Source organism: Ischnura elegans, chromosome 2 (assembly GCF_921293095.1).
Source record: "Ischnura elegans chromosome 2, ioIscEleg1.1, whole genome shotgun sequence".
Lineage (NCBI taxonomy): Eukaryota > Metazoa > Arthropoda > Insecta > Odonata > Coenagrionidae > Ischnura > Ischnura elegans.
Window position 1 is genome coordinate 121,662,845 of NC_060247.1, and position 72,089 is coordinate 121,734,933.

Genomic DNA, 72,089 nt, shown 5'->3' on the forward strand with positions numbered 1-72,089 from the left:
TAAGTAAACTGTTAGTTCATTGATTGTTAGGCGGTACGAAGTTCGCCGGGTCAGCTAGTACAATATAAGATTAGGTACCTATATATAATCAAAATCTCCGGATAGCCTGAAAATGAAACCCATTGTTTTGTGGCATATACAATAGTTGATTGAATATGGCACTGAAATGTCAGGGAGGAGTTAAATGCTACATCCAAGTCGCTAACCTAAAATATGGTGTTAACAATTTTTTAACGCGAATAAATTAATAATAATAATAATAATAGCCCTAGATATTGCAGCAATTAAGTAATAATTATACATAATAAGACTAGAATTAAGACTAGACAAGATTTAAGACTCCATTTATTAAAATCTATGACATTACATTTTATTTTGTTTAATACAAATAGGTTATCCCTACAGCAATCTTCAAATTTGTAGAGCCTATTTTGCAATCTTTTACAATCCTCAAGTGGTCAAGTGAAATAATAATTTTTGAATCATCAGCATATGGGTAGTGAGAATTTAAATGGACGTAAAAAAAATCTGATGTCATTAATATATCTTAGGAACAGAAGTGGTTCCAAATGAGACCCTTGTGGTGAACCAGAATTGCCGGTGAAGGCAGAGGACAGACCTTCTTTCACTTTAACATACATGTTCCTATCGCGTAGGTAACTTTCACTCCAGGTCAGACCTCCACTCCTCCACTTTGACCTTTAATATCTTGAAAACTACCGCTAGTATTGAAATTTCCCCCGGTAGATATTCTTTCCTAGAGGTTTGCTACATTTTGACTGAGTTTTCAAAAAATGTGAAAATTCCCCATGCGCACCATGTGGTCTGACCCGATAATGTGTGAGAGAAATAAATGTCGGACGATGATCATGAGTATGATTTTTTTTCAAAAGTTTTGTTAATATCATTCTGGAATTGCAGAATAATAATTATATGAACGCTCCAAATTGATACTCATTAAAGATCTTCGGGTATTGGGTGATGTATATTCAATTTAAGTCCAAACTAGAACGTCTGATACCAAAAGATCCACCACTATGCGCTTCCTATGAATAAACTGTGAACCTTCTTACAGCACGATTCGGCCAAGGGTAGAGCAAGATGAATATCCTACGACGCAACTTTGAACTTTCTAATAGCACGATCTGGCAAAGGGCAGTGCAAGATGAATACCCAATGAACATCCTTTGCACTACTACAGGTGAATGTACTTTGAACTCGGATAGTTCACCATTAGTTGATACTTTGGACGTTCATAAAGGACATACTTTGCACTAAAGATGCTGCGCTAGGGAATATTCTTTACATATCTTTTGAACAAACTTTTCCCCACTGGGCGTCAATTCTAACTCTACTAACTGTTTTAATTCCCTCCTACGACCGTAAGAGCACAACGGAGTTGTTTAACCACCCTAAGCTACAAGGGCGTACCCACGATCAAAACTAGAAGGGTGCAAGCCGTGATCGTTAAAGTTGTAACAGAGAAATGGTTAAGGAAACCAAAATTATAACAGCGCTTTAATAATTTTTAAAATTTTTTGCCTAGTAAAATATTTTTATTACATGTTTTTACTAACATCACTTTTCTTGGATATAAAAAATATACATTTTTGTTTTGAACTAAATTTACATTTGCTGCTAGGGGGCAGCTGCACCCAGCTGCCCTTAGTGGGTACGCCAATGCTAAGGTAACGCCTAAGACTCCGTCGAAATTTTAAAGTTAGCGCCCGTTCTCGCCTTCGCATCAACTGCATCAAGAGCTTCTGATGCGAGCCGATGCTAATCGAGAATCCAGACAGGCGACACGCCAACTATCGGCCGAATTCGGAAGTATATCTCAGTGAATACCTAGCACTTACCGAAGGAAATCACGTTGACAAATCATTGGAATTGTTAGGTATTTTCTGACTTTTTTTGTTACACTTGTGGTAATAAGCTATCACAACGTCGTAATTAATATATTTTATGCATTTACATACATCTAAAATGCCTTTCAGTTGCCATTCATTGCAACAATTCATCATTTACTGTACGGTGGTTTGTTGTTTTAAGGCGCTTAAGGTCACCAAGGTATTAGACTTTTCTTTTCTAACCTGCCAAGGAAAGTGTTTTTTATCGGAGTCACGCATTTATGGTCATTAGCAAGTCTTTAAGTAAATGCCGTAAGTCAGTAAGCGATGTTTCAGCTATAATGTTTGGATTCCTAATTCTTTAAAGCTATTTGTCGTTGCCCATAGACATGGGCGGATCCAGGATTTCTTTCTGGGAGGGGCACAAGCACGGCCGTATCCAGGATTTTGTTCAGGGGGGGGGGGGGCACAAGGATACCTCGTTATAGAAAACGAACGAAATGAGAATGGGACCGTATTACAAATCTAGCATATTTTTAAGGGATAAAAAATATTCCTTTATATTTTTTACTTTAATTTCCGCAGTGGCTGGACGATTCATCCTATTACACCTTTTTTTATTATCACAACAATATCATCGATGAGTCGGCCATATTGGCTAATGACGTCATTCAGCGCCGCCATCGGTGATTTGAGTCTCGAAATGCTTCCCGAACCTCGAAATATGCATGCTCGATGCGGGGCCGCATCAATGCTCTGCGATGCTCGATAAGGAACAGTCTGATGTGCATCGATGGACATGATACGTGATTCGGAACGCAGCACTGTTGAGGGGCAATACTGAACCGTTTTTGTTTCTTTTCGTGCATTAACATTTTAACCAAATGATATAATGGATTAATATTAATATCTTTATGAAAACTGATTGATGAGTCACAATCTCTAATACAATGCCAACCACTGATAACAGATAGGCAATTTAACTGAAGAGAATCTATAGCCGAGACGCTTTTCTCAAATTTTTCTAAATACCGTACGGAGTTTTTCAATTTTTATTTACAGTTTTATTCATTTTGAATGGTTAATCTTTTCCAATATTTTTTCAATTTTCATTTTCATTTTTTTATTCACAGTTTACGAATGGGAAACCCTCAAGAAAAAAATAATAAAAAAACATTAAATAAACTAATTAAAGAGAACGAATTCCAGAAATGTTTTTCTAAAATAAAATCTTAGACCTCCTGATTACAGAGTTTCAAGATGCCTTTCGGAGTTTTTCAATTTTTGTATTTGCAATTTTTATAAAAGGAAACCCTCAAGAAAAACTGAATTTATTAATATCAGACAAAAACTATCATCATCAAAATAAGGGGTTATTGGCAGGGCCGCCAAAAGTAATAGCGAGTATCAATATATTTTTTACCAAATGTGGCATTGGATTGATATTATCATCTTGACGAAGGTTGATTGATGAGTTATAAACTTTATAACAATGGGAACCATGAAAAGTAGATATACCGTTTGCTAAAAAAAAGGATGAGTACGTGAAACTGTTCTAGGAAAATATAATCTTCGATCGCCAGATTACTGAGTTTTAAGATACCGGTCGGCATTTTGCGATTTCTGTGAATGCTTATCTCTGTATATTTTCGTATAAATATATATGTTTTCTCTCACACCCCATTCCTTTCTCGCAATTCTTGGACTCATATTGATACTTCAGCTTCGGATATGAATACCTTTTTAGTAGCTGTTGTCTTGATCATCTGTGCCCATGTACAGGTACGAACCACATTTCCAACTTCTTATAATAGCGTTCATTTAATTGTCAAAATTATATTTATAGAAACGGATGATCTTTTTTTTGCATTTTAGTCCTAGATAAACCCTTTCTTGACACTCCGACATAAAGAAAATATTGTGATGGTCCGAGGCCATCACGTGTTTACCTAAGCTCACATTCTAGAGAACCGATTGTTGGAAGTTTCGTGATTTTGGCAAGAAGAGTTTATTTTTTGTTCTTTGTCTACATTAAAAAATATATTTTCTTATGTAATACCACGGAATGTATTTTTATGTGTGTTACTTGTTTTGCCAATTGTTATGACAGTGCCTAGTGACACCCCAGTGAAGTGTGTTGTCTGTATTTAAACTCCCGGAGAAAAAAGAACATCGAAAAAAGCAGACGACAGAAAAAAGTGGGGAACCATGGGAGACCCTCGTAGGGATCACGAATATTACAGTGGAGGATCCTCAAGTTGGCCTCATAATGTGTTGTCAACCACCGCGCATTTAAATGGGTTTACAGGAGTCACCACTCGCGTCGCCGAACGACAAATTGATCCTAGTTTCACCGAGAAATAAGGCATAATTAGGGGTGTCAACCAAAATTTATATTCTTAATGATGTGATCTATCAAATTCATAACTCTTCAATGCTATTACTCGCAATTTCAAACATTATACTGCAAAATATTGGAAAAAATTGGAACGCATTGCACTCATCACCGCGCTGCGGATATTTTTGAAAACGGATTAAAATGCGACCGAAATGGCAACAGAAATCAATCTTCTGTGGGATGAAATTGGGCCTCCTCTATGCAGTTCCCATGGTAGGAATATAAGGAAGTGAGATGAGAGAGACAAGGGAGACCTGATTGCATGGCATATTGCCGAGTGGTTCTACACTCGCAGTGGGAGACCGTCTTCATAGTGAGACCGAGGACATCCAGCCGAAGCACGGGAAAGCGACTTGTACTAGAGCGAGCCAAACCCAGTAGAATAGTGGTGTTCCGGGCCATATAAAGACCAGATATCATCGCCTCTCCGGCCCTTCATCCGACACCCAGGATTCCTGGAGGATTCGTTCTCGCTCAACAGAACTCCGTTAGAATTTCCGTTTTCTTATAGTTCCCACATTTTAAAAGCCATTGACTCCCTACGATTTTTTTTGTTTTTGTGTATTCTAAAAATCCGAGACCATTCTTCAGTGTCTTGCTACCCCGGTCATTAAATCCTCAAGAAAGAAGGACCGAATTTAGTGGCCTATTAGTGCAACTATCTATCTCAAAAGTGTATCATTCACGGGCAGTACTTGAAGGCGACGTTCTGCGCTTTGTCCCAATTTGTTATTTTGTTTAAATTATTTTGTTGGAGATGACGGCGTTGTGAGGGTTCTTTTTTGTTGTATTATAGGTGACGAGGCTTTTTATGGGTTAATTTAGTCTGTTGAAGGTGACTCCGTGTGCAGAAAAGGGTTTTTTCTTTCTTCTTTATCATTTTTATTAAATTGTGTTGTGAACAAGACGTATTTCTTTTTATCTTGCCGAAATCGCCAAACTTCCTTAGTACGATTGCCTCTCTCAGAACAGTGACGTGGTCGACACCCGGGGAACTATACCTGTGCCCTTATTCATTATCGCAACATAAGTCTGGTTGCGGTGGGACATAACTCCATCATCGACCGTACGGTTTTTAACCGTCCGTCACGGCCGAGCAGCAACGCATTTATCTAGCGGGACTCCGACTCGTGATCCCTGGTCAAATCTCATGGGAAAGCCAAGGCCTGAACCCAAAGGGAAGGGAGGGAATTGGGACCACTGCGATATAATTTCATAATTATATTTGCTTGCAACGGTAATTCATGCATCCTTTATCTCCAATTGTGATGTACCGAGTAAGCTTGCAGTCTTTGAAAACAAATAGTCACTTTCAATAATTTTCAGGGAGACATATGAAAATAGATAGATATTCCATTTATTTACCTTTTCTATGGTAGATGGAGAAAAATTCGCGCATAGCAAAAGACTCGATAAAAACTGAAAAAATCCAACATAATTTTTTTATATTTATATCAATAGCATTCTTTTCCATTTATTTAGTCAAGACCGTTTTTGATGCATTATTTATCATGATCAAATACTGGAATGATAAAATTTATCGTGAATAGCGTTAAATAAATGCAGTGCAAAAAATCGTCTTCGTCTAATTTTAACAATCGTGTAATATTCATCAGATCGAGCCTCAAACCATACATCATTTACAAAGAATGATCCAAAAAGCTCCATTCAACTTTTATTATTATTAAAGTATTCTACCGATTAAGGTAGGTGTCCATGGAGTGCTTAAGAAGGAATCCTGGAGCCTCCCCTTACAATATACACATCCCTCTTCAGTGCACAATAAGACCTACTCTCTTTCAATCTATCTAAAAATCCTATTCTTTTCCTTCCCCTCCCTCGTTTCCCTAAAATTCTACCCTCTAACACCATTTTCAACATCCCCTCACCGCTAAGTACTCGCTCTCCATCCATACCTTCTGTCTCCTCCGTATCTCATCTAAAAGCTGCCTCTCCTCACCCACCATGTCCAGTACTTCGTCGTTCCTTTTCCTCTCCGTCCATTTCACCCTCTCCATCCTTCTCAATACCCACATCTCGAATGCCTCCAATCTTCTCTCGTCTTCTTTCCTCAGTGTCCACGTTTCCGCACCGTAGAGAGCTACACTCCAAATCAAACTCTTCACTAACCTTTTCTTTAAACTCTTACATAACGATCCTCTCAGAAGCTCCTTCCTGTTCATGAACACCTCCTTTGCTAGTGCAATTCGCTTCCTGAAGTCCTTGCTACTGTGTCCGTTTCCTCTAATGTGCTGCCCAAATAGTTAAACTGTTCTACCTGTTCAAGTTTTTCCCACCTACTTTTATCTTGAGTCTCACATAGAACAGGGTAAGGACTAATAAAATATCTCTCAAAAAGCCGTAAAACTCGCTATTTTGAACCATTTATCTTGAAATTCTGCAATTTATTAATCTCGCAGGTACCACTAATCCTGATGGGTATTCCATACCCCCACACACCCCGGTGTTAGCTGCACCTAAATCCCCCCCCAGCCTTAATTCCTAGCTGCGCCCCTGCTATCGACCAATCGTTCTCCGCCTCTTGTCTCCATAGATTACTTAGTCGTAAGTTATCATCTTGAAATGTTCATAGTACATACGCTACAGATTTGATTACACTAAACTGAAAATTTTAAATTTAAGAAATCAGGAAGAGAACTGCGCTAGCAAAGGAGTCGTTCACTAACACGAAGGGATTAATGAGAGGATTGCCTTGTAAAGGCCTGTCAACTTTTATAAGTGACTAAAAATCATTTTATATTGTATTAACAGGCATTTGACGTTGGAAGACTTCGCCCTATGGGCAGCCAATCGCAGGCAGTTTCCGCGAAGAAAAACATCCGGTTGAGGGCACTGGAGGATGGTAAGATCTACTTCATGATTTTATAATTCATCCCCCATAATACCTCGAACATAGGTGCTTCTATGGTAAATTCGGCATTTCTACAACGGAGCTAAAGTCGCTGAAATGAACTGCTCTTAATCGCCATTCGCGGAAATTCGCTGCCTCGGACCTTCCGTGTTATTTTTTAAGGTAAATATTCAAGACGCATTATTATGAAAAACTAGGCAACCCCTGCGAAAACTTCGTACTTTCACGCTATCAGAAAATAAGTGAAGAAATGGTGTAATTTAGTTTTAAATAGAGAATGGTGTACCACAAAGTACTTTCTTTATACTTGTTTCCTTGCTAAAATACACAAAACATATTAATACAATACAGACTAGAGAGTTTGGTACCAGGAGAAACAATCATCACGTCATTGGATTCTAAAATAGATATTTTCAGCACCATAGTTTTTTTTATTTATACGTGATACAAGTCATGTTTTAAGTTCCTCACACACGATGTCTCTTTTAGAGAAAGTTTAACACTCTTCATTACTCTTAGATTTTACTTTTAACATATTTGCCTGATTACGTTACGTTTTCTGGGTTTATTTATCGATTTAACGGATTATTAAACCTTTTTTGAAGTTCAGAATAAAAACAGGTGTGGTGTTCATATACCTCGAGCGAGTAATCGATATGGAATTATCGAAACTTTTAAGCCAAATTAATGGGTAAATAGTGAAATTTGAGACTGAGATTGTATTTTTTTCGGCCGAAGCCAGTGATTCAATGTTTAAATTGATACCTCATTTATCACTGTAGGTACAGTATTAGCGGAGCATATACGAGATTACAGAAAAAGATCTCTCTGTATTTACGTATATGATTATAAGAGCTATTCATGATTTTGTAAAAGAAATCACGCGGGTAATATTGATACGGGTTGGCTACTTTTAGCCGAGTATGATAATTCGCTCCGAGAATAAACGTGACTAAACAAGGTAACCATTCATTTGCTATTATTATAGATTTTCCTTGACTGCAACTTTTTTATTCAGTTTATTTATTTTGCATTAGATTTAACAGTTGTAAGTTTTAATTCGTGGCCAAAATCACCGTAGCTTACAGTATTATAAACATATATACGCACTGATTATAATTTATCCTTTGCTGTCAGCATTCTAATACGTGGATTATCATATTTCAGGGTACGAATCAGCCCAGCCAAAGATTTCTAATGGTTACTCAGCTAAACTAGGAGACATTCCATTCCAGGTCTCAATGGACTCTGATACATCTGAATTCTGTGGAGGCGTAATCATTCATTCTTCATATGTGCTAACAGCTGCTCAATGTGCAGTAGGGTGAGTCGAATTTCGTGGAAATTTCAAGAAAGATAAAGGTAGATTGCCGTAGTAGTATCAACGAATTCATAGAGGTAATCATAACCTAAAGAATAAGTGAGGAGGCTGAGTTGTTAAAGCTCCTTATGAAGCTTACAGTATTGTGTGAGAGACTTATGACGGATTTATAAGTTTGACCATATCCGATTGTTCGCCGATAAGTGAGGCAATCATTAACACAGAAGAAACTGAGGCTCTCATCCAATAAAAAAAGGCTGTATGGCCAAATGGTCATATTTTTTTATTCGACATGGATGACACATTAAATTTCGGAGTTGTAAATCAAGATAAGATAAGAAACTTTTTAAAATACTATAAAAAACTAAAATCTATTTGTTTACTTTCGCACATGCTGTAAAAAAATAGGTATACAAAGGCGGTCGAAGGACTAAGCTGAAAGCCGATAGAGGCTCGAGTATCAATGACCAACACTCATAGATGAATAACACTGGGGAACAGACAATTTGTTGTCTTGCAACCGAGACTTATTTTATACTAACTTTGGCATCTGGATAAGAAAATAACCTCAGTTTTTATCTATCACGTCAACTTTTTAAGCTACAAGATACCTTTTGTATCGTATTTCATACAAAATTTGCATATGAATGAATTCAAAGAGAAATATTCCCTTTTATGCTGCATCCACACAATTATCAGAGATGAATGAATGATTTACCGATCCGTGTTAATAGACAGCAAAATATCAGCATATGCAACCCACTCAACACTGAAGCTGCCCATGATGCAAATTTGGGTCTACCAGTCTGCGCCTAATTATGGTATCTCCTGGTTAACTAGACAACTATGTGCCAGTCACTGGCCTCCTGCGTCGTCAGTCACTCGGAAACATTCGCATAAGGCTAATGTCAGCCAATTGGAGAGCATTCATGCCTCTTGTGCTAGCCGCTCAATATAGAAGAGTCGTCGCAATCACACAAGATTTAGTGAAAAAACTCGACGGGGTAGAAGAAATACAAACCACAGTTTGGAAATCAGCATGACTATATTCCCCTACCCAAAAATTGAATTAAACAGAAAACGCGTTAAAATTGTTCCCCTAAGTAATTCCAAGCTGGAGGCCATACGAGAGAACCTTAAAGAAACCTATTTCCGCCCATCGCAGTCTTATGGCTTTATCCTACCATTATGAGCACCTGAGTGTCTTGGGAAAAAAGCGCACTCATTTTTTATGTCAAATTGTCACAAATATATTGTTGAAACTTGCAATAACGTAATCCAATTCTTGTGTTCTTTCTGAAGCCAATCGAAACAAACCCACTGTGACGTCGAGATCGATCAAATAAAACGTAATTCCTTGAAATCTCAATTTGGCGTTGTCCCTCTTAATGAAACGTTTTCTCTCTTACACTTTCTTTGTCAACAACTCCTTTCTTTTTACTCGTGTCAAAAACACATAGCAACGTTCTTTTAAACAAAAAATAAGCGATTTAAAACATCAACCTAGCAGAGCACACATTAAAATATATAAATTAATACAATCAAAAACCCAAATGACGAACGAAAATAAATAAATAAAGTTAAATGAAATAAATAAATATGTAGTTACATATGTTTCTCCCAATTATAGAAAGAGACGGTATCGAAACGGAAATTCAATATAGAAGCTGTATGTGAATTGCATGCAGGGATCATAAAAGTAAACTGGAAATGGCATTGTATAGATTATTTTGACTTTCCTTCATCCAAAAATATTCTTTTTTTGAACATTCATCCTTTCTACCAACGTCACTCGTAGATATCAAACAACATTAAACATAACATTACCATCCACTGAAGGTAAATCACTGAAGGTCATTCCTAAGACACAAGTTGATGTATCTCCAATATATTTCGCTAGATAACTGAAGATGACCATAGGAGAAACTAACCTAAATATATTCGCAAAAAAATCAGAAAGTTTTCCGGGCGGAAATTGGTTAGTACCGATGTATATGTTATCCAATATGAGTAGTGTAATATGAGTTGTGCAAGATTGTCGAGAAAATTCGATTTTTTACTTCCTTCAAGGAAGAGATTTTTCTTGCCTTAAATTTAGAATTCATGGCAATGATTTAATTTTAAAATTTTATTTACTTTTAAAATTTTATTTCATATGTGAATTTTTCAGGGGGAAGCTGTTCACCATCTACGCGGGAGTGGTAAAGCTTCACGGGGATGAGAGCTCGCGAGTTGTTGTACAATCTCTAGAGGCCATTATCCACGATGGATACGATCCAAACACACTATCCAATGATATTGCCTTGCTGAAGCTGTCACAACCACTCCACTTTAATGGTATGTATAAGTAGTAACTTTATAAAGTAGATAACTACGAAAGCTGAGAAACTTATGTATGTAAACCAGGTTCCTGAGTTCCTATTGCAATTGTACTAAGGCTCATGGTAAAACAAGTTCAGGAACATGGCAGAATGTTCGTGTCCTTAGCAATCTCCTACTTTCTGGTTTTTATTTGCAGGCATCGTCAAAATAATAAAGGTATCCTCAGCTAAAAGACATACAATGTCATAATGTAAGCTATTTAAGCAGGTATCATATATCTTACAATGGAATCTTGAACACGATGAGCAATGGCCATAACACTGGAGCTGAAACCCGCTCTTAAGCACTACACACTCCATGAATGGTGACCATGAGCTCTTGGATCCAACAAACAAATGTAGTGAGAAAATTTGGAATACTTCTGTGCAAAGAACTGGCTATGTGACATGGACCTTCGGGCATACATCCTTTGAAGAAAAGACCCTGAGAGTCTTTCGGATCAGTTCCTTTTCAGCACTGTCATTTCATTATTTCCTTTTTCTTAATCTGCTTTTTTCTCCATTAAAGTTAATTTTAAGGGGTGGTTTTTAAGTTTCGGGTAAGCGAGATAGTAAAGAAATGTGTTAGACATCCTTTTCGGTCATAGATGCTGGTAAGGGAAGGGTTTGATCTCTAAGTTGCTGCATAGCTCCACTTCCATCTTAGGATAGATGATGGGTGAACTGCGCAAGGAATCTGCCGGTTATCAAGGATGGTCCAGTGAGGTGGGGCACGTAAGGTTGCCACTATGTATAAAAGTATATTCTCCGATATATTTACCAACTTTGAGGAATTAAAATACAAATTTGCTCTAAATTTAAGGCCTCTTTTATACGCTTTTGGTAGGTACGTTACAATCCTGTGGCAGATCCAGAGAGGGGTTAGAGAACATACATCCAAATGTTAATAGCCGGTTGATGAGAACATTTTACATATCAAAGGTTAAAACAAATTATTTTTCCAATACGCCAATACGAAGGATTTGTGTAGTATATAACAAAAGTTTCAACGATCTAGACTTGTATAAAAAGAAAGACTGCTTTGTAAAAGATATTAAGAATATGTTTCGCGACTGTGATAGTATTTAGTTAATATTTTTCAGCGTTTGTTATCATGATAGTTTCTATTTTTGTGGCTGTGACCAATCTATTTTCAATTTTTTTAAAATTTATATTCTTGGATTGTTCACCCTATAATTATGTATATGTTGGGTGAACATAAAATATGATTAATAAATAAATAGCCTCCCCCCTTGGGTATCCAATTTTCCAATTTACCCTGGATAGAATGGTAATTTTGTTCGGACCCCCACTACTGGTAAGCCCCCCCTACCTTTATCTCTATCCTGGATCCACCAACTGGTCTCCCAAATAATTGGCCGATTATATTACTTTTACCCGGGGTCTCCATTGACTTCGAGCCGACAATTTTAGGGAAACATCCTATTTGTCCACTACCAAGTTAATAATACCACGAAACAAAGATAATTTTTAGCCAATGCTTGACAACTTTTCAATTCAATGCCTTTTCATCTCTTTCCAGACTACATTTCACCGGCTCTGCTTCCAACAAATGACGATACGTATGTCAACGAACCAGCCTGGATTAGTGGATGGGGTTCTTCTTATGAGGGTAAGTCTATTCTGCGTTCTGCGTAACGTTAATTTCGTTTGATGAATGAATTTTTCAGGGACTTCATACTACCCAACAGTAAGAATGCATTATATATATAAAATATGAAAACCGTCCTAAAAAAAAGCTCAGTTGTTTGGGGAAGAAATCTAAAAAAATCATTAAATCTATTTTCCAAGGTAGGTAGGTATACAATAGCATAGAAAAGGAAATATTGCGCTACGATATTTTGGCAGCAGTGAAACTAATTTAATAATCGCCAGTTAGTTAACATAATCCCATTGAACTAGCGACCAATTTTATTTACATCCATTACAGGCAAGACACTCGAACATATCGAAGTTAGCAATACCATGACTTTCATGTACAGTCGTAACTTCCACCATGGCAGTCATCACGACTTCCGTGACGGTAGAACATGTGAAACAGAGCTCCCGCTCTTTTTTCATGAGTCCTCAAGTCTGGTGAATTGAAAAGACTAACTGACCCCTTGATTGTAGATTTTAAGATAGTTTTCCAACGCAGTTCTTCATAACAAAGTTTTATACAAAACACTAATGCGGGATAAACTAAACAGTGGTAAACTGGATACACGACTTTCTGAGTGATCATAAGCAAAAAAAAGTTCCAGAAGGAATTAACTGTGAGGGTGGTGTCTCACAAGAAAGAGTAATCGGCCCCCGTATGCTCATTATATACATCAATGACCTAAGCAGTAAAAACACTTTTATTTGTTGATGACGCTGTCGTCTTTTGCGAAATTAGTGACTGCTATGAACTTGAAATTCTATCATCGGAATTAAACGACGTTCACGGGATAAGCAAAGAGTAGGGACTGACGTAATTTTAACAAATGCACGGCGTTATATTTATTGCGTAGATCGTCCAATAATCCCCATTTATGTGCTGCGAATGGTGAATACAGAATGGCGGAGGGTGATGAATTTTGGAGTTACGATAACTTCGAACCTTGCGTGGGGAGGACGTATTCATAGCATAACCCTGAAAAAGCTAGGACTCGTCAAGGGTGTTGCGGGAAAATTTTCGGTTATAACGGTAAAAGAGAGACGTGCTATTTCACCCTCGCCCGTCCACTCCGTGAATACGCAGCGAGCATAAGTGATCCGATGGAGATAGACTTAATCCGCGAACTTAACTAAAATACAAAGGGAAGATACACGATTCTTCAAAAGCTGATACGGTGCATATAGAGCGTTACAAAATTGTTAAACGAATTAGTCTTAGAGCTGCTAGAGACTCGGAGGCTGCGCGATACAGATTGCCAGAGTAATCAAGAATGAATACCGTTCAGAGTGACACTGAGAACATTATATTAGAACTCCACTACATTCCCAGGAATGACAGAATCGAAAAATTAAGAAAGATATTTAGCCCAAAGGGAAATTATATAAAAATGTATGGGAATTAACTAGGTGATGAAACAACTCCAATGGCCGTTACGAGAGGACCTCGTCGCAGGTACAAACAAAATGCTGTGTTGGTTTGATCTCTGCATTCTCTTCGGGTTTTCACCGTGTGTCCGTTGGGTTTTGGCGACAACAGTTTCGCTGACATTGCAGTCAGCGTCTTCAGGTCACATTCATTTGATTGAACTTTTTAACCAATAAAGATCGTAGAATTTTGAAATTATTTTTCTTTTTTAATTTTATTGATGTGGTCGTAAAGTGAGATGTAGCATTGTGACCCTCCGGACGACGTGAAATCGATTTTTGGCCCTTGCATTGAAAAAGGTTGAAGACCCCCGATCTACATAATACCGTGCGAGCCACCTCTAGGGTGTTTGGCTGGGGGACGTAGGATGACTCGCAGGATATTATTTAGGTGCTCAGGGGATCCGCGTTCAAATTCCGGTAAAGGCAGAAATTTTTCAAAAACCGCGCGATCCCTGCTTGAGTGCAGAACAGTTTAAAAGTCTATTAATGAGGGAATTGAAGGCAGCAAATTTGTGACTTGGGTGAACAAATGAGTTGTTGTGCATATTATTAATTGTGCTGGTGGGTTTTCGGTAAATGACAAATGCGATTTTGTTTTCGGATCGTGTTAAGGAGATATCGAGGAAAGGAATTGAGTTATTATTTTCAGTTTCTACGGTGAATTAAATGTAAGGGAAAAGGCTATTTAGGTTGTCTAAGAAAGTATTCAGTGAGCAATTGTTTGTGTCTAATACGGCAAAAATGTCATCTACATAACGTAAATAAATGGAGGGGAAATAGGAAAATTTCTTCTTGAAGGTTATTCCGAAATGCGCCATGATGACGTTGGCTAGGAATGGTAAAAGTGAATTTCCCGTAGTGGTACCGAATTTTTTTTATATTTCCCTTTAAAGGTAAAATAATTTTGGTTCATGACTAAATTTGCGAGGCGCATATGTTTCTATGGGTCTAAGGTGTTCTGATCAAAAGATAGAGATTGAAGTCATGTTTTAATGGACACTTGAAAATAAATTCTTTACATCAAAAGAAACCATGATCTCGCCTTAAGAAAACCCGTATTCTTTAGTTTTGAGTCGACGTTGTTTTTGATGGAAAGCGGACTCTGGAAATTAAACTGTGCAAACTGGGCGACTAGCCATTTTGACTAAAAGTAGGTGGGGGAGTCGATCCCTGATACAATGGGTCTCATTGGGCGATTGCCCTAGTAGACTTAGGATAGGCAATATAATCTATGGAGAGTAGGGATTGAAACATTAACTGCGAAATAAATATTTTTATCAAAAAAAAACTGGGAAATCTTTGATAGTGGGAATTTCCTTTTTTCCCGAACAATAGAGGACTAAAAGCTAGAATTTATCTCGTCATTAAATGTAAACGACTGGTATCATGACACGACGCGCCACACGCATTATTAAGAATGCCTTCAGGGTAGTATGTAGATCAATAATTAAAGAGAATGTGACATCACTACCATCCAAGATGTCCTTCATTTTTCAGTCTAGCAAATTCATATTAATTGGCCTATGATTCCCTCCAGTGGTATCAAAGAGAAGAAATGGAGTTAATATATTCAGTTTTAATTTAATGTCACTAAACTATATATTTTAGGTGGATCACACACTGGTGTACTGCAATATGCTCCTGTGACTGTTATATCCAATGATGAGTGCAGACAAACCTACGGAAGCTCAGTGACTGACGGCACGATTTGCACACTCGGTAATTCGGGTGTGGGAGAATGCGAAGTAAGAACCTCAATTTTCCCTTTAAAATTTTCCGTTAGGATAAAAATTATAATTATAATTATGCTAGAGGCTAAATTATTTGGAAAATAAAACTTTTAAATAAACAAGGCACAAAAAGCTATCCTTCGAAAAATATTTGTTTTAACATGATTTTAAATTGTCAAACGAAAACACTATTTCGCATTAGATTTTACACATAAGTAAAGTCGGAAATTTTATTTTTTAATTATAATCTTTAAAGGGCATAAAATGAAACATAATAACATTTTTTGCCTTATTCTTTAGTGATGCACTTTTAAAATATTTTTAATTCTCAGACAGACATTTTTTTCCTTTCTACTTCAGGGTGATGGTGGTGGACCACTTTTTACAGATTTCCACAGAAGGGGTCCAAATCTCTTGATTGGAATATTCTCTTTTTTTAGCGGGCATGGGTGCACCGTTGGACCAGATGGTTTCACGAGAGTAAGTTACTACAGAGATTGGATTCTAAGCAATGTGAACTGAATAATCTGAAAAGTCGCAGGCACTATATGCTGAAACTGTATGATAAAGTGAAATAAACGAGATTTACAAATTCCACTGACTTATCGCACTTGGTTTTTTCAATCCTGTCGCGTGATTTCATATATATTGCCACGGGAGAAATTTCACCTGAACCGAGAATCAATCCACAGACCTTTGGCTCTCCCGGAAACTGCAAAGACCACTACGCAATACATAGGTTCCTTAACTACCCCAGTAATTTTACCGAGGTACACGATGCTGGATGTCAGGCCTTTGAGGTCCTCCAAGGATGGTAACGCAAAAGGTACCGAATGTAACGATGGAAACAAATATGGGCTTCCAAGAAGATATTATCCAAAATGAAAGATGCAAGGATCGATTCCCGGTGCAGGTGAATTTTCGTCCATGGCAATTAATGTGACCCTAATCAGTCTTTATTTATGAGTTCAAGAAAATAGATACTATTCATATCTAGACGTCAAATGTGTAAGCAAATACAACAGTCTTCTTGTATTGCTAACACCGAACGCGATGTTATGTCCTCTACAAAGCAGTGAACATTTTATGAGCACTATTCCATCACTCAGCGAAGTTAAGAGCGTTCATTTCAAATCTACGCTTGCCACTCAGCTTGTCAGGGTAAATTACTAAATCCTCGACTGGGAAATGAACACTTCGAGACGACCGAATCATACTTGAAACTCACTCAAATACCCTGATGACTCTATCGACCTTAAATAGCTACATTCAAGGTCTATGGTTAACTCTCCCACTTCAAAGCACTGTTGACATTTTTCCGGCGTTCCACAGCCACAATTTTAGCCAATGTTACAAATTCGTTAAGATTTTAACGAAGAAACACGGTTTGAAGACGTAAATATGGCGTAAATACGATGCAAGCAATCATTTTTTCTTTCATTACATAGTTGCAAATTTTAAAATCGCAGTCAGAGCGGTTAGTATTCGGAAAGAAGCCCCCAACTATGAAGAATATGGAGAGAAGCCAGCTAGGGTAGGCGAGTCAAGGATTAGCAATTTGGCCACTTTAACGGTCACTCAAAACGTTAATCTGGAGAAAAAAGAATGCAAGGTAAGTTACATACTCAAACAATATATCCATAATGACCGAGTCGTACGGCAAAGACTTCCTTCTCAACGCAGCAGCAAAACGTCATATACTAATCCTGATGGATACAACACCACGAATTGGCAACATCAAGTTCGACGTAGGTGTATGCAAAATCCTAGGTACCTTAATACCAAATATTTCGTAAATAATGCTTGAATATGGACGGTTATCGCGTGAAATGTGGAAGAAGTAGCTTCAAATGTGGTCAAATTAAGTCAAATGTTACTGCATGATAAAATTTTTATTTATTTATATTGATGTTTTGTCTTTCTCTAAATACTGTTCATACTGTTATGTTATTTATAATTATGGATCTAGTGTTCACTAAATGTTACTGCCATATCAGGAACGGGGGGACACAAAGGTCTACAAGAACAATTACTGCAGAAAATATTCTCTTTATTTTGATATTAAAGTTATTAATATTAAATTAAATGGTTGAGGCTCCGTAATACACAAAATAAAACGAACTTAATGATAACCGTATTAAAAATCTAGTCCATTGTTAAGGTAAGTATCGGGGGTGAGGGCCACGTGCCCCCCTCCCATATCCGCCTAAGCTGTCACCTAATTCAGTGTATTTTAATAACTTACTCGCCGTTTTGAAATCAAAAACGTGTTCTGGATGATTCTGGAACTGTGCTTGAATGGTTTTTCAAAAAATAAAATGATCAATCGCACCATGTCGGCCGTGCACCTCCGTGCGAAAGAGGAAGGAAATATGGATGCGAAAGAGGAAGGAAATATGGATGCGCAAATCTTTGAATTATTTCCTCCCTGGGTGCGGTCCAATGAATGCTACTTTCGCTACCAGACGCTACAGACGGAAGTGCTCCGGAGCACCGGTCCATAGGCGCTACGTTCGCTACGAGAATTTCTTTTCGGACCGGTCAGGAGCGAAGTCAAGATGGCGGAAATGAACAAGGATGGGCAAACTGGGATTATGAAATCGAAGATGTGGTTTTAATTGCTAATTGAGGTGATTATGGTCATTGAATATTAATAAATATGTTTGAATATCATTAAAATGAATTTTATTTTTCAATATCGAGGTTCCACAAAGTAAAGGAAGAAACTTTGGACCGTATTTCTCACACCAACCCTCGCCTACCCTTCTCAATGAAACTCATTACCCTAGTAAAGGAAAAAGTAGGTACTCTACCGTTTTCCCAGTTGAAACATATTAACTTATTATGGTTAACGACTATTAAAAAACATTAATCCATTTAATGTATATCCTATTTTTCTTCAGATTTTAATTTATGGCATGAGTTAATTCGTCGATATATGTTCTTACAATCCTTTCTTTATATTACATACCCCTTTTAATAATTTTTGTTGCCTTTTGTATGTAAAGGCTGCTTCCAAAGACATTAGAGTTCATTTTGGGGGAGATACGAGAATGTTTGCGGATAGCTAGTTCTTGCTATATATTTATTTAAATCGCTATTAATTTTACATCTATTTACCAAGTGCGTCTACTCCGTTACTTCGTAGTCACTTTTATAGGAGAAAGGCGTCCACATTCAGCGTCCATCATCTGCAACGTGAGTAAACTCTCCATTGCCTCAGTGCATTCCCTTCGAATTTCCGCCAAAAACTGACTCGCTCCTCCGCTGACCCAAGTTTTCAGGGGAGCGTCTGGAGCTGGTCCGGAGCGAGGCGGGAAACGGGTGTATGACGTTTGCCGTGACGTCACAGCCTAACCTGTAGCGCCCCGTAACGAATAAGGGTGCCTTCATAGCTCGGCGTTGCGTACTTGGGGGCGGAGCTAACTCATCGCAGCAAGTTGGAGCCCTTCACAGCTCTGCGTTGCGAAAACAAATGAAAGGCAAAAAGCGTCGGCTCCTAAAAATCAGCCTGTGAGCATATCATCTTATGATTTCGAACTAATCGCACAATACATACGTTGTTTTCTGCATGTTAACACAATTTCATTTCTTAAAATATTCTTCTTAACTATAAATAGCATTTGAAGTTAATATGGCGACCATAAAGTCGATAATAATGCATGTAGTGATGGCCCTTGCCTATGCATTATTATGACCTTTAAATTTTATTTCCTAACTCGGAATATTCGACAAATAGCTAATTACATACACTCAATGAACATGAGTAACGTGGATTCTTATCAGGAATATTTATTAATGATATCTATTGTTCAAACAGATTGTCCTAGTCATGTTATCTAAATAGCTCTAACTGAGTAGATCATGAGGGCACAATTATTGGATATAAAATGGAATTTTAACTACCTTAGCTACCAAAAAGCACCTCTCACGCTGTATTTAGCTTTTGATACCATTTACGGGTATTAGTTACGCTAATCTATGCTCCTCAGTGATTGTAATCTAATTTAGGGTTAACATTTGTCTTATGTTTAGGAAAGATACGAAATATCTAAGCTGAACACTTCAATTTAATAGTAAATAATGAAATAAATAGCATTTGCCACTCCCATTAGAGCTAATCTTGCATATTTGTATACCCAGAAACAAACACCAATTCGAAATCGTCGGCGTACTGCCGCCTTGACGCAGAGAAAATCCGACAGGTTCAGTTTTTCTGCGACGACGCAGCGAGCTGGAGACGTGACGTCATCAATTCTCAAAGACGGACTCTGATTGGCTCGCTAGCCGCGGCGTCAACGCAACGCCGAACTGTGAAGGCCCCCTAACGGACCGCTTGGTGGCGCTCCGAAGCATTGGTAGCGTTCAACGGACCGCACCCCCTGTGTGATCATAACGACACCATTTGCAGCGACGCGACGTTTACCAAGTAGTTCCTCTTCATTCCGCTGAGCCGCGTTCCGATCCCTATTTTTTGGCTCACAGCCCAAATCAAATCGGTCGAAGCGCCAAATCGGTCGTTTCAGTAATTTCAATCACTGTTCGCGCACCCCCTCCTCTTCCCCTCCCCCCCCCCCTCCGCCCTTGCGGTACAGTTCATAGTGCCGAACATTCCAGAACCACAACTGTAACTTGTTATAACATAAGATGGCATTGTCTTGTATGTGAGTACAATCATTTCAAATAAAACTATCTTAAACTTTGTGACTATCTGACTTGATTATTTTTTCTTAACGATAAAAGTTAAGGTAGCTCATGATATATTTAGCGTCCCCTCCCCCCTTTCAGATTTGTCTGTATCCGCTACTGGAGCACGTTAGTAAATTGACACAGGTCAATCAAGATCGATGAAAAAATGCGTGTAATGTATTTCAGGAAAAAAATAACTCCCCAGAACAGAGCTATTTAATTCAGGGTACCCCTATGAGAGCTCGTAGAAACCGTAAAATATGTTGGAGACAGACTCACTAATGATCTGTCGTGGAATGAACATATGCGGAAAATAACAGGCCAATCTAATCGTAAATTGGGATTTGTTAAAAGAATACTAGGAAAGTGCGACGGCGAAGCGAGAGAAATAGTCTTGTTAGCTTAACTGAGCTCTAAATCTGCATAATACTCTAAAGTATTAAATGCCTTAAAATATAAAATAAAATAATATCTTAATATCAAATATTGGCCGGGGGCGATCAACCACCAATTTAGAGCACGCAAGAGGATCCTCAAATGCACACCACACGGTCATAAATATATTACGCATATCATCAAAAATGCGTAAACATGCAAAGGCCCATCTTGGCAAGGGTTGGTATTACGATTGCAACTCTATTGCAAGTTAAGCACAATGGAAAAATATTTTTAAAAAAACATGCAATCTCCCATGCAGTCTCCCATTGGAGTGATGCCATTAAATTTATTAATCGCGTCCCCGTCACTAGCCTTAATGATTCGAGGAAAGAATGACATTTTAAATCTCTGTTTTGCAGTCAATTTCTTTTATGTTCTTCTCGACATACTTCTACCGTTAGTGCGACGGTAAAGGAAGGGTATTTTAATATAATCACCATCCAAATCATCTCCCAATTTACCAAGTAAATTTTGTCTAGTTAGCTCTTCAATCCTGAAAACAATCCCAATTTAAGAAAGATCTGAGGTTATCCCGGCGTATGATGATGAAGTTATTTCGTGTTTTCACCGGGTGAGGTTCTCCATCTCTGACGACGTTTCTATGGCCGTGTCGTCCATCATCATCAGGGCTTGATGGCGATGCCCTGATGACATCAAAGCCCTGATGACGATGGACGACACGGCTATCGAAACGTCGGCAGAGATGGAGAACCTCACCCGGTCGGAAACCCGAAACAACTTCAACATCAATCCCAATTTAACTCGCCCAATATATTGGAAACGCTACACTTGTTAACGTAACAACTCATCACGAATCTGGCCGACCAGCGCTGTACTCCGTTTATTTCAGCTATAAGTCTTATTGCATAATGAGTAAGATAAATATTGATAAACCCCAATAATTATTAAATACAATGAAAGTGATCAGGAAGCGCAACATACCTTCGGATCACCATCCGCGTCGCACAGCATTTAAACCGATGCAGACCGGAATAGGATGGAAGCGGTGGAACGCCAGATTCAAGCTAATCCTCTTCAGCAAGTCTAAGAACACCAACAAGACGCACAAAAACCACACACTCAAACCACAACACATCTGTCACGCATACACAACCACACACACGGTAAAAAATATGTCTTGCCCCGTCAATATCCGAATGAAGATTAGCCAGAGAGGCATATAGCGTAAAGCAAGACTTTCGCTTAGCGGAGGGAGAAATAATGCCTCCATTCCAGCGAATTCAAGCAGCTAAAACATTTCCAATGCCCACCACTCAACGGGTCACAACGAAGGCCAAGTGCGAAGCTTCCTCCATAGTTACTTGGATGATATCACGTCTCCCGGCCCACTTGACTCAAAAAGGAAGTTTTAGGACAAAAACCAAGGGTACTGCATAGAGGGGGCCCAATTCCATCCCACACAAGGCGGATTATTTGTTTCCTTTTCGGTCGAATTACTCCTACTTCGACAGTCCTGACGTTGTTTCCTTCCTCAACATTAGAGTACCTTACCGCCACACCCGATCTACCTCTTTACTCCACATTCCTACACCCAGGCTACCTGTAATTAAGCACTCACTTTTCCATAGACTTCGTTTTCTAATAAATTCTCTCCATGGTGATATTGATCCGTTTGCTCTGACACTTACAAATTTAACATCAACATATTTATCGCATAAATGACTAGATAGCCGGATAAATGTTTGTTGTTTTCTTTTTATTCTATTTAAATTTGTAATAAATAATTATTATATAATTATTTAATATTTGTTGTTATAAGTGCACTTTAAATTGGCAGTCTTGCTGTATGTGTACCTCTTTATTAAAATTAATAAAATAAAATCTCCCGATGGCTGGTCAGGCGTGCTAACCAGTTCCACCACCAAGCCATTTTCTCAGAGCGAACTTCGGGATGAGTTTTACCGAACAAGATGTTGACGTCACAAGTCCACACTGTGGCACATGTAGCGAGGGTCGTGCTTACTAAGCCACTGTCGGAGTGACAAACCCTTATTATGTCGCTGGTCTGCGACGACGAATTTCAAATCACTGCAGGAACAAGTGACTTTGTACGCAGTCACGAGCATGGGTGCAAAGTTTAATACACCAACGGATGAAGTTCGAAGTCAAATATTTTTTCATGGCGAACTTCAACCGCTGCGCTGGTGTATTTAACTTTGCTCCCGCGCGCGTGACTGCGTACAGAGTCACTTGTTACTGCAGTGATTTAAAAGAAAACATTATCCGTTGGCGTTGTTAATGTAGTTTTGAACGCATTCAGTGGCATGCCTTTCCTGTTATTACGTTACAAATCGCAACACATTGAAACAGTGGGCCTCCCACCAAAATGGGCCCCCGGCCACCCACATCCTACACCCAGCCCCGTTTCCCGGGAAATACGGAGGTTAAAATTCCGGTGAAAATAAGGTGACAACAAAAACACTGAAAAATTTTTTAAAAATTATTCCATGCATTTCAGTCAGCAATTGAAAGGATATCTCTATTTGCAAATGGTAAATAGTTAAGTTAGCGCGAAAATAAGCGTGAGATTTGTTCGAATATTTAATTAATCCATTTCCTCTTACCGCAGCCATATGGCAACAGCCTACCGTTCTGACCACACGAGGCTTTTGATGATACTCTGCGCATTATTTCGCATTCAATTTTTTGCAAATGTGCTGCTTAATGTTTTGTTAACCTAATCCGTCCATTACTTTAATTTTGGAAGCTGGTAGAAATAATCTCACATGCTGAAAGAGTTGGGTGCATATCGGAATTTCAATATGGACGCCTACTTTCGGTAAATAAGTTGCAAGTGTGACAGAGGTAACATTGGAAAGACAAAAAAAGATGATTTTAACTTTCCTGTACCCAAAACTATGCTTTCCCGGAAGTTTTCATCCATTTTTATGCTGGTAGAGAGTGGATACTATACGATTTGAAACCGATACCACCAAGTGTAGCCACGTGGCCACCGGTCATTCTGAGAAAACATCTACATCTACGTAATACCCTGCGAGCCACCTCTAGGGTGTTTGGCAGGGGGTGATCAATCACCAACATGCAGCATGCATTTGGACTCCCACATGCACACCACACCGTCCAAAAAACGTCCCGTATAATAATAAACTATACTACTATAACCTATTAGAAATGATAATTGAATTAAGAAACATGCATTAAGTTTTACATAGGTTAGTAGGCTAAACTATAAGTCATCTCATCAATTCATGAGTTTTCTCGCTGCCGTTATAATCTCTTATTGATCGTGGAAAAAAAGAAATTCTTAATCTGTCTGTTCTATAGTCTATTTCTCTTATTTTATTTACATGATCTGATCTTCCGTAGTATGTTGGTGTCCGTAAGATATGGTTAACTTCGTCAGAAAAGACACTGCTCTTGAATTTATCTAAAGGGTTTAGTCTATTTTTTAATCTACGGTCCGACAGAGATTCCCGAGTTCATCTAAGAGGTCAGTTACACTAACAAGACTATCGTAACGACCTTTCACGTACCTGGCAGCTCTTCTTGGCAGGCGATTTAACTCTGTTATTAAGCCTTTTTCATGAGGGTCCCAAACACTGGCAGCGTATTGTAAATGTGGTCTAAAACTGTTTAATGAATGCCTCACCTATACATTTTTTCTGGATAACTTAAGATGACCATATGAGAGAAACTTCTACACATCTTCAATATCAAAAGCAGACCCTTTTCTGGGCGAAAATGAGTTGAAGTGAAAACACAAATATTACACAAGAGGATCCTCAAGTCGGTTTCTAAATGTGTTGTCAGCCACCGCGCATTTAAATAGGTTTACAAAAGTCGCCACTCGCGTCGCTGACGGACAAAGTGATCGAGTTTCCCGGGGAAATAAGGTATAATTATGGTTCTTCACCGAAATCCACGTACATAATGATGTGATCTACCAAATGCAGGACTTTTCAATGCTATTCCTCACAATGACAAACATTATAATGGAAAATATTGGAAAAAAGTGGATCGCATTGCGCTCATCGTCGCATCGTGGACATTTTTGAAAGCCGCTTAAAAGGCGACCGAAGCGGAAACAGATATCAGCCTTCAATGGGGTGGAATCGGACCTCCTCTATGCAGTCCCCTTGGGTGAAATTTGCCGTGAAACTTGATAACGTGCAGTATCGTATTCACTTTTTTCGTTCGCTTTGCTACCGTGTTTCCAAAAGTTCGAAAGGCCGCGGCAAAGTGCCGCAATTTTAATTTCTGAGCCATCCGCTTGGTAGCATCTATATTTAATGCTTGTCAGAGTCCTCTGGATGGCGGTTTTCTACACTACTCCCTCAATTACGTAGTGTATTATCGCCTCCACAGAGGACTCTGATGCCTGTGCCTCTACGAAATCATTTCTCAATATACAGGGCGGTATTTCCGATATCCACCTGACGTCTAAGTATCTACGTAACTTGTGCGAAAAATCCGCAGAGGGATCCCGGTCAAGGCGAATGATTTTTCCTCTGTGGATTTTCCGCAAAATTTGTGCATTGCGGGTGACTCCGTAACAGTCATCACCGTGGCGAGTCCCGGTATACTTAAATACATCTACGTGACATTCAGGATATTTTGACAAGGCATCGATATAAGACGCATTTCAGTTGTTTGATGATAAAATTATTTTTAATCAACGGAGCAGTTAAAGTCAAATCATGAAAATGGTGGGCCAACATTTTTGTGCAGGATAATAAAAGCCATGCAAATAAGAGGCATTATCGTCAAGAGACAACGTAAATCAGACACGAAAGCACAGAACCAAGACATGAACCAAAATGATTAGATACGCACTTTCAGTATAAAACAATAAACATCCACTGTAACATTACAATCAGCCATTTTCCATTGAAAAATCACTTCCACCTTAGCGGTTGTAATGCAACTTGTCCTTTCAACCATAAATAGTAGATAATACACTATAAAAAAGTTTTCCTTACTCCTCCCAAGCATTTTACCTCCCCTCTTCTGCGCATTTAGAGGAGCGTTAGTGTGCATAATCGTTCACTCGGGGTGTAATCAGTGGCGCCGACTCTATGGGGCCTGAGGGGGCCCAACCCCCCTCAAAAATTCGTTATTGGTGTGAGAAAAAAATGTTTCATGCTTCTTGATTTTCGACGGAGTGTCCAGATATCGAGATTCGAGTTATCAGGGTTCTAATGTTGATCATATAAATCCTCTAAAATTCTTTAAAAAAAACTTAAAAATCGCTACATTTAAAATTTCCCGGGGCAAGATTCCCGGTTTGGGCCATCCCAATATTTTTTGTAAGTCGGCATCCCTCGTTGTAATTGCATATATAAACCAACAATATTCGGAGAACTTGTGGAGGGGTACAAACCATTGCACTCGCATCACCCTCACCATCACCATCACCGCTACTAAATATATGTGTAATTATATATTCTGCATATACACATTTGTGGATGGGTAAAAGTGAAAACTTCTAATGACGCGTTGAGCACTTTTGTAGATGCGTAAAAGACATTGGACTCGCGTCACCGTCACCGCTACAAGATATATGCATAATTATGTATATTCTGTACATACACAGTATACTCGCTATATATACAGTACTTGCGGAGGAGTTCAAACCATTAGACTCGCATCACCGTCACCATTCCATACTCGTGCAGGAGAGTGTACTCGATACAAGAATAGTGAAGGTTAGTACAATATAACTCAATTTATTTTTATACGTTCAATTTGAGTAGCTTATTCGAATGTTGTGCCATAAAATTAATTTATAAATATTAAGTGCTTACAATTATATATTGTAGAAATATAAAAAAGAAAGCACGTGGAGAAAAATGTTTGAAGTGGAAATTTCTTATGGCGCATTAGGCACTTTTTTTCAGATTGGTAAAAAAAAACTCTGAACTCGCGTGACCGTCACCTCAAAATCGTCACAGCCTCGCTGTTAACGAAGGAGAGGTAAATAAAGAGATAAAGGGTTTTGAATTTGATCGTTCCTCCTGTATGAAAATATATTCTAAAGTAGAAAGGATCGCTACGTTACGGTTGACAGTAGTTATTCGATTTTGTTCATAGCAATAGTTATAAAAAATATTTTCTTGAATTTCGGGTGGTAACTTGGCATTTCCGAGTTTATATTCTTAATCCAGGTAGTAGCATAGGCTTCTTGTACATTTTTTAACATCAATTCATGTCCAAAATTTTTTAAATAAAAGGTTTTCACTTCCAACGGCAGTCCCACGACTGCCATGTATTTTTTACCCCATTTTATACCCAACTTTTATCCAATTTATATTCCATCATGAGAAAGAACAATATAAGGCTTAATTTTTTGGGTATATGATAATAATCCTGCACATCAAATATTGGGGATACGCACCCCCCACGTCCTCCATAGGATCGACGAGAGTGGTCGCTGCATCCCGATAGTAGCGCGCGCGACGGCATAGCCCAAAAGTTTCTATCACCACTTCAACTCTAGATTATCGACAGATTTTGTAGTTCCAACCACATGTGGCTTGACCACACTTAAAATTGATGCCATCTATAATGAGACGTGATCGCATATGACATGAAGGGTACACTTGGCTTATAATGGTATTGTGGTAATGGAGATCACGAGAGCAAGAGAGAGGAAATAAACGGCAGAACCGAGGGATTTAAGATATTATTCTTTCCAGTGGCCCCGACTCCATGGTGCCTGAGGGGGCCTGAGCCCCCTCGAAAATTCGTTATGGATGTGAGAAAAAAATGTGTCAAGCTTGTCGATATTCCCCGGAGTGTCCAGATATCGATATTCGAGTTATTAGGGTTCTACATCAACATATTACCCCGCGAGCCACATCTAGGGTGTTTGGCAAGAGGTGACCAATCACCAGCATGCAGCATGCAAGAGGACCGCCACATGCACACCGCACGGTCATAGAAATATTACGTATACAAGCAAAATATACATGCATATTATTTAAAAAAACTTTCTAATGGCTAATGATTCCTAAAGCAAATACATTCATGGCTAGAACTATGGAAAAAACATGCAATGAGTCATTCTGGTACTAACGTTGATCATATGACTCTTCTAAAATGCTTTAAAAACTTAAAACTCACTACTTATAAAATTTCCCGAGGAAAGATCCCCAGTTTGCCCCCCCCCCCCCCCCAAACATATTTTGTAAGTCGGCATCCCTGATTCTTTCCTAAGAAGTAAGAGGTGTGCCATAGAGATAACTAATCTCTTTACACGCTTAGTCAACCAAGTGCACGCATATAATTTCTTTTTTCCCCCTTTTTCTGGTTTTGGTTTTTAGGTCTGTTTTCCTTTTCGGCATCTAACTAGTTTTTGCAGCTGTAGGAAGAAAGTATCCACTTACTACTTTTGTATTTTTTACATTGTTGGTTCCAACTTACATGGAACCATCAATCATCGGTGAGAGCTTCCTCCGGCTGCTGGCATGTGCTATGGCATTTTTTCGATACCTACGAAGACGTTGTGGTTAACATGATGCATATTGTGTACTCACCCCCTGTCAAACACACACGAGGTGGCTCGCAGGGTATTACGTAGATGTGGTAGGTAATGCAAGGAAGCTCGTTGAACATCGTTTTCAAGTCCGTTTCAAAATCTTCTCCGAATTTACAAAGTAAATTTAGTCGATAGGTTACTCTACACTTCTGTAAAGATTCCCATTATAACTCGCCTAACATATTTGGGACGCTGCACTTTTTATCGTAACAGCTCATCACGAATCTGGCCACCCTGCGCCCCAGTCTATTGATTTCAGATATGAGTCTTGCTTGATAAGGGTCCCGCATGCGAAAGCATACTCCAAGTGAGGACTTACTAGAATCGTATAGCTTATCTCTTGTACCATTCTGTGGCATTTACCGAGAATTCTTTTTACAAATCCCAGTTTACGGTTGGCTTTGTTGGCACGTGTATAGATACACCACGAGAGATCCCGAGTATTTCTAATATTGCTACGGGCAATACGCAAAACTCGAGAGCATGTAAACGAAGCTTAGTGTTCTGATGGAGCTCAGACGCAAAAGCCTTTATTATTCATGTACCTTTGAGCAGCAAACCTCTTCTTCGTCAAAAATTGACCACCCAGCTCATCCGCAAAACCCATGAATAGAAAGGCAGATTCGAGGAAAACAACGAAGCTGTTCCTTATACATACAAATAGTTTCCAAGCAACTCTTTGGAAAAGCCAAGAGTGATTAATTAATTTCTGGTGAATAAGCCTTTGGCGATGTCAAAAATTCTGCGTACATGAGAGTTATCACTCCACAGTCGGCTTTCAATAAGTTTTTAAATAGAAAAAGCTTATCTCTTGTATCACCGACGACTGAAAGATAATTGAGCGTCACTGATGAAGCATACGGTACGACCAAGGACAGTCTTGAAAATATTTGAAAAAGTCTCAATAAATCTATTTGAGTTCAACAAGACTTGCGCAGTCAATTATATTGCCTGGGTTCGACCACCGCTCGCCAAGGCAGCCCGAACAATCAAATTTTTTCGTATATCTTCATGTTGGATTCAAAATCTACTGATACTTTACAGGCGGAGTTTAAAGATTTCGATCGTTTTTGATAAAATGTAACACTTCTACATCTAAATGACAAAAAAATTCTCGTATACGATCATCGTATACGATATCTCGATGACGTAAGTCTCCAGACGTCTTACCTATCTATATCTTCAAACTAACGTAAAATAAATATTTTTTAAATCAGCATTTTTTATATTTTATTGCAGAAATCAGTAGTTTGGAGAATCAGAAAAAATATAGAACAAAGAGAGACATTCTTAGCCGGATTTAATTGCAACGATAAAAAGCAAACGCTTAATATGGCTGGACCACATATTGACAAGGAACATCACCAGTTTGATAAAATTGGTTTTTTTACGGTACACAGAATTATAGAAGACCTCTAGGAATACTTTGACTGCGTTGGAGACACCAAGAGAGTGAATAATGTAAGAATACTTGGAGCAGAAACTAAAATGGTGGAAGACAGTGAAGATTGGATGTGGGTCCAAAACCCATCTTGGTTTCACATAGCCACGGGAGTAAGTATGTAAGTCATTGTTGTTTTTATGCCCGATTCTTGAGCGACGACGCGAAACAATGAAATCTCCGAAGCTGCAACAGAGTTAGAAAGTCCTTTGCATAACACAACGGAAAACTAGAATCTGATAAAAGATTACTCTATGCTGATAGACTGAGGAATGCTTCCGCTATCGTGCTGACGTCATCGATAGAGAGCGAATCTTCATGGAAAAAATAAGTCGATAGGTAAATACCAGCCTGTATACGTTCAGGTTGGTAACCTCAACCAAGAATAAGAAAAAATGTAGGTATAAGAGAACTTTCAAAAAAAAAGATAGAATATAAATAACCTATTTCTTAAAAAAGAAAGAATCAAAAGCAATAATAAAAACAAGTTTATTAAAAGGAATAAAATCAAGCTATTTTTTTTAATAAAACCCAGTTCTAGCAAGAATTATTAAACAGCAAATTCAAAAGCTAAGTAAAACCCCTAATTGTGAAGCAATATCAGGTGGTTAATGTCTACATGAAAAGGCTTCGAACTCAATTTGAATAAAATACTTTGAAAAATTCCACACGGTTTATTTTTTATATATGATTTTCAATGGCTCTAGATCAAAAATAAAAGTTAAATCTTCATAGCTAATCTTCATGTTAATTACGTAACACTCTACGAGCCACCTTTAGGGTGTTTGGCAGTGGGTGATCAAACCAAAGTAATCGAATTATTGCCAACGGTCACAACTTAGTTAGCTATTACTTGTAACCGACATATTATGAATAAAAAGCAATATTTACTTGCTATCTAGTGCAAAATCCGCGTGAGTAAATCGTTAGATTTGAGTCATCGCTAGCACATGCTAATAAATTTTGTGACTAATATCAGTCGAACATTTTACCGTACTTTTTAATTTTCATTTACTTCCTATTTATAACTTTTGTGTGTAAAACTAATTTCATGTTTCTAAATAAATTTTTAATTTACTGAATTTATGCAAAAACGACAACGATAACCTTCTAACAAAATTTAGTGCGTCTTTGGCATTGAGCTGAATTTAAACCTCAAACTATTGAATAGTTAATACAAATTTTAAAGGAACGAATCGATTTAAATTATTTCTAAACATCTTAATTCCCTGAATACACTATAAACATGGTCAATAAATCACCAATGAATGATACGATTGAAATATGATGCAATACACTGAATTGGATCAGTAGATGCCGTCTTTTTATTGCTGTTAAGTTATAGAAAGTGAACCACCACCTTGAGCCTTCTAATCAGCGAGTCATTTTAACACAGAGCCCAATATTTCTTTCTTGGGTCATTATTTCCATTAAAAGTAACCATAGCAATTACTAGCCCAGTGATTCAACCCAAGGGTGGATGCCGATAGGTGGGGATAGGGCTCACCCAAGGCCACGCCGCAGGAGTAGGTGGTTCCCATCCAGATTAAAAGGGGCAATGGATACGAAACCCTAGGGCGGGTTCGCGAGGTTACACTCCTGGCCCGAGGTCTGAAGCTTGAGGCTTATCACCTCTGCACCCAGAAGGGGAAGAACGGGAAGGAACAAGGAAGGAGGCGCCGCCGCGATGAGAGCCCGACGACGCCTCCTGGGAGGGGATAGGGAAGGAAGGGAAGGGACGAGGAATCCCGCACCGTCACAAAGGCGGGCGGGCCCTACTAACAGCGAAACCAAGCGAAACGCAATTAATATTCTACCAATCCTAGTGGATTTTCCTATGAGGAAGAAAAATCTATCGATCGAATCGGTAGATTAGGACGTAGACAAGTACCTCGATAGCCGAGGTTGATAAGTCACTAGTTCATGATCCTCTAATTAAAAGGGGCAGTTCTTTTCCCTGGCAATCTCGCCATTGGGGGATATTCGTATGGGGGTATCCGCAGGCTACATCCAGGGTTAAAACCCAGGACCGCCGGTCAGAAGCACAGCTCTCTATGTGGATAAGAAGCTCTCTTTGTGTATATAATAATAATATATGTCTTCGCTGTTCATCAAAACTCACTTACTCGACCATGGTTTCGACGTCCTTTAGTCATTCATCGCCATTTAGCTATGCTTCTGAGCACCTTTTTCTGAAGACCCAAGATTAAATATGTCAATTCATGCATTGATTCAGTTGTGTAGTCTTATCATACGATCGAACAATTGACTGCTCGATGGAATAATTTCTACGGCATTATTTTACATAGAATAATATATCACTACAAGTGCTCGTGAAAGTCAAATTTTTTGCACATGACAAATAATATTGACCGTGACCGTCGCACCGTATATAACTCCGATTTCGTTTCGACCATGAGTTTAGCTCCCCGCGTTTAAATCCATTTCGTTTCTACATTTCGCTCCTGGGAACGAAACTATTGAAATTTTACTGTTTTTGACTTTCGTTTCGTTTCACTTGCCACCCCTGCTTGCTGGGTTACCGGTCGTTATCTTGTTGCTTGTCATGACCCAACCATAAGAATCATGGCCCAATGATGAGATTCAAGGGTCAATGGCGAGAAATGGTCATAGGCTGTTTGGGGGACATGGAATTAATTTTGGCATGCCATTGCCCAGTGGTTCTCCTTCGCTGGAGTTTTGAAAAGGAGAACCACTACAGTAGGGAGACAGGCATTAATTTTCGCGCAATGGATTTTCGTGTCATGCGAGCATAAATTTACTCGTCTCACGACGTGCAGCTACGGGCGAGAATGTTTTGTTTCGCGCTTCGTGGCACCCCCTGCCTCGCACCCGCGATGGTGAGTGTCGAGAGCGACAGGAATGCCTCATTCACAGTATGATTGTTCCAGCGATTGTCGGAACTATCGTGCATTCACACGACGATGGTTAAAACCTGTGCTTCCCTCTAGTGCTGACATCTAAAGTGAACGGGAAATTGACGGTTAGCAAAGCTGTTGACTGTTAAGGTATGCAGGGGCAAGATATTACTGTGTTCAATGTGTATTTATCGAATAATTTTTCTTCCGCCCATACTCTTCCTTCCTATGACAACTCAATTAAAAAATAGAGCTTCGCGAGCTTTTCGTCTTTCTCTTATCGCTTCCTTAAAATCTCGGCTAAGAGAAAATAATTTTTCGTGGCCTATTCCAACTTTAGTGTATGTTCTCAATATGCTAGTTGTGTGCCCATTTTTCAAAATTTGATGACTTTATATATAATAGTAACCTCCGCTGGTAGTGCATTCAGCATTTAATTTTTCCTTCGATCTCATATGATGCTACGATTAATATCGCGTCGAATCAGGTTTTAAGTGCGGGATAGAGGGCGCCATTACCACATAATCCCATAGCAACCCATGAGCTTGGTTACTCGTGTTAGCTTTTCATGTACTTACTCATTTCTCCGCTCCAATGGCCGCATATTATCTTTTTTCCCTGACGTATCACCCGTTCCAAAACTTCGCATCCGTAATAAATATTTCAAGAGTGAGTGATAACACAGCAAGAAACACAATTCAAAAAATCCACCGTAAGATGCTATCACACATACACCCTCGAACAATATGCCCTGTGCTGAATCATTAATTTGTAAATTGAGAATTTTTCTTACACGACATAGAGTAGGTGATGCACTTCACCATAATGAGTAACGAACAGTCCGCGCATTTTAGGTGTAAACACACTGTCATTATGCTTTAAAATAATGGGAATGCTTTCTTTAAAAGAGGAACACCATTTACAAATGAAATTCAACACTATTATCGCCTGCATTATATTATATGTAACCTGTGTTCTATATGGAGTGGACGTTCGTTGTCTGCATTTACCAGCATCACTAGAATTTAAATTTTTCTCCTGAGAAAATACTGGGGTAATATTTTCAGTTTTTAGATGTTTGCGAATACTACCAAGTGCCTGCTTTTTTAATCCTAGCCATTTTAATAACATTTCACGTTTAAAAAATTGATTAGCGGCGAGAAAAAAGTAGAGCGGGAAAAGTAGAGAAATAATGTGTCAACTTAAAATCCCGTCATTGATATATTTTGAAATGTAACGACAGCTGGCCCTGACCGACCTGCATTGAAGTGTTACCGAGGACATGGTTTCGACCATGCTAACAATGTACGGTTTGAATCGTCCTAATACGTAATGAAGTTGTAATGTGAGTTCACGCCGCTTATTTGTCCGTATCTTCCGCTCGACGACTTAAACTTACTTAAAATACTTTTGCCCAAAAAAGTATCGATGAAGTAGTCTGCGAGTGAAATACCAAATTTGTAATGAAAAAATGTAGCAATAATGATTTTAACTATTTTTTTCCATAGTTTTTTATTGATTAAAATTTAACAGAGAGATCTGTTGCCTTTATTTGTTCGTGTATCGAATTGAAACAAAAAAAATTGAATGTGGCTGGTGGACTTGGATATACTTAACTGCGATTAAAGTAGCAACTAGTCACGTGTTGTTCTAATGGAAGAAATCGTCATCCTTACCGATCAGAACAGGCAGCTTATTTTTTGCTTACCTACTCGAATTGAAGGTAGTATTTACTGATAAAAAAATATGTCTTGGATTAGTCTAAAACAAGTGCTCCTTATGTCTCAGCTCATGTGCAGTTATGAAAGTTTACACGCCATGGTGAGCAGTGTTATAGAAGACAGAGTGGTGAGAATAAGATAATAAGAGCTGAAATGAGTCTCTAAAGTTCCCCGACTTGGGGTGACGCAAACTTGAATCGTCTAATTTTATCATAGCAGAGAAAGTGCAACCACAAGTGTAGACTAAGCTTGAACCTTTCAAATCCTACAATAAAGTCTGCCAGCTTTTAAGGGGCTAAAAAAAATAGGCGTAACTGGGGGGGTAACTTTCTTTGACCTCCCACATGTTTCGGTGTCTTAATTTATATCTTCATCCCTGAAGACAGTGAAATAGTAGGCCACCGGAAAATATAGGTGGTTAAAGAAGTTAACTGTGTGAAAACCCGACAGATTAACCTATAAATTATTCAATTGCCTATTAAGGGGAAGAAAAACTTCCAGATTTTGTCATCTATCACGTACCCCGTCCATTTTCAATACTGCAGCAATAGCAGAAATTATGGTCAACACATTGAGATGTCAACAAAATGCAAGCACACATAAATATGTTGGCATTTTACATTGCTATATTACGCAAAAAGCTCATATCATAATTTGCGCCTGAAGATGATAATAATTCATTGAAACCTGGGTCGCGCTCTGTAAAAAAGAAGTGGCATAAGTAATTGTGTGATATCCAGGAAAACTCATATTAAATGGTTTTATTCACTTACTCTATTCATATTAATACAGAATCTAGTGAATTAATTGCAACTTTTGAATCAATTTTTTTTATTTATAAGGCATCAAATGATCTCTTTTGCTTCTGCTCGAAAATCCAGACTTTTTGGTAATGCGAACTTGTTCCCGTAACAATTCAGAATAGCGACCTTCTTCCGTGCTATGAATGAGCTTAATCAGTTGAAAAGAAACGTGCGGGTTCGAGTTCTTTAAGCGGAGACGAGGTCATTTATTCAAAGTTGAGGTTGGTGTGAGGAAGGAGTTAGGAGGAGGCTCAAACGGTTCCTCAAAAATGTGTTGAGGAATGAAGGTCGTCGATGGAAGGAAATCGGTGCGTTTGTCACTTGTAACTTCCAGGGATATCTACGGCCAAGGGGAATACATATACGAGACTCAATTCCATCCCATAGAAGGCTTATTTCTGTTGCCACAACAGTCGCATTTTAATTGTTTTTTTAATGTCGGCGGTGCGGTGATGAATGCCATGCGATCTTATCGCAGTGTAATGTTTTTCATTAGGAAATTCAGCACTGAAAAGTTATGAATTTGGTAGATCACATCAACATGTATATAAATTTCGGTGAACACCCCTAATTCTACCATATTTCCCCGTGAAACTCGGATGAATTTGTCCGTCAGCGACGCGAGTGGCGACTTTTGTAAACCGATTTAAATGCCAACATATTATGAGGCCGAATTTGAGGATCCTCTTCTCTAACGTTCGTCTCTACGGCATATGATTTGGGTCTAAAGCGAATATAGTTCATATTTCTGTCTGTTATTTCCATTACACAAGAGATAGCTTCTGGTGGCTGTCCAATTAGAAAATGCTGGGACCATCAATGAAACACCAACCACTGTATTATTCTGGAAAATGGCGGAGGTTAGCAAGGGAATCGTGTACTAATAAATAAGAATTAAATAAAGTCCCTTCCCCTAAATAGAGCCCTCGAATGGCATATTCGTATACAATTGGTATCTTACCCCGTTCTTCTCATTTCCACAGGGCTAGATAGCGGTCCCTACGAATTTTAAGATGATTACCCAACAATGTGATACGTATGCTGCGAAATAATAATACAAAACGAAAATCAATGTTCATAAAAAAATCCTCGTTTTTATCGCACATTACATTCAAAAATCGCATCGTAAACTTCAAATTTTGGTAAGGTTAAAAACCCTCTATAATTATGCAAATCTAGAGAATTACACATTAATTAACTACCCAGCTGCTTAGGTTAGACAGAAGGCGGCTAAATGTATATTCGAGTATAGTTTCAGTGAGTAATAATTGCTAAATAAAAGCTAACATAGAGTTTAAAGTTATTTAAAAAAAACAAATTTTTCAGCGCGGAATTGTTCATATGCGTACAAGCCATTAAGACTTTGACTTTTCAAATTTATATCGTAAATTTCCTATCATATCAGTCTCCTCTTTTCATTTTAGCTCCTCCTCCTCCTTTTGTAAGTAAACGTTTGTTGAATCAATTTTGCAATGAACTTTGATGAAAACAAAATTGTTATCATTCTCGTTCCTTAAAATGATCATAGCCCCGCCATCCAATTTTGGTGGTTACTTTTTTAACCAATCTTCACATTAAATTTTAAAGTGTGAATAACAATCGAGATACAGATGAAGTAAAAGGTTCTCTAACGATCATAGAAAGCCATTTACTTCCATTATGGAGACCTTATTCTTCACATGTTAATTTATAAAGGCAGTAGAGCTCAATCACCTATATTTAATCGACATTGAGTTCCAATCATAATAAATGTGTTAAAATACTGTACTGTCATCTGGTTATCTGACTTGTCCTGTAAATGTCAGCATGATAGCTTATCGGGAAGTGAGTTAAAATGGAATTACAAGATTCAACCTGGACAAGATGACAAACAACAAAGCGAGTTCATTAAAAAGTTGTAAAACTATCTCTTACGATAGACGTAGAGTGGCGCCCGTGAGAAATAGTAGGCCTATTAAAATACAACTATATACAGGGTGTCCCATTTACCTTGACCACCCGAAATAACTTTTTGTCCAGATGCAAATTCAAAAATGTGTCAAGCAAATGTTCATTAGCCGTCATGGGGATATTAATCAGCATGATTGCCTTCCTTGTAGCTTTGTTATTTACAAAGATATGAACAGCGGTATGTTTTTTTTAAATGGCACCCTATATTTTTTATTTGGCAAGTAATTTCCTCTCCTATAACTCCTCCTGTTCATATCTTTGTAAATAACAAAGCTACAAAGAAGGCAATCATGCTGATTAATGTCCCCCTGACGGCTAATGAACATTTGCTTGACACATTTTTGAATTTGCATCTGGACAAAAAGTTATTTCGGGTGGTCATGATATGATGGGACACCCTGTAATTTATTAAGGGATAAGCCGTATCTGTTTTTGGAGGATCGTTAGCAATAACATTTAATAAAAATTCCCAAGGTTCCCAAGTCTTACAGCTTTTGCAAAAAAATACTTTTCCAGCCTCAGAAGTGTGTTGCGAAAGACACTTACTACAGGGAGTAATGCTGTAACATGAGTTCAAAACCTGGTGTCTGAGCATGCAGGAGAATTAGTTTTTCTGCATGAGGAAATGAAAGGATCAAATATTACATGATTCATTTACGTATATAATCTTTATCATAATTGTGCGAATGCCTTTACTGAGGGCTCTTCTGAACAGTTTGGATACATACAGTAATTAATTTGACGACATATTATTAGGGGTGAAGTAATTTAAATTACGCTTATGGGACTGAAAAAAATACACATTAAATTTCATTCATGTCCTGATTGTGACACAATACCATCAACTTTCCTTATTATACTTTCCTTTTTAAGTCAAAATAAGCATTCAGAATAGAAAATTCACTAGGTAATTGGCAAAAATGAGGACATATTATAGCATGCATTGCTGTATTGCCTAGTTATATTGTTTGTATTGCCTATTTCAGGAATCGCAATACTCGACTCGACTCGAGATCAAAAAGCACCACGCGCACATCCCTTTTAGACATTTTTTTGTGTTATGTTACTAGTTTATTCATTGAGTATCAATGAAATCAATGATTTTAGCACCAGTTTGATGTAATTGAGGTACAGATAAATATATATTTATAATTTATATTAATGGCTTTCCTATTTCGAGATACCGATTCAGCGATTAAGTACGCTAAGGAAACGCCTTTTTATGGTGCAAAATTTATTTTGGGGGTAACGAGACGAGACAAGTCTTATTGTGAAGTCTCGTCTCGTCTCGCGGCAACACTACTGGTTATAAGCAACATTTTTGCGATTGATTATAACGCTGCATAAGTACATTATATCTACCATTTTGACATTTGTGGCTAATAAAATTACTTGATACTATTATCACCGTTATAGTGTCGGATATGAACTTCGAAGTAGGAAGCATTGTAAAACCACTAAAGAACTACCTTTAATGTTCCTTTGCTAGAGGTGAAATAATCTGTGCAGTGGAGGAAAAATGTAGGTACTGAGCAAATTTACTTGCATTAAGGCGCGCAGCTAGGAGTTAAGGCCAAAGGGGGGTTTTAGGAGAAACTAATTCTGGGGTTATGGAATACGGGAGGTTCGGGTGCCCTCACCCAGAAAAATTTTAAGATAAATTGTTCAAAATGGCGAGTTTACGACTTTCCTAGGTATATTTTATTGATCCTTACACTATTTTATAAGTAATATTTATCCAATTAAGCAAAAAAAATTAATCTTAAAATTTCCCTGATTTCTGGGGGGGAGTTTTTTTTTTACCAAAACGACCCTCGCTACGCCACTGCTTGAATTGACGGTAATTTTGCATTTAAATTAGTTAATAAACTTATAAAAGTTTGCCAAATTCAATTTGCTACGAGCGTTCAAATAAATGTGGACAAAAGGGACTCTTCAAAGCGTTTGCAATTCATTCATTTCGATGAAAAAAGTTTAAAACAGAGAAAGATACGGGTGTGGCCGCGTAACGTAGTGGAGATTGCCCCGACATTTCATGACCGACTGCTGGTCACTTCTTCAAGGGAGCGATGCTGGAATTTGGTTTTTGCTGTCTTTTTTATTTCAGGTGGGAGGGGTGGGCGGAGGGTGTGAGGAGTGGGGACTGGAGGGGGGAGATGACGAAATGTTGCGGATGTCTGGGTTCCATGAACTGCTGATTCTCAATCCGGTGTCTCTGTTATAATTATTCTTGTTCTTATTCATTTCTATGGCTTCGCGGATGAGTCGGGGTTTAAAATGTTTTTACCCTCGCGATGACTCTGGATTCGATCGCGTGTCCGTTGGCTTCGTGCTCCGCTACGGCTGACTTTGAAGAGTAACCCAGTCGAATGGCCCGCTTATGCCCTTCTATTCGAGTTTTGACCGTTAGTCCTGTTTTCCCGATGTATTTCTTCTCGCAAGTTCCGCAGGGGATTTCGTATACTCCTTGAATTTGAAGTGGCATCCTATCCTTGGTATTTCCCGGGAGGTGTCGTACTTGGGCGTGTGGATTAAAAATTGCTTTAATGTCAAACTTCCGGAGGATGTTGCCGATCTTATCTGTCGTTCCTTTCACGTAGGGGAGGAAGGCTTTCTTTTGGCTAATGATGTCTTCTGTGTCGTTGGAAATGTACCTGTTGTGCTTGTTGATAATCTTTTTAAAATTGCTGGACATAGCTCCGTTGTCGTAACCATTAAGACGTAGGATGGTTTGCAGCTTAATAGTTTCTGAAGATAGATTCTTCGATTCACTCAGCTGGATCGAACGTTCAATTGAGCAATTGAGCTACGTGTTGACCTCCCTAATTTCTCTAACCACCATATTTTTTACCGAATGTGGCATTGGATTGATATTATCATCTTGACGAAGGATTTGATTGATGAGCTATAAACTTTATAACAATGGGAGTAATGAAAAGCACACACACAGTTTGCTAAAAAACGATGAATACGAGAAAATTTTCAAGGAAAATATAATCTTCGATCACCAGATTACCTAATTTCAAGATACCGGTCGGAATTTGGGATTTCTGTGGATGATTATCGCACCAAATTTTAGTATATATACTTTTTCTTACACCCCATTCCTTACTCTCAATTTATGGTCTCACACTGATACTTCAACTTTGGATATGAATACCTTTTTAGTGGCCGTTGTCTTGATCATCTGTGCCCATGTACAGGTATGTACCACATTTCCAACTTCTTATAATAGAATCGAAACTTGAAGCTTTTACGTGGTGGAAGTGCTCCATATTAATAATGAAATACACTTTGTTACTCCACAAAATTTCACAATCCTTCCTGGAATTTAGTGGAAGTAACAAAGTGTATTTCATTATTAATATTCTTATAATAGCGTTTATTACATTGTCGTGAAAACATTATTTATATATACGGATGATATTTATTTTTTATTTTAATCCCACTTAAACCCTTACCTGACATTCCAAAGGAAAATATATTTTCATAATCGCATATGTTATCAACGATAATTCTTCCTATTTGAGTATACCGGGACTAGCCACGGTGATAACTTTTACGGAGTCACCCGCAATGCATTTTTCGCACGATAATTCTTCCATCTATTTTCTTCAATTACTGTTGTATTGAGTTAGTTTTCAGTCTTCGCCAGCAAATGGTCAGTATCAATCATTTGCAGAGAAAGATAGGAAAATAGGTATTCCATTCATTCGTCTATGTGGCAGACCAACCAATGGAGACAAAATTGGACATAGCAAAAGACTAGATAAATGCCGAAAAAATCCAACATATATGTTTTTTCATCATTTTTTTCCAATGTATTTTCTTTAGTCAAGACCGTTTTTGCTGCATAATTTAGCATAACCAAATAATTGAATGATAAATTAACGTGTATAGCATTAAATTAATTCAGTGGAAAAAATCGTCTTCGTCTCATTTCAACAACTGTATAATATTCAACGCATGAAGCCTCAAACCATACAGTATTTACAAATGATGATCCATAATGTTCCATTCAATTTTAATGGGTGTTTAAAAAAAACATTTTATAATCTCTTCACAGGCATTTGACATTGGAAGACTTCGTCCAATTGGTAACCAATTGCAAGCGGTTTCCGCAAAGAAAAGCATCTGGCTGAGGGCGCTGCAGAATGGTAAAAAACCTACTTCATAATTTTATATTTCATCCCCCATCTCGAACATAATATTGGCGCAATTCAATTGTAAAACCGCCATTTCAACTACAGGTACCAAATTTGTTAAAGAAAACAGCTCTTATAATTGCTATTCGCGGAAATTCGCAGCCTGGGACCATCAGGGTCAAATATGATAATTTATGACAAATAGTCATGACGCATATTTAAGACATATATAAGATGCCATTCATAATTTTGGGAAATGAATCAGGCGGCTAATATTGATACGGGTTGGCTACTTCTAGCCTGGCATGATAATACGTTCCGAAAATTAAAGTGAAAAAACAGCTTACAACATACATTTTCAATTATTATAGATTTATGCTTGACTGCAACTTCTTTATCCAGTTAATTTACTTGGCATAAGATTTAACAGCTGCACGTCTTAACGCATAGCCCAAATCAACGTGGTTTACAATATTGCGCATGTACGCACTGATTCTAAATTTAACCTCTGCTTTCAGCATTTTAATACGTGGATTATCACATTTCAGTTTACGAATCAGCCCAGCCAAAGGTAACTGGTGGTTACTCAGCTAATGTAGGAGATATTCCGTTCCAGGTGTCTATAGACTCCGATACATCTGAATTCTGCGGAGGCGTAATCATTCAGTCTGCATATGTACTAACAGCAGCTCAATGTGCAGTAGGGTGAGTAGAATTTTGTGAAGACTTTAAGGAGGATTGAGGTTGATTGCTGTTATAGCAGTAACGTATTCATAGGGGTAATCCTAACCTAAAGAATAAGTGACGAGGTATCGTAGTTATAGCTCCTCATAAAGCTTACAGTATTGCATGGGATACTTATGAATGAATTAGCATTTTGACCATAGTCCGATTGTCCCCCGTGCAAGTGAGGCAATCATATACATACATCGACATCTACACACCACCCCGCAAGCCGCCTAAATGGCGTGTGGAAGCGGGTGTTCGGACAACAGCCACTTACACATAAAAAGGAAATGCGAAATTATGATTGGCATTAGCAAATGTCCTTTATGGCTCGGGAAAAGATTGAATTCCCAAATCTATCCATTAATAAAATTAAGCAGGAAATGGGATTGTATAGATTATTTAGACTTTCCTTCAACCAAAAAAAATGCTTTCCTTGAGGATTCATCCTTCTTAACAAGGTCGATCATCTAAGTAAAACAACATTAAATTCTGGCTTCGTTATCACCCACTGTAGCTATATCGCCATAGGTCATTCTGAAGAGATACACTGATTTCCTCCTCAATATCGCGCTAGGATGCTGAAGATGGCCATGGGAGAATTTACCTAATTATCTTCACAAAAAAATGAGAAATTTCTCCGGGCGGAAATGGGTTAATTACGACATATATTTTACCCAATATGAGTTTAAAAGTAGTGCAAGATTTTCGAGAAAATTCGATTTTTTACTTCCTTCAAGTAGGATATATAGCTTGCTATAAATTTGGAATTAATGGCAGCGATTTCATTTTAAAATCTTATGTCGTGTGTGCATTTTTCAGGGGGAAGCTGTTCACCATCTACGCGGGAGTTGTAAAGCTTCGCGGGGATGAAAACTCACGAGTTGTTGTACAATCTCTAGAGGCCATTATCCACGATGGATACGATCCAAACACACTATCCAATGATATTGCCTTGCTGAAGCTGTCACAGAAACTCCATTTTAATGGTAGGTATAAGTAGTAACTTTATAAAGTAGATAACAACGAAAGCTGAGAGACTTATGTACACAAACCAGGTTCCTGAGTTCCCATTGCAATTGTACCGAGGCTCATCGTACTAACTAGTTCAGGAACCTGGACAGCGTAGCCCGGAAATCCGTGGTTCGATTCCCGATCCAGGGGAATTATTTCTATAGACATTTATGTGAGTAAGTAATATTTATATACAGTGATATTTCCCAAGTACGCGCTTTACATTAAATAAAAAAAGTCACACGTACTCTGTAAAGGACGTTAAGACGGTAAATTGGGGAGATACATCACATACGGGATAGACGGCGCAATAGGATGGTCCTTATATTTCGATTTTTCGAATTTTTTCAGAAACTTCCTCAATTAATGCCAACTGGTCTAAAATCATCATGTAAAATATTATTGGAATTGAATAAAGGGAAAACGTACCGCACGGCAGTCAAAGTTGAGAAATTTTGGCATTTTTGGCTGCTTTTTGGGAAATGCATGGCGATAATAAGGCGCTGGTATTTTTTAACTGATTATATATGGTAACCAACGATACATTGGACATTTTACAAGCTGCAACTAAAATATTTTCCAATGTTGGCCGGCGGTTCCCGAGATAAGGCCCCAAGAATGAGCGCGTGCCACCCCAGGCAGACTCTTTGCGTGGCACGCGGGTTGCATACTCTCAATATTTGTTGATCATTCTCACTCATCGTAAAAGCATGAAATTTTTTAGATAAACTTTACACTTCGTCAATATAACCTTGAATGCTATATTTATCAATTTTTATCGCCAAAACGGGTTAGTATTTGGGCTTAGTGAATTTATTCTCCATAGGATTTGAAATATTTAAAACGGAGGAACATTAGTGTCCGAAGACTTCCCGAACTTTGCGTCGAAGACACTTTTTAAAACCAGCTTGTATATGTAGCGCAGGTATGGTAGAATTTGGAAATGGAAATTAGAAATGCCAATCAAATATTCTGAATTGGTCATGATGAGAATCAAATTGTTGGCCATAAATTGCCATGTAATGGACAGTTTCTAAGGTTTCTTTTCTGTATCTTTCTAAAGGTAATTTTAAATTTTCGATCGTGTTCTAGACTTCCATTGATAGAAAATGAAGTTTTTTTGTGAGAAAACGCGGTAATTTCATCACAGTATCGTAAAGTGGGAAATTCTATACCAGTAGTGGTGGTTATTGCAAAAGTCATAACGAATAACTCATTCGCAAATGGTAAAACAGTTAAATGTGTGCCAGCCCTCGACGATCTACTCAACATCGCCCATGTCATAATTATTGTTACTAAAAATCAGCTGTCTGAGGAAAAATCTACAAAAATGGAGGAGGGTATTAGGGGGTGAGACGCCGCATACAGGATAGACCCACCTTAGCGTCGGCGTTTCCTGACAGATTGCGGGCAAATGCCCAATGGAGGGGCACAAGAGATGCCAGGGAATAAGTGAGGATATCCCGTTTGTTTTTTATTGGCTTTACAGATTTTAAATTGCAAATACTGAAGTAGGTCTGTTAATTTACCCCTCAAAATTTTCCTCGCCTTGCACTAAATTCGTACCGGACGTCGAAATACTACTATATTACGATTGTTTGAGGTTTGCAGCAACAGTAAGTTCTATTCGGAACGTTTTCAGTTTACTAACGCCACATTGGCCTTAAAGGCTATAGAGTCACGACGCATGGCGTCTCAGCCGTAGAGAAAGGGAGGGACGCCTCAGTGAACTTCGGTACGCATGCCACATTTCTTTCATCCAGGATATACTCGTGAAAATTAAAAATGAATTCAAACGAATAATAACACGTTTTTATCGACGTTGTAACTGTTTTAGTGTACATTGTAAGGCTGAAAATTGTTTTTGTGTTGTGTAATATTTAATTATTTGTAGGCGCCTTTTGAACATTATAATGCTAAGTTTGAAGGCAATAGGAATTTTTGACTGAAGAATGGTATCAATTAAATTAATTGCCTTAATTTATTTTTCAACTTGTTTTTTGGAATCCTAAAAATAACTTTTAAATTAAGTTACTGTTAAGTAAACTTCTTCGGTTCAACCTGAATTTTTTAGTAAAAATTGGATAAATATAGCCCATATTAGTCAAACGTCTCAGTTAATACATGTGTATGTTTATAATTTAATGACGTAAACATAGCTCTAATGTTAAAACCTGCATTTCGGCTCCATTAAAATCGTAGAGGTACTGTTAGTTAGAAAAACAGTTAAAATATATCAAAAGTATTGCATTATTATTTTCCTCAAAACGTCAATAATACGACAGTTATTTCTTTTTTAACGGAGTTTCAGAATACAGAAATCAGTTTTAGTCAGTTTTAATAACATGCGGCGTATCACCCTTATAGGTGCGGCGTGTCACCCGCTACATACGGGATAGACGCCGCGAGGTAATGTTTTACAAAAATGATTCATACAGCTAAGAGAAGAATCGAGTGAGTATACGTTTTTGTGTGGACGTCAGAAACAAGACTATTCACAATATTTACTTCTTAGTTTAATCTAAAAAGCAAAATGGGACAAAATATAGTTATATTTACAAAATATGCGGCATCTATCCCTGATTTACCCTACCTCCAATTCCCCCACATATACCCGCGCGTGTCCTCAAAGAGTTAGCTCCACAGATCGCGCCTTACTTAGAGATCATATTCAAGAAGTCACTCTCCGAAGGGAAGTTACCGCCCGACTGGAAAATTGCAAGTGTTACACCCATTTTCAAAAAGGGAAACAGAAATGACCCAGGCAACTACCGTCCAATTTCCCTAACATCAATCATAAGCAAGATACTTGAACATATCGTTGTTAGTAATATCATGACTTTCTTGGATAGACGTAACTTCCTCCATGACTGTCAGCACGGATTCCGAAAAAATAGATCCTGCGAAACACAGCTCGCGCTCTTTCTTCACGACGTTATAAAATCTGGTGAATCGAAAAGACAAGTTGACGCACTATTTCTAGATTTTAAGAAAGCTTTCGACACTACCTCACAACAAACTTTTATACAAATTACAGTCATGCGGATTAAACGAAACAGTTGTAAACTGGATACGCGACTTCCTCAGAGATCGTAAACAAAAAGTAGTTCTTGACGGAATTAGCTCTGATGTTGTAAAAGTTACATCAGGTGTTCCACAAGGAAGCGTAATCGGCCCCCTGTTGTTCATTATATACATTAACGATCTCTGCTCCCGCATTAGCAGTAAAATACGTTTATTTGCTGACGACGCTGTCATCTATCGCGAAATTAGTGATCACTCTGACTATGGAAATCTATCATCGGACTTAAACAACGTTCATTTGTGGAGTCAAGAGTGGGGACTCGAACTTAATCTGAGCAAATGCATGGCGGTACATTTTTTGCGGAATTCGTCCAACACTAACAATGTTTATGCAGTGGATGGCATTAACATAAAGGCAACAGACGAAGTGAAGTACCTGGGAGTTACGATAACCTCGAACCTCACGTGGGGAACACATACAAAGAATATTTGCGGCATAGCCCTGAAGAAATTAGGATTCGTCAAGCGTATTGTGGGAAGATTTTCGGATGAGAAAGTAAAAGAAAGGTGCTATTTCGCTCTCGTCCGACCGCACCTTGAATATGCAGCGAGTGTATGGGATCCAGTGCAGAAAGACTTAATCCGCGAGCTGAATAAGATACAAAGGAAGGCTGCGCGTTTCGTCAAAAACCGCTACGGGCGTACAGACTGTTACCCAGATGTTAAGCGAATAAGGCTGGGAGCCGTTGGAGACTCGGCGGCTGCGCGCTGGGCTTAGATTGCTTGAAGAATTAAGAATGGATATCTTTAGGAGCGACACAGAGAACATAATCTTGGAGCCACACTATATTTCCAGGTCCGACGGAAGCGATAAATTAAGAGAGATTTTTTGCGGAACGGATAGATATAAGAATTCGTTTTTCCCCCGAACAATAAAGGACTTTAATAAACGCTTGTCCCAACCTCGTTAGAGCACTTCTTTTTTTTTTTTTTTTTAATAGCTGTAAACGGCTGGTGTCCTAACACCCCCTGCCACACGCCTTTTAGGCGGCTTGCGGGGTATTATGTAGATGTAGATGTAGATATGACGGATATATTTCACAGTACGCCAAAATGACTAGCTATCAGAACGCAGTTTTTGGGATAATAAATCTCGTGCATTAATCACTTACTTCGCTCGATTTTCGTTTCGTATCACGAACTAATAGTTTTATTTGTATGACAGCGTGTTTGTGTCATTAACACTCTCCTAGTTTCTGGTCTGTACGCGTTTGCACGTATTCTTAAAATAACAAAGGTATCTCAAGCTTAAAGACATATATTGTGACTATTTTTAAATAGGTATAATACATCTAACAATGGAATCTTGAACACGATGACCAATGGCCATAATACCGGAGCGGGAACCCACTCTTGAGTACAACATTAATGCAAAGCATAAGCTCTTGGGTCCAATTTACAAATTGAGTGAGAAAATTTGGAAAATTGCTGTGCAGAGAACTGATTATGCGACCTGGTGCTCCAGGCTTACACCCTTCGACGAAAGACCCCTAAGTTAGTTTCGGATAGGTTCCTTTTCAGCATTCTTATTTCATTATTTCCCTTTTCTTCGTCTGCTATTTTCGCCATTAAAGTTCATTTTATGAAGTGATTTCGTTCAAGCGAGGTAGTAACGAAAGCTATGAGACATCCTTTTTGGTCATTCATTCAGTTAAGGGAGATGATTGCCCTCTTAAAGTTGTTGGACTATGCTCCACTTCCATCTTTGGGTAGATGAACGGTAAACTGCATAATTAATCAGCCGGTTTATCAAGGATGGCCCAATGGTGATGGAAGAGAGGTGAGGAAAGTGAGATCATCCGACCGTCTCCCCAAACATTGGCCGAATATTTTATTTTATACCCGGGGTGTCCCTTGACTTCAAGCTAACACTGATAGGGAAGCATCCTATTTGTTCACTGTCGAGTTAATAATGCCACAAAAGAAAGATGATTTCCAACTATCACTTGAGAACTTCTCAATTCAAAGTCTTTTCATCTCTTTCCAGACTATATTTCGCCGGCTCTGCTTCCAACAAATGACGATACATACGCCAACGAACCAGCCTGGATTAGTGGTTGGGGTTCTTCTCATGCGGGTAAGTCGTTCTTGGTAAGATTAATTTCATTTGATGGATAAAATGCTCAGGAACTACAGAGAGATACCAAGGACTAAGAATGCATTGCATTTTGAATATAAAAACTGTTAATGAAGCTCAGCTATCTGGGTAAAAAATCTACACCAACTGACTAAATATATTTTTTACAAGGTATAGTTCTATTCTTCTCCACTCCTTTGGCCTTCCCGTTTATGTGGTCCCTTCCCCAGTGTCGCTAAACTACAGTTATGACTAGAGTCCTCTTTCAAACCTTGGATTTTCGTATCTCTTTAGTTGAATGTTATCTCACTGTCTCCCCACTGTACGCCTATTTCCATCGCCCACTGCAATCCAACACTGAAAAAAGTTTAGTTATAACTATAGAATTCTGATGAAATTTATCAAACTTTTCGCATCATATGGCACGTTGAAACATTCAGTAACAGTTACCGAACCAGTTTGATAAATTCTATCAAACTGGTTACCGAAATGGCAACAGCAGTTCTATAAAAACTATCAAAATCAAAAGGATAATAAAACCCACGTAGCGTGCATATGTGAAAGATTTTCAACACAGAAAACGCTACTCTGATTGAAAATAAATAAAATTATGAGTTTAACAGAAGTTTCTGCAAAAGATATCCAAAGAAGTGGAGAAAAAATAGACCTGCAGACATCATTGAATGAGGGCCCCCGCGTGGTAGCAACAGACTCTTAACAACTACGCTGAATCGGTTGCCATAATAATTGCTAACACAAACGCCATAATATATTATTATTGTAAATAATCAACCATTGTTTTGAAGCGTGAATGAGGTGTGACTACCTACAGTTTCCCTTTGTAAGCTTAAGAGGAATAGGTACGTGATGCACACAATTGCATTACGTAGTTACTCCATAGCAATATCTAGTGCAGATGCGCACGAAAACTTTATTTGCAGGCTTTTTACATCGATGTAGACATCGAATTTGACGTGCTGGGTGATATCCTTAGCATGGATTGGGTCTAGTATGACGACTTTTATCAAATGCTATTCAACATGATCGCGAATGATTATACCTCAGGAATACCTCTAATTAAAGTTTTAATGTGTCGAAATACACAAACATCTCCTTACAGCTTTAATATCCATGGTAATACGCTATTCGAGCATTGTCTTTGATCCACCAGCTAACGGATAACATTGCAGTTTAAAGCAGAAATAAATAGAAAAATGAACCTAACAAAATTAAAACGTTATCGCCATCACAAATAATGAAAATTAAATCATTTCTACCAACCTATCTTTTGATTAAGGCCTGGAAACTGAAATGATAAGGAACTGGAAATGTGCATTGGCATAAACAAAAGAGGAACCACAGACCGTTCGACAGATTACGAAACACTTAGTAAAGTCTATAAAACCACATTTAGGTGACAATATTGAGTTTGATAATTCTTACCAAGCAAACAAGTACCTTCGCAAAATTAATCATACCTTTGATAAAATTTACCAAACTCTAATTCATATTGAATTAATTCTGTTATTTTTACCATAACTCTTTCGTACAATTGACCAAATTATGAAATATCAAAATTTTCGATGAAATACATCAAGAGCGATTGGTAAAATATATCAAGTGCTTAGTAATTTACATAAAAGTTTAATCATATTTAACAAAAATTCTCCCTATCACACCAGTTTGATAGTTAAGTAATTTTTCCTTGAAGAAATCCTTCATTTTTAATCTAAAGAAATTCATATTAATTGGCCTCTGATTTCCTACAATTGTATCAAGTGTGAATAAATGATGTTAATATATTCAGTTTTATTGTAATGTCACTAAACTATTAATTTTAGGTGGATCACATGCTGATGTACTGCAATATGCTCCTGTGACTGTAATATCCAATGATGAGTGCAGGAAAACGTACGGAAGCTCAGTTATAGACAGCATGATTTGTACACTCGGTAATTCGGGCCTAGGAGAATGCAACGTAAGAACCTCAGTTTTGCCTTTAAAAAATTTTCCGAAGGAATAAAAAATTATAATAATGATAGATGGTAACTTATTTAGAAAATAAAACTTTCAACTACAAAAGGCGCGACGGTCTATAAAATCTCTCATTTGAACAATATTTTCGTTTTTATCGAATTTTAAATTGTCAAACGAGAAAATTACTTCGCTTTGGCTTTTACCCTAGAAATGAAGTCGGGTATTTTCTTTTTAATATTGACTTTTAAAGGACATAAAATGGAACATAGTACAAAAAAGTTGTTTTATTTTTGTCTTTTTTAAATCTTTTTCCTTTCTATTGTAGGGTGATGGGGGTGGACCACTTTTTACAGATTTCCGCAGAGGGGGTCCAAATCTCTTGATTGGAATATTCTCATTTTTTAATGGGCGTGGATGTGGCGTTGCACCCGATGGTTTCACGAGAGTGAGTTACTACAGAGATTGGATACTTAACAATGTCAACTGAATAACATGAAACGTTTCAGGAACTGTATGCTGAAACTGTATGATTAAGTGAAATAAACCAGCTTTTTCATCCTCCTTATCACCATCTACATTTCCTCTCCTTTCATTTTCCAAGACATGGTTATCTATTTTATTCCTCTCCTCATTGTGTACAACATCACAAGCAGAAATAATTTTGTGTTCGGATAGACTCCACAATCTATAACCATTAGGAGAGTAACCTAAGAAACATTTTTTAGATCTCTCATCAAATTTACCTTTTATCTCTACTTTATGTTTCTTGACATATGCAGTACACCCAAATACCCTCAAGTTACTCAAATTAGGTTTGATATTGAACCACAGCTGGCACTTTGTTGCATTCTAAACCTCTTGTTTGCATTCTATTAATATCAAACGCAATGCGCAATAAATCTGGTGAGTAGCAGGTGACAGCCTCTAGTGAACAAGACATTGTGAATGTCAAGATTTCGATAATGTTTACAGTTGAATAACTTAGTCACTTAAGGAAACGTGATTTTCGCAAGAGAAATAATTGAATAAGAAATACCTTTAATTGCATTCATCCTCCATATTGTATTACTGCCTTTGATGCACCAGCTCGCGGATAAAATTGCACATTAAAAAGGACATTAACGGAAAAAAAGTAAAAAAATAAAAAGTTATCGCCATCACAAAAAATGAAAATAAAATCACTTTTACCTACCTATATTTTATGGAAGTCTTGTTTAAATGCCTTTCTACTACAATCGTGTCTCGCCAACAATGCGCGAACTACATTCAACAGCACGGATCATCTTTTTAAAATGGCATTGAGTGCACTTCTTAACTATGAAATTAATAACAACCACACTTTCGATGTAAAATACCAAAAACAATAAGTAATTTCCTACCTTATAACGCAACGCTATACCGCCGCTTCACTGATGCTCAAAATCGTGTAAGAAAAGCCCCTACGAAGCAGCATTCGCCCCAGTTATAGTATCTCTGTTTGGAAAAAATGCACTGCGTAAACATGCTGCATGCGTAAACGCACCACGGTGTCCCTACACATTCGGGATTAACCTCTTAAGTTGTGGCGTTACGTGTTTAAATCTTGCAGATTCGTAACGTAAGCCCCAGACACAGGGAACTCCGATCGTCTGTCACTAGCTGGTTGAGGGAAAGACTCCAAAAAACAAGAATAATCAGCAGTCAGAGAAACAACGGTCACAAAATTACGAATCATGTGCAATCAAAATGTATTCCGAACAGAAATATTCAAAATCAAAATTATTACAAAAATCAACGATGATAACTAAAAATCTCATAAGAAACATTACCAGTACATTGAAAAGCTAAGTACAAAGGTGTTTGTTTGCCTGCCAGCATCAAAAACGATTTTTAAGAAATCACTCTCATAGTCGACCGATGTGAACGCGAAGGCCACTGATGAGCAAGAGAGCTGCAAGAGCCGGAACAGTGGTAGAGTGGAGGGGGGTAGTTTTGCAAAGGAGTGGGAGGGATTTCTGCGATGTCCAAGTCAGCTGCATCGGTATTCAACAACTCCAGGCAGGATTCCGTGTTGACTGGAACCTCTGGAACACTTCTCGTCATCCAAGCGGGGGTTGGGGGAGTAAAGCGTACCGCCGGGTTTCTTCTCCTCTGTCTCCTGGGTTGGAGACATGGCCAAATGGTGCGATCGCTGGTTGAGGCAAGCTATTGGGATTCAAGGAGGGGAAAGATATAGTGGGATGAGGTCTTGGAGGGAGAGAGAGTTGTGATAAGGCAAAATGGAGTACTTCTCACTCCAAACTGCATTCTTATGCCTTAGCACCCACTTCCCCTAGATTGCCAGGTGTAGGTATTCCTCCACCATATTAGCTATATAAGTCTTGATCTCCAGGTGGGCTGGGTCGGAGGGCTGGTTCGAAGGGCAGAGTTCGAAGACAAGAGTTCTGAAACTTCTAGTCTCCGAGCTTTTGATTCGAAGGCCCTTTTCACGAAAATCGTTTGCGCGAAAAACCATAGCGCGAAAAGTCCTTAGCGGGAGATGTTCTGCGGGTAAGTTCGGAGGAAGTTTGGAGGAATCCGGAGGAATTTCTGGGGGGTACCAGAAATTATTGGGCGGGTACACTAAAAATGCCACAGAGTCAAGCACCTTCTTTTATACAACAGTTTTTGCTTTGTTATCAGGCGCAAGATAAAGCCGATGAAGTGAAATAAAAATAGCGAAGCAGTGAGCAGTAAAGGTGAAGCAATGGGGGTTGTGGGGGATAAACTGCGGGTATTCTATACCCTCCAGACCCATATGAGGGCAGGCGCGCACTAGCGCGACCACGACCACGGCCACGACCACGATAGCAAAACACATTCACCGTCCACTTGCTCAGTCGGTATGGTCGGGTGGGAGTGAAGTCGGTCGGAGTCAGTGCGCGGCGCGCCATAAGAATGTGTGTAATTTCTGGCCACAACGACCGCTGAGTCGGGGACGACCAAATTCAAAAATTTTGGTCGGACGTCTCGGGTCCGACCAACGAGTCGCACTTGGCCTAGTGCGCGTCGCTCCATTGGTTGCAATGCTAAAACTGGTCGTGTGCCGCAGGTCGTGGTCGTGGTCTCGCTGGTGCGCGCCTGCCCTGTTGCGCCTAAACCCAACCCCCTCCCCTAGCCATAATTCCTATCTGCGCCCCTCAAGAGAAGAAAGAAATACAGCGAATGGTTTACCAAATCGTGAACATACCACATATAATTGACCATGAGAAAATTATGTTTTTTTTATGAGCAAAAACATCACAAAAACTGAAAGACTGACCATGCTATTTTTTATCGTCATCACGAATGCAACACGAATTGAAAATTGAATTCCTTCAAAGTCAAAAGGGTATATAAGTTGTGATGATGGAATCTTCGGAATGAGAGGGTCATTATTCTACAATCGTACAAAATTATGTTCATGGTCTGCCATTAAAAAAAAAACTTGTAAATCAAAAATAAAGTGGCATATTATTATATGTACCCTTCTACTAATTTTAGTGGCAAACTAGTCATGGAATCCTCGGAATAAGATATGCCTCACCTTTGAATCTTCTTTTGAGAATAGTCGCGTGATTCGCATTCATCAATAGCTATTTCAATCGCCAAACTCGTCCCGTTGCATAGTTTTGATCGGCTTAGTTTTCGAAGCATCATGGAAACCGAGCCAACATTTTCACTATAAATTGTGCCGTCGTTGACCAGGTACATCCGAGTACTTTAAAAATTCATATGGATTTCTGGTTACTTCGTTTTCGTTTGTTACACAGCCAATAGATTTGAATGAATGTAGAGTACCAACTTCAAAAACTAACAGCTGTAAATCTTACTACGACCGTAACAACACAACGGAGTCTTATAACAACCATATGCTTACGCCAAAGACTTCGTCGCAATTTAAAAGTTAGCTCCCGTTCTCGCCTTGGCATCAACTGCATCAAGAGCTTCTGATGCGAACCGATGATTCCCGAACCAACTGCAACAAGAGCTTCGCCACGCCACGCCGAAGTTTCCTTTGTTTTTACTGCACTATTCCCAGCCAAAATGGCTGTCTACAGTGAGTTTCTTTAATTTTCATTTCTGGTACATTTATTCAGGTGAAGTCACAGTGTGGCAGATTTCGGATTTCGGATTAAGGGGAGGGGATGTGATGGGGAACTAAGGCGTATTTTGGAGATTTATGCTTTCCTATTTTAGCAGGGTAGAAGTGCCAGAGATTTTGAATTAAATGGTTTCCTGTTGCCGCCAGAGATTTTCGAATTTCGGGAGTAGCTTCTGTTGCTATCCGATGCTTCCCGAACGGCTGGCCAGATGATGATACGCTGTATCGAAACCGGTCGCAAATATATTTTATTTTGTGAAATAGCTAAGTCTTTTCTTAACCTTTGTGCATCATGAAGGAGTTTCACCATGTTACGCCAACCACCATCGCATTTAAATATTTGAAAATAGGAATTCCTAAAAAAAACTGAATTTATTAATATCAGGCATACAAAATTATCATTATCAGAATAAGGGGTTATTGGCAGGGCTAGAAAAAGTAATTGTGAGTACCACGATATTTTATACCAAATGTGGCATTGGAGTTATATTATCACCTTGACGGAGGTTTCGATTGATGAGCTATAAACTTTATAACAATGGGAGCCATGAAAAACAAATTTACAATTTGCTTAAAAGGAATGAAGACCTGAAAACTTTCTAGGAAAATATAATCTTCAATCGATAGATTACCGAGTTTCAAGATATCGGTCGGCATTTTGCAATATCTGTGGATGATTATCTCGACACATTTACGTATATATATACAGTCTCTTACACTCCATTCCTTAGTCGCACTTCATGGACTCACATTGATCCTTCAACTTCGGATATGAATACCATTTTAGTAGCTGTTGTCTTGATCATCTGTGCCCATGTACAGGTATGTACCACATTTCCAGCTTCTTATAATAGTGTTTATTACATTGTCGTAAAAATATTATTTATAGATACGGATGATCTTTATTTTAGTATTTTAATCCCACTTAAACCCTTACCTGACACTCCAGAGGCAAATATATTTTCATAATTTTATATGTTAGCAATGTTAATTCGTCCATCTATTTTCTCCAATCACTGATGTATCGAGTTAGTTTTCAGTCTTCGCCCTAAAATGGTCAATATCAATCATTTGCAGAGAGGGATAGGAAAATAGGTATTCCATTCATTTGTCTATGTGGCAGACCAACCAATGGAGACAAATTTGGCCATAGCAAAAGACTCGATAAATACCGAAAAAATCCAATATATATGTTTTTTCATCATTCTTTCCCGATGTCGAGTCCCATTCTTTCACTTCAGTCAAGTCCATTTTTGCTGCATTATTTAGCATAACCAAATAATTGAATGATAGAACTAAACGTGAATAGCGTTAAATAAATACGATGGAAAAAAATCGTCTTCGTCTCATTTTAAGAACTGCATAATATTCACCAAATCCAGCCTTAAACCATAAAGTAGGGATTTACAGAGTACGATCCACATAGTTCCATTCAAATTTTACGTGTGTTTAAAAAAAAACATTTTATAATCACTTAACAGGCATTTGACGCTGGAAGACTTCGTCCTATCGGTAGCCAATTGCAAGCAGTGTCCGCGAAGAAAAGCATCCGGCTGAGGGCACAGCAGAATGGTAAAAACCTACTTCATAATTTTATCTTTCATCCACCATAATACCCCGAAAATTTGTGCTTCTATCGTAAAGTCGGCATTTCTACAACGGAGCGGACGGCAAAGTCGTTGAAATAAACTGCTCCTGCAAATGCCGTTCCGCGGAAATTCGTTACCTCGGACCGCCATTTTTATTTTGTTAAGATGAATTATCAAGACGCATTATTAAGAGATACTAGGTAACCCGTGCGAAAACTTCATAACGCTATCAGGGAATAAGTGAGGGAATGGTGTAATTTGGTTCTGAATAGAGAAGATTGTGTATCTTAAAGTACTTTCTTTATAATTGTTTTCTTGCAAAAATATACAAAACATTTGAATAAAATATAGACTAGAGAGTTTGATACCATGAGACGTCATTTACTGCTGGAATGACCGGATGATAGAAGGCTGTATGCCGTGGCTGCTGCTCGGGCTTAGCTCAAGGATGAATTTAAAAGGAAATACGCTCCACAGATGGTAGAGTGGGTGGGTTCCCTAAGAAATGGCTTGAGAATAAAGTTGATAGGGCGCCAGGTGCATTCATTCGAATGCACCGCCAAAAAAAAGGGAACAGTTGCATAAGAAAGCAGTCACAGAATGTAGACAATTTCAAAATACATTATATATTTAACTATGGTCGAAGACAATTTGCAGAATTTTAGCATTCACAAAAACGATGTCCACACTTCACACAACTTTTTAGTTGGTCGTAGATGAGGTAGTTCTTCAGGCGTCAAAAGTAAAACATAGGTCACATCCACATTTACAATGAAAGAAAACTTACTCCTCGTAAGGCTCTTAACATTTTGTTACAAACAAAAATAAAATCTTCATGGCCAACTTCTGCCATGAAAGAACACATGTTGAAATAGGAGAGGAGACTCGGCGGTAGATTACTGCCACATGGACAACACCATGGTCAGGGGAGAAGAAAAAGAAAAACTTCAACCCCAGGTAAAAACCCTGCAACGAGAAGAACATTGCAAAATCAGGGAGGAGGCAAGCTTGACAAGAGTGACCTAGGCATGGAGCGGCGTGGAACTTACCGATCAACGGGCGAGGCGGACAGCGCGGTGGGAGGACCTTACTTCACGAGACGCCAGAGAGAGAGAGAGCGAGCGAGCTAGGGAGCCTCATGCATGCACGTCCCGGCGGCGGAGGGGAAGGATAGGAGGGGAGGAGAGGAGGGGAGGGTAGTGAAGTGAAAGTTTCCGCAGAGGCGCCGGACGCGGGCGAATCCAGAACTAAAATTTCCGAAATTCAGCAGGAGTGCACGGGTCCCGGAGTGAACCGTGACATCTCCCCCTCTTCCCAAAAAAATGAGACTTCCTAAAATTAATGTCTCTATGAAATCCCTTTTAGGTCATTGACGTGCCATGGCCCGTCTCTCTTCCCATTTTCATCTTCTAACAAATAGGCTCTATAACCATTCTTCTCTACAATTGTGTATGGCCCAATGTATTTAGGTGCTAATTTTTCTGCGAAATAATTTGCTGCATTCGATTGAACGAAATTTCTTCTATAAACCTTCTGTCCTATTGCATACCCGTAATCTCTCCTACGAAGGTTGTAAAAATTCGCATTTTTATCATAAGCCACCTTTAATCTATCTACGACCTCCCGCCGTATATCCTCTAATTGAGTGACGCGAGAATCATAAGTAGATCTACTACCTATTTCAGGTATGTTACTGCCTTCCCTCTCTATACTCCTAAGTCTGCCATCTAAAATGAATTCACTTCCAAACATAAGTCTGTATGGGCTAAACGTTGTTACCTCATGGACAGCAGAATTCATGGCACAAATTAATTTATGCAGATTTTTATCCCATAATCTATGATTATCTTTAACATACGATGCAATTAACGTTTTTACAACTCTATTTATCCTTTCCGTGGGGTTGCTTTGAGGATGATAATAGTAACTGTGGAGAATGTTTGTACCATACTCACTGCACAAATCTTTTACAACCTTACTTTTGTACTGCACCCCATTATCACATATCACAGTATGCGGGACCCCAAATTTAAGGAAAATATCGTGTTCTAAATGAGATCGTACTGCTAGTGCTGTGGCTGACCTGACAGGTCTCACCCAAACATATTTCGAGAAAATACAGGCAGAAACTATCAAGTATTGAAATCCAGAAGAGGTACGAGGCAGAGGTCCGATTATATCGGAAGAAATAATTTGCAAAGGCGCGGAGACGATCTTTTGTTTCCCCATAAACCCTGCGGGTTTCCGTTGTATAACTTTATGTTGAAGGCAAGTTGGACAATGAGAAACGTAAGCTTTGATATCGGCTTTCATTTTGGGCCAATAGTATAACTGCCTAACCTTATGGAAAGTTTTGAAAACTCCGAAATGTCCTGCGACGGGAGCGTCATGACATTCTGAAAGTACACTTTTCCTAAGTTCCTTGGGAATAACTCTTACCCATTTATCCTCTAATCCAGATGAAATTAATTTAAAAATCTGACTACCTCTCACTTCCCACTGAGGATGATCATTTGGATTCTTTAAAATCTTACTTTTTAAATTTTGATACCAACTATCCTCCGAATCAGATACCACCTCTATCAATTCGATTGAATCACCATCCTCTTGTATCGGATTCCTAGATAATGCGTCAGGTCCCTCATGTTCTTTGCCTTTTCTATGAACTACTTTGTAATCAAATTGTTGTAACCTGACTGCCCATCTACCTAAACGCCCACACGGATCCTTCAACTTTTCCAGCCACAACAGACTGGCATGGTCTGTGACTACAGTAAAACGGGAACCTTCCAAATAACCTCTATGTTTCTCAATAGCCCAAAGGACGGCAAGACATTCAAGTTCTGTGGTGGAAAATTTTTTTTCGTTTCGGGAAAGGGATCTACTAGCATAAGCTATGACCTTTTCTCCGTTGATGTCCTGGGTGAGTATAGCTCCTAATCCTAAATTACTAGCATCGCAGTGTAGTATGAATTCTTTAGAAAAATCGGGACACGCCATTACAGGAGCTGTAATTAAACATTCTTTTATTTTGAGAAAAGCTTTTTCGCATTCATCGTCCCAAATGAAAGGTAGCTGGGGGCCTTTCCTTTTCTGCCTAGTTAAATTACTTATCGGAGCCATAATCGCAGAAAAATTTGGAACAAACCTTCGGTACCACGACGCTAGACCTACGAATCTCCTCACTTCTGACACTTTATTGGGTCTAGTGAATTCCAGAATTGCTCGAACTTTCTCCGGATTAACTCTCAAACCGTCCTTATTTACAACGTATCCCAGATATTGCAATTCATCCCTGCAAAATTTACATTTATTGAAGTTAATAGTCAAACCGGCTTTTTCTAGCCTATCAAAAACTTTTTCTAATAATATCAAATGATCTTGAAAATTGTTGGATGTAATGATAATGTCGTCTAAATAGACAAATACATTGGGTTGAAGATCATAACCAATTACCGTATCAATGAATCTTTGCCAAACAGCGGCTGACGAAATTAACCCTTGGGGCATTCTAGTGAATTGAAATAGCCCCCTACCAGGAATGATAAAAGCAGTCTTTTCTCTACTTTTTTTTTCAAGCGGAATCTGAAAGTAAGCTGACTTCAAATCGATCGAGGATAAGTAATGAGCATCCCTCAACTGGTCGATGATATCATTGACTTTCGGCAAAGGGTAGGCGTCGGGCTTGGTCACTTTGTTAACCTCTCTAAGATCAACGACCCACCTATAATTTCCATCTGATTTAGGAATCAACAGTACCGGTGAAGCCCAGGGACTATTTGAAGGTTCAACAACTCCCAATTCTAAATATTCCTTTAATCCTTCATGCAAAATATTCCTCAACTTCGGAGAATACGAGTAATATCGTTTCTTAACAGGTTTCGCATCCCCCGTATCTATTACATGTTCTATAGCGGAGGTGCAACCTAAGCCTTCTCTACCTAAAGTACTTTTAAATTTTCTAATTAAATTATTCAAAACTTGCAAGTCTCTCTTCTGTAGCTCCTCGCGAGTCACAAGTATTTCATCTACCTTTTCATTCACCGTCCCCTCGGAATGGCATACCCCTCTACCCAAATCTAACACCAGACGTCGCCTCCGACAAAAGTCTATTCCCAAAACAAAGTCATGGGGTAAAGAAGGTACAACCAGAAAAGAGCATAAGCTAATCTCCCCATCCATTTCCACTGGTAAATCCATTTCCCCCAAAACTATGTGTCTTCTTCCGTCAGCTACTCTGACAGAGGAAGAACGAAAAGGTTTTACTTTACATCCTATCTCCTGACATTTCTTAAAACCCAATTTTCCCACAATAGAATGTGTGGCACCCAGATCAATTAATGCAACAAGTTTCATACCGAATATAGATATCGGCAAATATGCACGTTTATCATGTCCGAACCTTAAATTGACTTCATTATAAGATTCTTCAAAAGGGGAGGGGCGGGCACGTTGGAACCTAGTATGCCCCGTCTCTAAGTTCCTTGAGAGTTTCCCGTCTTATTAGGACTATTAATCCAATTACACCTTCTACATTTATTGACATTCATGCCGGGCTCTCCACACCTATAGCAAAACAGACGTTTCTTTTCCCCACACGAATTGAACCTGTGGCCTTTGTTGCGGCAATTCCAACAAGTAATATTAGAATCGCTTTTATTTGGACTATTTGTGAGAATTTCATGCATCAACGGACGTCTCCTCGACAAGCCTCCATCTGAAGAAAAACTTTTATTACTACTGCTGATGGGAGTATCGTTTTCTTGAGCCCAAAGGAACACTTGTTCTAACTCCTTACCTCTATCCCTTAGGTCCTGAATAGTTTCTGGTCTTCTAACTCCTAAGTGTAGGATATATTTGGGCGCTAAATTTCTTAATATTATATTAAGCTGGCGTTCTTCAGATACACTGTCATTAAGGCGACTGAAAAGCCCTAACATTTCGGTCACGAAAGTACTCACTCTCTCGTCATTACGTTGTTTCCTGTTCCTAATCTCTTCCCACAATGCCTCTTCATAATCTCTCGGTAAAAATTCTGTCCTCAAAGCTCTTTTAAGTTCAGCCCAGTCACTTACCGAACGCCTAATTAACCGATACCACGTAAGAGCTTCCCCCGAGAAGAAATCTACTGCCCCTTGAGCTAAACTACTTTGGTCAACACCTCTGGCAACAGCTAACTCTTCCACTCTCTCTATAAACTGATTTACATTTTCGTCCCTTAAAGCTGAAAAGTTAACATTCCATTTATAAAATGGTACAACTTTAAACACAGATTGAGTCCCTTCCCTTGACAAAAACCGATTCTCAGCAACTGATGTGGCGGTCTCACTTCTTCTAGGTAACAATGGATCACTCGCAATTTGTGAACGACCTTCATTCACAATTCCTTCAAATTTATCAGTCATTTCTCGCAACCTTTTATACAGAACTTTCCCTTTTGTCTTAATGGGATCAAATAACTTAGGCAGGTGTACGGAAATTCGATGCGTATAGTGAATCAAGGCAGTCTTTATTTTTGAAGGATGAATACTCCTATCTCCCTTCTCAAACTCGTTCACCCATTCCAAAATTTCAGCAACTTTGGTTTCAATAACTTCTACCTCATGTTCGAGATTAAAGTTTGGAATTGGCTCAAATACTACCCCGTTCCTTTCCTTATCTAAAAATTCTCTCAGTCTTCCCCTTAGAATAACAACGGTTTCGTTATCTAACGGACAATATCCACGAAATTTTAGCTCCACTGTAAGCTCCTCCTTTGTCAATCTATCCACCTCCATGACAAGCAATGTACTTACAGAAAATATCGGCAAACACCGCGATCCACCCAAAGCAAGAATTATTCTCCAACACAATGAACAGTCTCCTCTCCCAAAACTCGTGCTCCAACAAAAAAAAACAGCAACCTCAAAAACAAAAAAAACATAATAAGTTCACCGAATAAATTACATCAAACAATGTGACCATAATGAGCAATGACGCCAAATGATTGAACCAGTACAGTCGTAGATTATATGATCGAACAAAGACAATATTAAGATATTACCCTTTACAATATCATAAACTAGATCAAATTTGAATTATTTGAATGCATCAATGAATAAAGAACATTGTTAAACTAATACTTATGAAATCCCTTTAAAAGGAAGTAATTAGCAAATCTAAATCTCATGGACATGAGCTCAAAAATTTTCTGCTGATACAGATCACAGATTCATTCGTTAACAAGATAATATCAAGCAAATATAATACAAAAAAATACACAATACGACACATTTATGTCCAAATCAAGAGCAAATGACAAAAATACTCATGATAAACCATTTACAAAAATCACGGACTATACTTTCAATATCACAAAGAGTTCTTGCAAACCAAAATAAAGTAAGGCAATGAAAGCAATCCCCCCTATCTACTGACGTTGCGCACCCGTCAATAAAGAGATGAAGATTTACTCGAGATACCAAAAACCAACCCCAGAAGTTTTATTGAAAGGAACACCCAAAATTTAATTGCGGACATATGACATGCAAATCTACAAAAGAATGAAATTTCCCCAAGAGCTACAAGTCACAATTTTTGGCCATAAAAAGGACTGCAACTGCGAAGAAAATCTTCCGGGAGGAAATTACGTACTTCTAATTGAATGCATAGCAAGTTCAAGGTACTATTGAAACAAATCGCCCCACGTTGGGCGCCATTAAATGAGACGTCATTTACTGCTGGAATGACCGGATGATAGAAGGCTGTATGCCGTGGCTGCTGCTCGGGCTTAGCTCAAGGATGAATTTAAAAGGAAATACGCTCCACAGATGGTAGAGTGGGTGGGTTCCCTAAGAAATGGCTTGAGAATAAAGTTGATAGGGCGCCAGGTGCATTCATTCGAATGCACCGCCAAAAAAAAGGGAACAGTTGCATAAGAAAGCAGTCACAGAATGTAGACAATTTCAAAATACATTATATATTTAACTATGGTCGAAGACAATTTGCAGAATTTTAGCATTCACAAAAACGATGTCCACACTTCACACAACTTTTTAGTTGGTCGTAGATGAGGTAGTTCTTCAGGCGTCAAAAGTAAAACATAGGTCACATCCACATTTACAATGAAAGAAAACTTACTCCTCGTAAGGCTCTTAACATTTTGTTACAAACAAAAATAAAATCTTCATGGCCAACTTCTGCCATGAAAGAACACATGTTGAAATAGGAGAGGAGACTCGGCGGTAGATTACTGCCACATGGACAACACCATGGTCAGGGGAGAAGAAAAAGAAAAACTTCAACCCCAGGTAAAAACCCTGCAACGAGAAGAACATTGCAAAATCAGGGAGGAGGCAAGCTTGACAAGAGTGACCTAGGCATGGAGCGGCGTGGAACTTACCGATCAACGGGCGAGGCGGACAGCGCGGTGGGAGGACCTTACTTCACGAGACGCCAGAGAGAGAGAGAGCGAGCGAGCTAGGGAGCCTCATGCATGCACGTCCCGGCGGCGGAGGGGAAGGATAGGAGGGGAGGAGAGGAGGGGAGGGTAGTGAAGTGAAAGTTTCCGCAGAGGCGCCGGACGCGGGCGAATCCAGAACTAAAATTTCCGAAATTCAGCAGGAGTGCACGGGTCCCGGAGTGAACCGTGACAACCAATAGAAACAATCTTGACTCCATTAAATTCTAGAATAAGTACTTTCAACACAATATTTTTATTTATTCGTGATACACGTCATCTTTTAAGTTCTTTAGACACGATGCCTCTATTGGGGAAAGTTCAACATTCTTCATACCTCTTAGAATTTACTTTTAACATTTTTGCCACCTTTTGATACGTTTCGTTGGCTTAGTTATGGATTCAACGAGTTAATAAACATTTTTTTCGAAGTTTATAATAAAAAATGTATGAAGTTGATAGACCTCCAGCAAGTAATCGACATTGAAAAATAGAAACTTTTAAGTCAAATTAGTGGGTAAATAGTGAAATATGAGATTGTATTTTTTCGTACGAAGCAGGTAATTCAACGTTAAAAATGATACCTCATTTATCACCGTAAGTGAGTGCTGTATTGTCGAAGCATATACGGAATTCCAAAAAAGATCTTCCTGTAATAACATATATGATTATATAAGCTATTCATAATTTTGGAAAAGAAGTCAGGCGGGTAATTTTGATACGTGTTGGCTACTTCTAGCCGAGTATGATAATTCGCTCCGAGAATAAAAGTGACGAAACAGAGTACATTATTCATTTGCATTTATTACAGATTCTGATTGACTGCAACTTCTTTATCCAGTTAATTTACTTGTCAGAAGATTTTAACAGTTGCAGGTCTTAACGCATGCCCAATTCAACGTGGCTTACGAGATTAGATATATATTTACAATGATTATAAATTTTACCTTTGCTTTAAGCATTCTAATACGTGGATTATCTCATTTCAGGGTACGAATCAGCCCAGCCAAAGATTTCTGGTGGTCACTCAGCTAAACTAGGAGATATTCCATTCCAGGTTTCTGTGGACTCTGATACATCTGATTTCTGTGGAGGCGTTATCATCCATCCTTCATATATCCTAACAGCTGCTCAATGTTTAGTAGGGTGAGTCGAACTTGTGAAGATGTCAAGAAGGAATAACTTGAAAAGGGTTGATTCCCATTGTAGCATTAACTTTGCCCTAGGGGTAATCCTAGACTAATGAATAAATTATTAGGTATAGCTCCTGTTGCTATAGTTCCTGATAATGCTTACAGTATTGAGTGAAAGTTATAAGGACGACTTATAAGTTAGACTACTGTCCGAATTTTTTTAAAAAAAGTGAGTCAATCATCAATTTAGATTAAACTGCGGCACTCAAACAATGAAAAAAGACCGCTTGACCATATAAAAAACAAACCAGACCATTTAATCAATGACATTGCCATGCTGAGGCTGGCAGAAGAACTTCACTGAAATCACCATATTTCCTTATTCGACGTGCATCATGCATTAAATTTCGGAGTTGTATACTAAGATAAGGCAAGCAAATATTTAAAAAATACTTATTACATCTTTTAGTTAATTTTGTAATTCTTTAAGTTTGTGGCAATAAATAGGCTCACTAATGTGGTCGTAGGACTAAGTTGAAAGCAGATATAGCCATGGAATTGTTATCTATGACAAACGCACATAGATAAAAATTTCAAGACAGGGGGCATACGAGATAAGAAACAATCTTAGTAACGGATTGTACGTAACCAAACACGAGTTGCAGAGAATATTCGTCGAGGAAATTCGATTTTTTTACGTCCGTCTATGAGGATATTTTTTGCTAAAAATTTGGAATTAATGGCAGAGATTTCATTTTTAAATTTCATCAATTGTGGATTTTTCAGGGGGAAGCTGTTCACCATCTACGCGGGAGTTATAAAGCTTCAGGGGGATGAGAGCTCGCGAGTTATTGTACAATCTGCAGAGGCCATTATTCACGATGGATATAATCACGACCATTTCGTGAATGACATTGCCTTGCTGAAGCTGTCAGAACAACTCCGCTTTAATGGTATGTATTAATAGTAGATACCTACGAAAACTGAGTAACAAATGTATCTAAGGAGTGATTTCCGAAGAAGACGCTTTGCCTTGGCTAAACAAATTAACAACATGCAATTATCTTTTACAAAGGTAGCATTAGTTTAAAGACAGTAATTGTGAAATTTTGAGCTATTTAAATAGGCATTAGATATGAAATATACATTGTGAGACGAGAGTTTGAAGAAAACGATGATGTAAAATGAAATATGCAAAGTGATTATTACATTTACACTTTAATGTTGCCTTGCACTTCACTTTTATCGCATGAAAGTGTCAAAAATAAAGTGCGAGTTATTTTCATCGTATGATTCGTTATATGCTAAAACACATGGTAGAGAAACCTCGTCGCAAAATAGTTTTCAACCGTTACCTGAGAATGAAACTTTACCATTCAACAACTTTTCATCTCTTTCCAGAGTACATTTCATCGGCCTTTCTTCCATCAAATGACGATACATATGTCAACAAGCAAGCGTGGATTAGTGGATGGGGTTCTTCTTACAATGGTAAGTAGATTCCGCGTTTTGCGTGAGGTTAATAAATCTTTTAGACGGGAAAATTATTCAGGAACTAGGATGAGCTATCAGCATCAAGAATGCATTAAATTTTGAACGTAAAAATTATTACAAAATCTCAGATTTCATGAGAAAAGTCAACAAAAATGGGGTAGATCTATTTCTCAAGTAAATAGGTATATTATAGCAGTAGCGCAGCGATGTGGGGAGGGGGTTTTGAGGGGTAAACAGAGCTCAGAGAAATTTTTAATTTTAATCCATTTTACTCAATTGGATTGATATTACTAATAGAATAGTGTAAGGGTGAATAAAAAGATCCCTCAGAAAGCCGTAAAACTCACCATTTATCTTAAAATTCCGCGATTTATTAATCCCGCACCTATCGCTTATCCTGGTGGGTATATCATTACCCACACAATAGTACGACAATAGTTTCTACAGCAGTGGGACTATGTCAAAAAATCGCGTGTCAGCTTCACTAATCAGTAATAAAGAATGCGAAATTTCAATCATGCGAGTAGTCCTTCACCTTCAAGCTTAGCGAATTCATATTGAAAGGCCCCTGATTTCCTGCAACGATAACGAATGATGAGAAATGAAATTAAGATATTCAGTTTTAATTTTACGTGATTAAATTATATATATATCAGGTGGACCAAACGCCGAGGTACTGCAATATGCTCCCATGACTGTAATATCCAATGATGAGTGCAGAGAAACCTACGGAAACATAGTGACGGAAGGAACGATTTGCGCGCGTGGTAAATCGGGTGTAGGAGTATGCAAGGTAAGAACCTCAATTTTCCCTCCAAAATTTTCCAACGGAATAAAAATAATATTGTACTGTAGCCTACGTTATTTGGAAAATAAAAATTTTAACTCAACAAGATACGAAAGTCTTAGAGAGATTCTTCGATGTTTTTGTTTTTATATATTTTAATATATTTCTGGGAAGGGGGGTAATGCAGCGCTGCTGCCTTTTACCCACCCTATTTAGAATATATACACAGAGGAGATGGTCAGCAAACTCATGAAAAGTTAAAAAGGGATTGGGATTGGAGGACACGAGATAAAATGCATCACGTTGTCCGTATACACGGGGATTCTTGCCGACGACGAACGGGCACTTAAAACAATGATAAAAAGTTTAGAGAAAGGAATGAAATTAAATGTTTTGAAAACGAAAATTACGAGAGTAAATTATGGCGGAAATGTGAATGCTGTGATCAATGAGGAAAAGATACAGTAAGTCAGAAGGAAGATACATATTTAGGAAGCGTGCCGACTGAAGACTGGAAGAATGAGACATAGATAAAGACAAGAAGGTATTATGCTGAAAAGTTTCTCGGGTTTTCCACCGGTTGATGTCGTCCATGTCTCCCGGCGCTTCACGCAAGTCGCTGATCGTAACGTCGGGAGACATGGGCGACATCAACCGGTGGAAAACCCGAGAAACTTATCAGCAACTGATACGCCGGGAAAACCTAAGATCATACAAGAAGGTATTATGTAACAGCATGAACTTAGGGATGAGGAAGAAAATGGTGAAAAGCTACGTGTGGAGTGAACAACGCCTTTGAAATGTGGGTGTGGAAAAGGATCGAGAGAGTGGGGTGGGTGCGTGAAGTGAGGAATGAGGAGGTGCTGGTAAAAGGAAATAACATTACTGAGAGCTGTAATGAAGGGAAAAGGGGAATTGGATCGGCCTAATTTTAAGAGGGAAGGAGTTTTTAAATACAGCAGTCGAGGAAAAAGCGGAAGGAGAAAATAGAAGAGGAGGAAAAAGGCTGACAGACGAAGTGAGTTTATGAAGGAGATATAAGGAAACCAAAATGTCGCCCTTGGATAGAATGAGCTGAAGATGACTTTGTGCTGTGATGATATTTTAAAATTGTCCAACCAGAAAATTATTTCGCTTCGTCTTTTACACAGAAGTAAAGGAGAAAATTTTCTTTCAAATATTTACGTTATAAATACATAGAATGAGACGATAAAAAGGGCCGTGTTATTTTTGGTGTTAATCCACAATGCTTTGAAATATTTTTTTCTATTCAGACAGATAATTTTTTTATTTTCTACTATAGTGTGACGGTGGTGGTCCACTCTACACCGATTTCAACCGAAGGGGTCCAAATCTTTTGATTGGAATAACCTCATTCCTTAACAGACATGGCTGTGGGGTTGGACCAGATGGTTTCACGAGAGTAAGTTACCACAGAGATTGGATACTTAACAATCTCAACTGAATAACATGAAACGTTTATGGCACCGTATAATGAAACTGTATGATTAAGTGAAATAAACAAGCTTTATAAATTCCACTGACTTATTACACTTGGTATTTTTCAACCCTGCCCATTGATTTCACATATTGCCTTGGGAGCAAATTTCCTGGATCGAGAATCGATACACATTCCACATACCTTCAGCTTTCCTAGCTACTGCGAAGAACACTACTCAATCCATAGGTTCTGTAATTCCCACATAAATTTAACCGAGATACACATCTACATAATACCCTGCGAATCACCTCTAGGGTGTTTGGCAAGGGGTGATCAATCGCCAGCATGCAGAATTCAATTGGATTCCCACATGCACACCTCACGGTCCAGAAAATGTTACGCATGCGAACAAATTATACTACCACATTCGTGCAAAGGCAAAACTTGCGAACTACTCATTAAGGTTATCTGCCAATGATGCTACACGATGCTACAAGATGTCAGGCCTTTCAGTTCCGTCAAGAAAGGTGACGTAAATGGTAAAGAATGTAACGATGCTAAGGAACATGAGCTTCCAAAAAGTCTTAATAAAAAAAACGGTCAATGATACGAATCCCGGTGCAGGGGAATTTTCGTCCACGACAATCAATGTGACCCTAATCAGTTTCATTTATGAGTTCGTGAAAATAGAAGCTACTCATATCTAGACGTCAAATGAGTAAGCGAATAAAATAGTCTCCTTGTATTGCGAACTCCCTTACGGCACCTCGCGATGTTATGTCCATTATATACAATTGTACATTTATCGGCACTAATCCATCACTAACCGAACCAAGAGCGTCCATTTCAAATCTGCGCTCGTCACAGAGGTGGTAAGGGTAGGTTAGTTGAAGCCTCGACGGGAAATTAACACTACGACACTCCAAATAATAGTCAAAACTCATTCGAATACCCCGATAACTCCATCGACGTTGAATTTTTCCTGCGGTCCGCAGCCACAATTTTAGCAAAGTTTACAAAATCGTTAATTTTTATTGCAGAAACACAGTTAGAAGATGCACTTTATCGTGTTATAAATTTAAAATTGCTGTCAGAGCGGTCAGTTTTCGGAAGGGAGTAAAACTCGCCACTATGAGGGCCAGGGAGAGAAGTCAGCTAGGGTAAGCGATTCATGGACAGCGTTGCGGATAGCAATTTGGTCACAGATATTGCACTTTAAAAGTTACTCAAAACGTTAATCTAGAGAAATAAAAGTGCAATAACTAATCTATTTTACTAATATTAATAATAATCTTAATCATTGAATTAATTAATAACCTATAAATTGGGATCCTTACACTCTAAAATCGAATGGAAGGAATAGAGAAATCTGCGCAATCTTAGTAAACGCACATGCAAATCACCCTCTTGCACTACTAGTTGACGATCTCAAGAGAGGAAATTATATATTAGACCATTAAGCAGTAAGCCATCCTAAGTTGATCAAACAAATCGATATAATGGACGGTGTATGTGATCACAGAGTAATTTTCGCAGCTTTAAAATTTGAAAGAGAGTTATCTGTAAAACCAAAACAGATTATTTATTTTGAGGCATATGTTGGGGTAAACATAGAGGCAACGGATGAAGCGAAGAGATGCGATGACTTCGAACCCATTGCGGAGAACAAACATGAAAAATATTTGTGGCAAAGCCCTGAAGACTTTCGCATTCGTCAAGCGTATTCTGAAAAGGTTTTTGGATGAGAAAGCAAATGAGAGGCGCTATTTCGCAATACCGCGCACAGTATAGACATAATCGGCTAATAAGCTACGTATTAGTAAGAGGTAAACGGTGAGTCCAAATATAAATCTAAAGACAGGAAAAAACTCGCAACGGAGCCCGAAAGAAAACACTCCGACGGGCCAACGTCTGCGGGGACGTGAAGCAGAGCAGAGCATTCCATCCGCTAATCTTAATTTCGATAAGGCATTTCCTCCAGGTGTTTGACTCCAGGTTTGGTAGCTCAGTTGCGTCCGCGTCCCTCACCTTCGACTCTTGGTGTTGTGAAGGCACAGAATGCAGGTAGCTTCATGTGCCAACTTTCCAAGTTTTCACCGACCAGGCCCCATCAGTTAAGTGGGTCTCGCGAGTGTCTACATATTATCGAAAACGATATAACATTCGGGTAATACGAAAAATGACTTGGTGGAGCATAAAACCTGAAAGAAATATTCTCCATATTATTCGTGCATTGAGATTTTGATAAGACGAATAACAATATCCGCGGAAAACAAACAATGAATTTTTGCTATTCAAAATGTTATACAAAAACGATCGCAGTGGTTAATATGCGTAAATGTGGATAAAAATATGTTACTGCTATAAAATCTCTAACAAAACTAAAACGAAGAAGTTCGAACCACTGAACTTGTACCGCTACCGTGGAAAATCCTCTGCTTTACCAATATGCCAACTCACTCGCTGGTTCCAATAGTGGTTCATTAAGAGCTTTCATAAGTCATGAAAGGGAGCGAACCAGTCTTCTGATGTCACTAAATCATACTGAATTTTAACAAGCTGAGGCATTATTTGCGGTGATTTTGCGGAATATATTTGACGTATATGTTATATTCCCTATCTCTCGTCGAAAAACTTCAGCATCTATACTTTGGCATCTATAGCATAATCAGCATCTATAAGTTGGTCTATACTTTGCTCTTTAATCTTGGAAACAATCGCAATTCGACTCACCAAATATATTGGAAACACTGCGCTTTTTATCTTAACAATTCATCACCAATCTGGCCGACCAGCGCTGTACTCCATTTATTTCAGCTATCTGTCTTATTGCATAAAGGTAAGATAAATAGAGATAACTCCCCATTAAATACAATATACAAAGAACGTGATCAAGGAGTGTAACATACCTTCGGTACTTATGCATCCGCGTCGCACAGCATTTCAACCCATGCAGACCGGGATAGAATGGAACCAGTGAAACACCAGATTCAAGGTATTCCTCATCAGCAACTCTGATAACACCAATTAGACGCACAAAAACCACACATTTAAACCGCAACACATCTGCAACGCATACACAACCACACGCACGGTGAAATTTTGCCTTGTCCCGGCAAAGTCCAAGTGAAGGTTTGCCAGAGAGGCACGTAGCTTAAAGCAGAAGTTCCCAAGGAGAGGGAAAAGTAATGCCCCATTTCCGGTGAATTCGCGCATCTAAAACATTTCCTTTGCCATCCACTCAGTGCGTCACATAGCAGGCCAAGTGTGAAGCTTCCTCCGTATTTATATTGATGAGACCACGTCTCACAACCCATTTAGACTCAAAATGAAAGTTTTACGACCAAAACTTTGGATTCCATAGCCGTGATGCATTTGAAGTTTACTTGCACTCCAACATTTTTATTCCCTTTGAAGAACGTGGTTAGTCATTGCATTCTCATGAACAACGGATCATTCGAATATATCATTCGGGCCCTCTAAGTCCTAACAGTGAAAATTATAAACTTGCTTCACTCTTTACCCTACCAATCAAATCATCGCACTTCATAACTGTACTCTCAGCTCCCCTCAAGCTGTTGCTCTCCAAAGAGAGTGCGATCTCTTTTCCATAACCTACACCTACTTACTACCCCGCAATGGCTTATGGCGGGGGGTGTTAGCACATCAGCATACAAAAAATAAATGTTCCAATGAAATTCAGAATGGCATTTATTGAAGTATTTTATTGTGCGGGTGAAAAACGGATTCCCATATCTTTCCGTTCGACAAAATATCTTTCCTAACTTATCGCTCCTATAGGACCTGGAAATATTGTGGGCTTCTAATCAATCTAAGCCTAGCGCGCAGTCTCCAAGTCTCTAGCGGCTCCCCGACTAATTCGTTTAGCATCTGTGTAACGCTTTCTGTACTCCCTTAGGTTGATGTGTGTCGATGAGGATATAGCGCCTCAACATAATACATTAATAAAGACTATTTCTACAAATTACTAAAACTTTCACGCTCCAAGTTCTTCAATATTTAT

General features: G+C 38.6%; 3 protein-coding genes across 3 annotated transcripts; all 3 read left to right on the forward strand.

Moving 5' to 3' along the window:
- Positions 1 to 3,535: 3,535 nt before the first annotated feature.
- Positions 3,536 to 16,219, forward strand: LOC124154536 (chymotrypsin-2-like). Its single transcript, XM_046528337.1, has 7 exons — positions 3,536 to 3,632; positions 7,021 to 7,111; positions 8,288 to 8,444; positions 10,612 to 10,778; positions 12,345 to 12,434; positions 15,497 to 15,633; positions 15,979 to 16,219. Exons 1-7 carry the CDS (start codon positions 3,582 to 3,584, stop codon positions 16,138 to 16,140), a joined length of 855 nt encoding a protein of 284 aa, XP_046384293.1. The 5' UTR covers positions 3,536 to 3,581; the 3' UTR covers positions 16,141 to 16,219.
- A 23,969-nt stretch (positions 16,220 to 40,188) lies between these two features.
- On the forward strand, positions 40,189 to 50,656 carry LOC124154538 (chymotrypsin-1-like). Its single transcript, XM_046528339.1, has 7 exons — positions 40,189 to 40,261; positions 41,125 to 41,215; positions 41,752 to 41,908; positions 42,752 to 42,918; positions 48,015 to 48,104; positions 49,946 to 50,082; positions 50,407 to 50,656. The coding sequence occupies exons 1-7, from the start codon at positions 40,211 to 40,213 to the stop codon at positions 50,566 to 50,568; spliced, it is 855 nt and encodes a 284-aa protein (XP_046384295.1). The 5' UTR covers positions 40,189 to 40,210; the 3' UTR covers positions 50,569 to 50,656.
- Positions 50,657 to 54,901: 4,245 nt separating this feature from the next.
- Positions 54,902 to 68,168, forward strand: LOC124154539 (brachyurin-like). The gene is made up of 7 exons (XM_046528340.1): positions 54,902 to 55,005; positions 55,665 to 55,755; positions 64,200 to 64,356; positions 65,130 to 65,296; positions 65,745 to 65,834; positions 66,494 to 66,630; positions 67,928 to 68,168. The coding sequence occupies exons 1-7, from the start codon at positions 54,955 to 54,957 to the stop codon at positions 68,087 to 68,089; spliced, it is 855 nt and encodes a 284-aa protein (XP_046384296.1). The 5' UTR covers positions 54,902 to 54,954; the 3' UTR covers positions 68,090 to 68,168.
- Positions 68,169 to 72,089: the final 3,921 nt, after the last annotated feature.

Bases quoted from the DNA above. Each gene is read 5' to 3' on its own strand.
- LOC124154536 (XM_046528337.1), top strand. From the start codon at position 3,582: ATGAATACCTTTTTAGTAGCTGTTGTCTTGATCATCTGTGCCCATGTA. The intron at 12,435-15,496 runs GTAAGTCTATTC...TATATATTTTAG, and splicing joins ATGGGGTTCTTCTTATGAGG to GTGGATCACACACTGGTGTA. The intron at 15,634-15,978 runs GTAAGAACCTCA...TTTCTACTTCAG, and splicing joins CGGGTGTGGGAGAATGCGAA to GGTGATGGTGGTGGACCACT.
- LOC124154538 (XM_046528339.1), top strand. From the start codon at position 40,211: ATGAATACCTTTTTAGTGGCCGTTGTCTTGATCATCTGTGCCCATGTA. The intron at 40,262-41,124 runs GTATGTACCACA...ATCTCTTCACAG, and splicing joins TCATCTGTGCCCATGTACAG to GCATTTGACATTGGAAGACT. The intron at 50,083-50,406 runs GTAAGAACCTCA...TTTCTATTGTAG, and splicing joins CGGGCCTAGGAGAATGCAAC to GGTGATGGGGGTGGACCACT.
- LOC124154539 (XM_046528340.1), top strand. From the start codon at position 54,955: ATGAATACCATTTTAGTAGCTGTTGTCTTGATCATCTGTGCCCATGTA. The intron at 55,006-55,664 runs GTATGTACCACA...ATCACTTAACAG, and splicing joins TCATCTGTGCCCATGTACAG to GCATTTGACGCTGGAAGACT. The intron at 65,835-66,493 runs GTAAGTAGATTC...TATATATATCAG, and splicing joins ATGGGGTTCTTCTTACAATG to GTGGACCAAACGCCGAGGTA.